The following is a 72,089-nucleotide window of genomic DNA, read 5'->3' as shown; positions in this document are numbered from 1 at the left end:
ATAATGCCCCTCAGAATGAGCTACCACCTATATTGCATTACAGTGTATTCAAACTATAGCAACTCCCTCCCACATATTCTGCTAGTTTAAAAACACCCTACTGGCCTCACTAAATAATCTTTCAATAACAATCAATTTTTTTCCAAAAAGGTTTCACTTTCATGCAACTGCAAAACAGACCTGTGAGTAAACAAATAAGTCTGGCATACCTACAGCATCCTCTAATAACAATCGAGGGTTTCAAAAAACAGACTCCAATCCACGTGACATCCTGACTAGAACCCACAGAGTTTTTGGTAGGAAGCTAGGCATTGGCCATGGGACCCTACAGTAGAACAGATGTGTTGTTGCTTGATAAAACGGTCCATATGGAAAGGCAGCAAATTCTGAGGGGCTCAAAATGCCCCTTAGAATGAGCTACCACCTGTATTGCATTACAGCGTATTCAAACTATAGCAACTCTCTTCCATATATTCTGCTAGTTTGAAAACACCCAACTGGCCTCAATAAATAATCTTTCAATAGCAATCAATTTTTTTCCAAAAAGGCCTCACTTTCATGTAACTCTACATACTTGTGAGTAAACTACTAAGCCTGGCCTACCTAAAATATCCTCTAATAAAAATTTAGTGTTTCAAATAAACGTTAAAAATTCAAGTTACATCCTGGCTAGAACCCACATCGTTTTGGTAGGAAGCTAGGCTTTGGCCATGGGACCCTACAGTAGAACAGATGTTTTGTAGCTTGATAAAACGGTCCATATGGAAAGGCAGCAAATTCTGAGGGGCTCAAAATGCCCCTCAGAATGAGCTACCACCTGTATTGCATTACAGCGTATTCAAACTATAGCAACTCTCTTCCATATATTCTGCTAGTTTGAAAACACCCTACTGGCCTCACTAAATAATCTTTCAATAACAATCAATTTTTTTCCAAAAAGGTCTCACTTTCATGCAACTGCAATATAGACCTGTGAGTAAACAAATAAGTCTGGCGTACAGCATCCTCAAATAACAATCGAGGGTTTCAAAAAACAGACTCCAATCCACGTGATATCCTGGCTAGAACCCACAGAGTTTTGGTAGGAAGCTAGGCATTGGCCATGGGACCCTACAGTAGAACAGATGTTTTGTTGCTTGATAAAACGGTCCATATGGAAAGGCAGCAAATTCTGAGGGGCTCAAAATGCCCCTCAGAATGAGCTACCACCTGTATTGCATTACAGCGTATTCAAACTATAGCAACTCTCTTCCATATATTCTGCTAGTTTGAAAACACCCAACTGGCCTCAATAAATAATCTCCCAATAACAATCAATTTTTTTCCAAAAAGGTCTCACTTTCATGTAACTCTACATACTTGTGAGTAAACTACTAAGCCTGGCTTACCTAAAGCATCCTCTAATAAAAATTTAGTGTTTCAAAAACACATTAACAATTCAAGTTACATCCTGGCTAGAACCCACACAGTTTTTGTAGGTAGCTAGGCTTTGGCCATGGGACCCTACAGTAGAACAGATGTTTTGTAGCTTGATAAAACGGTCCATATGGAAAGGCAGCAAATTCTGAGGGGCTCAAAATGCCCCTCAGAATGAGCTACCACCTGTATTGCATTACAGTGTATTCAAACTATGGCAAATCTCTCCCACATATTCTGCTAGTTTGAAAACACCCTACTGGCCTCACTAAATAATCTTTCAATAACAATCGATTTTTTTCCAAAAAGGTCTCACTTTCATGCAACTGCAATACAGACCTGTGAGTAAACAAATAACGCCGCATTCACACGGGGCATAGGCGTTAACGCTTGACGGAGGGCGTGGCTGAAGCTGGGTGCTGACGCGATCGTCATAGTGACAACAGCCAATCACATTAACTTGCCGCTTGGACCAAAACACAACACAAAAAAGCGCCTTTTTTGGTTGTATGTGCGAGTGCGATTGCCCGTGTAGTTGTTGTCAGCGCACTGCACAGGTGCACGAAGCTGTTAAGTACATTAAATCCCGAAAAAGCGCCGACAGCGGGAAGAATATCACGTAGTGGTCCAGGAGCTGCGTCTGGATTTTTAACGGTCTATGGTCTGGATGGTTCACGGAGCAGTAATGAACGCAATTGGCTAGCGTCTGCTGTAGGAAATTTGCATACGGCGATCTGATTGGATGACGCCTGCGCTGGCGCTTGAAAAGTTGAGAATTCTTCAACTTCTGCCGCTTGCAACGCGAGTGAAGCGCCGCGACGGAACCCACAATTCAGTTCGGCAACGGATGATGTCACCCATTCAAAGTAAATGGGAAGCGTTAACGCCTACGCCCCGTGTGAATGCGGCGTAAGTCTGGCGTACAGCATCCTCTAATAACAATCGAGGGTTTCAAAAAACAGACTCCAAGCCACGTGACATCCTGGCTAGAACCCACACAGTTTCGGTGGGAAGCTAGGCTTTGGTCATGGAAAGCTACAGTAGAACAGACGTGTTCTGACTTGAAAAAACAGTCCATAAGGAAAGGAAGCAAATTCTGAGAGGCTCATAATGCCCCTCAGAATGAGCTACCACCTATATTGCATTACAGTGTATTCAAACTATAGCAACTCCCTCCCACATATTCTGCTAGTTTAAAAACACCCTACTGGCCTCACTAAATAATCTTTCAATAACAATCAATTTTTTTCCAAAAAGGTCTCACTTTCATGCAACTGCAAAACAGACCTGTGAGTAAACAAATAAGTCTGGCGTACCTACAGCATCCTCTAATAACAATCGAGGGTTTCAAAAAACAGACTCCAATCCACGTGACATCCTGACTAGAACCCACAGAGTTTTTGGTAGGAAGCTAGGCATTGGCCATGGGACCCTACAGTAGAACAGATGTGTTGTTGCTTGATAAAACGGTCCATATGGAAAGGCAGCAAATTCTGAGGGGCTCAAAATGCCCCTTAGAATGAGCTACCACCTGTATTGCATTACAGCGTATTCAAACTATAGCAACTCTCTTCCATATATTCTGCTAGTTTGAAAACACCCAACTGGCCTCAATAAATAATCTTTCAATAGCAATCAATTTTTTTCCAAAAAGGCCTCACTTTCATGTAACTCTACATACTTGTGAGTAAACTACTAAGCCTGGCCTACCTAAAACATCCTCTAATAAAAATTTAGTGTTTCAAATAAACGTTAAAAATTCAAGTTACATCCTGGCTAGAACCCACATCGTTTTGGTAGGAAGCTAGGCTTTGGCCATGGGACCCTACAGTAGAACAGATGTTTTGTAGCTTGATAAAACGGTCCATATGGAAAGGCAGCAAATTCTGAGGGGCTCAAAATGCCCCTCAGAATGAGCTACCACCTGTATTGCATTACAGCGTATTCAAACTATAGCAACTCTCTTCCATATATTCTGCTAGTTTGAAAACACCCTACTGGCCTCACTAAATAATCTTTCAATAACAATCAATTTTTTTCCAAAAAGGTCTCACTTTCATGCAACTGCAAAACAGACCTGTGAGTAAACAAATAAGTCTGGCGTACCTACAGCATCCTCTAATAACAATCGAGGGTTTCAAAAAACAGACTCCAATCCACGTGACATCCTGACTAGAACCCACAGAGTTTTTGGTAGGAAGCTAGGCATTGGCCATGGGACCCTACAGTAGAACAGATGTGTTGTTGCTTGATAAAACGGTCCATATGGAAAGGCAGCAAATTCTGAGGGGCTCAAAATGCCCCTTAGAATGAGCTACCACCTGTATTGCATTACAGCGTATTCAAACTATAGCAACTCTCTTCCATATATTCTGCTAGTTTGAAAACACCCAACTGGCCTCAATAAATAATCTTTCAATAGCAATCAATTTTTTTCCAAAAAGGCCTCACTTTCATGTAACTCTACATACTTGTGAGTAAACTACTAAGCCTGGCCTACCTAAAACATCCTCTAATAAAAATTTAGTGTTTCAAATAAACGTTAAAAATTCAAGTTACATCCTGGCTAGAACCCACATCGTTTTGGTAGGAAGCTAGGCTTTGGCCATGGGACCCTACAGTAGAACAGATGTTTTGTAGCTTGATAAAACGGTCCATATGGAAAGGCAGCAAATTCTGAGGGGCTCAAAATGCCCCTCAGAATGAGCTACCACCTGTATTGCATTACAGCGTATTCAAACTATAGCAACTCTCTTCCATATATTCTGCTAGTTTGAAAACACCCTACTGGCCTCACTAAATAATCTTTCAATAACAATCAATTTTTTTCCAAAAAGGTCTCACTTTCATGCAACTGCAATACAGACCTGTGAGTAAACAAATAAGTCTGGCGTACAGCATCCTCAAATAACAATCGAGGGTTTCAAAAAACAGACTCCAATCCAAGTGATATCCTGGCTAGAACCCACAGAGTTTTGGTAGGAAGCTAGGCATTGGCCATGGGACCCTACAGTAGAACAGATGTTTTGTTGCTTGATAAAACGGTCCATATGGAAAGGCAGCAAATTCTGAGGGGCTCAAAATGCCCCTCAGAATGAGCTACCACCTGTATTGCATTACAGCGTATTCAAACTATAGCAACTCTCTTCCATATATTCTGCTAGTTTGAAAACACCCAACTGGCCTCAATAAATAATCTCCCAATAACAATCAATTTTTTTCCAAAAAGGTCTCACTTTCATGTAACTCTACATACTTGTGAGTAAACTACTAAGCCTGGCTTACCTAAAGCATCCTCTAATAAAAATTTAGTGTTTCAAAAACACATTAACAATTCAAGTTACATCCTGGCTAGAACCCACACAGTTTTTGTAGGTAGCTAGGCTTTGTCCATGGGACCCTACAGTAGAACAGATGTTTTGTGACTTGATAAAACGGTCCATATGGAAAGGCAGCAAATTCTGAGGGGCTCAAAATGCCCCTCAGAATGAGCTACCACCTGTATTGCATTACAGTGTATTCAAACTATAGCAACTCTCTCCCACATATTCTGCTAGTTTGAAAACACCCTACTGGCCTCACTAAATAATCTTTCAATAACAATGAATTTTTTTCCAAAAAGGTCTCACTTTCATGCAACTGAAATACAGACCTGTGAGTAAACAAATAAGTCTGGCGTACCTACAGCATCCTCAAATAACAATCGAGGGTTTCAAAAAACAGACTCCAATCCACGTGATATCCTGGCTAGAACCCACAGAGTTTTGGTAAGAAGCTAGGCATTGGCCATGGGACCCTACAGTAGAAGAGATGTTTTGTTGCTTGATAAAACGGTCCATATGGAAAGGCAGCAAATTCTGAGGGGCTCAAAATGCCCCTCAGAATGAGCTACCACCTGTATTGCATTACACCGTATTCAAACTATAGCAACTATCTTCCATATTTTCTGCTAGTTTGAAAACACCCAACTGGCCTCAATAAATAATCTTTCAATAGCAATCAATTTTTTTCCAAAAAGGCCTCACTTTCATGTAACTCTACATACTTGTGAGTAAACTACTAAGCCTGGCCTACCTAAAACGTCCTCTAATAAAAATTTAGTGTTTCAAAAAAACGTTAAAAATTCAAATTACATCCTGGCTAGAACCCACATCGTTTTGGTAGGAAGCTAGGCTTTGGCCATGGGACCCTACAGTAGAACATATGTTTTGTAGCTTGATAAAACGGTCCATATGGAAAGGCAGCAAATTCTGAGGGGCTCAAAATGCCCCTCAGAATGAGCTACCACCTATATTGCATTACAGTGTATTCAAACTATAGCAACTCCCTCCCACATATTCTGCTAGTTTAAAAACACCCTACTGGCCTCACTAAATAATCTTTCAATAACAATCGATTTTTTTCCAAAAAGGTCTCACTTTCATGCAACTGCAATACAGACCTGTGAGTAAACAAATAAGTCTGGCGTACAGCATCCTCTAATAACAATCGAGGGTTTCAAAAAACAGACTCCAATCCACGTGACATCCTGGCTAGAACCCACACAGTTTCGGTGGGAAGCTAGGCTTTGGTCATGGAAAGCTACAGTAGAACAGACGTGTTCTGACTTGAAAAAACAGTCCATAAGGAAAGGAAGCAAATTCTGAGAGGCTCATAATGCCCCTCAGAATGAGCTACCACCTATATTGCATTACAGTGTATTCAAACTATAGCAACTCCCTCCCACATATTCTGCTAGTTTAAAAACACCCTACTGGCCTCACTAAATAATCTTTCCATAACAATCAATTTTTTTCCAAAAAGGTCTCACTTTCATGCAACTGCAAAACAGACCTGTGAGTAAACAAATAAGTCTGGCGTACCTACAGCATCCTCTAATAACAATCGAGGGTTTCAAAAAACAGACTCCAATCCACGTGACATCCTGACTAGAACCCACAGAGTTTTTGGTAGGAAGCTAGGCATTGGCCATGGGACCCTACAGTAGAACAGATGTGTTGTTGCTTGATAAAACGGTCCATATGGAATGCAGCAAATTCTGAGGGGCTCAAAATGCCCCTCAGAATGAGCTACCACCTATATTGCATTACAGTGTATTCAAACTATAGCAACTCCCTCCCACATATTCTGCTAGTTTAAAAACACCCTACTGGCCTCACTAAATAATCTTTCAATAACAATCGATTTTTTTCCAAAAAGGTCTCACTTTCATGCAACTGCAATACAGACCTGTGAGTAAACAAATAAGTCTGGCGTACAGCATCCTCTAATAACAATCGAGGGTTTCAAAAAACAGACTCCAATCCACGTGACATCCTGGCTAGAACCCACACAGTTTCGGTGGGAAGCTAGGCTTTGGTCATGGAAAGCTACAGTAGAACAGACGTGTTCTGACTTGAAAAAACAGTCCATAAGGAAAGGAAGCAAATTCTGAGAGGCTCATAATGCCCCTCAGAATGAGCTACCACCTATATTGCATTACAGTGTATTCAAACTATAGCAACTCCCTCCCACATATTCTGCTAGTTTAAAAACACCCTACTGGCCTCACTAAATAATCTTTCCATAACAATCAATTTTTTTCCAAAAAGGTCTCACTTTCATGCAACTGCAAAACAGACCTGTGAGTAAACAAATAAGTCTGGCGTACCTACAGCATCCTCTAATAACAATCGAGGGTTTCAAAAAACAGACTCCAATCCACGTGACATCCTGACTAGAACCCACAGAGTTTTTGGTAGGAAGCTAGGCATTGGCCATGGGACCCTACAGTAGAACAGATGTGTTGTTGCTTGATAAAACGGTCCATATGGAATGCAGCAAATTCTGAGGGGCTCAAAATGCCCCTTAGAATGAGCTACCACCTGTATTGCATTACAGTGTATTCAAACTATAGCAACTCTCTCCCACATATTCTGCTAGTTTGAAAACACCCTACTGGCCTCACTAAATAATCTTTCAATAACAATGAATTTTTTTCCAAAAAGGTCTCACTTTCATGCAACTGCAATACAGACCTGTGAGTAAACAAATAAGTCTGGCGTACCTACAGCATCCTCAAATAACAATCGAGGGTTTCAAAAAACAGACTCCAATCCACGTGATATCCTGGCTAGAACCCACAGAGTTTTGGTAAGAAGCTAGGCATTGGCCATGGGACCCTACAGTAGAAGAGATGTTTTGTTGCTTGATAAAACGGTCCATATGGAAAGGCAGCAAATTCTGAGGGGCTCAAAATGCCCCTCAGAATGAGCTACCACCTGTATTGCATTACACCGTATTCAAACTATAGCAACTCTCTTCCATATATTTTGCTAGTTTGAAAACACCCAACTGGCCTCAATAAATAATCTTTCAATAGCAATCAATTTTTTTCCAAAAGGCCTCACTTTCATGTAACTCTACATACTTGTGAGGAAACTACTAAGCCTGGCTTACCTAAAACATCCTCTAATAAAAATTTAGTGTTTCAAAAAAACATTGACAATTCAAGTTACATCCTGGCTAGAACCCACACAGTTTTGGTAGGAAGCTAGGCTTTGGCCATGGGACCCTACAGTAGAACAGATGTTTTGTGGCTTGATAAAACGGTCCATATGGAAAGGCAGCAAATTCTGAGGGGCTCAAAATGCCCCTCAGAATGAGCTACCACCTGTATTGCATTACAGTGTATTCAAACTATAGCAAATTTCTCCCACATATTCTGCTAGTTTGAAAACACCCTACTGGCCTCACTACATAATCTTTCAATAACAATCAATTTTTTTCCAAAAAGGTCTCACTTTCATGAAACTGCAATACAGACCTGTGAGTAAACAAATAAGTATGGCGTACAGCATCCACTAATAACAATCGAGGGTTTCAAAAAACAGACTCCAATCCACGTGATATCCTGGCTAGAACCCACAGAGTTTTGGTAGGAAGCTAGCCATTGGCCATGGGACCCTACAGTAGAAGAGATGTTTTGCTGCTTGATAAAACGGTCCATATGGAAAGGCAGCAAATTCTGAGGGGCTCAAAATGCCCCTCAGAATGAGCTACCACCTGTATTGCATTACACCGTATTCAAACTATAGCAACTATCTTCCATATTTTCTGCTAGTTTGAAAACACCCAACTGGCCTCAATAAATAATCTTTCAATAGCAATCAATTTTTTTCCAAAAATGCCTAATTTTCATGTAACTCTACATACTTGTGAGTAAACTACTAAGCCTGGCCTACCTAAAACATCCTCTAATAAAAATTTAGTGTTTCAAAAAAACGTTAAAAATTCAAGTTACATCCTGGCTAGAACCCACATCGTTTTGGTAGGAAGCTAGGCTTTGGCCATGGGACCCTACAGTAGAACAGATGTATTGTAGCTTGATAAAACGGTCCATATGGAAAGGTAGCAAATTCTGAGGGGCTCAAAATGCCCCTCAGAATGAGCTACCATCTGTATTGCATTACAGTGTATTTAAACTATAGCAACTCTCTCCCACATATTCTGCTAGTTTGAAAACACCCTACTGGCCTCACTAAATAATCTTTCAATAACAATCAATTTTTTTCCAAAAAGGTCTCAGTTTCATGCAACTGCAATACAGACCTGTGAGTAAACAAATAAGTCTGGCGTACAGCATCCTCAAATAACAATCGAGGGTTTCAAAAAACAGACTCCAATCCACGTGACATCCTGGCTAGAACCCACACAGTTTCGGTGGGAAGCTAGGCTTTGGTCATGGAAAGCTACAGTAGAACAGACGTGTTCTGGCTTGAAAAAACAGTCCATAAGGAAAGGAAGCAAATTCTGAGAGGCTCATAATGCCCCTCAGAATGAGCTACCACCTATATTGCAATACAGTGTATTCAAACTATAGCAACTCTCTCCCACATATTCTGCTAGTTTGAAAACACCCTACTGGCCTCACTAAATAATCTTTCAATAACAATCAATTTTTTTCCAAAAAGGTCTCATTTTCATGTAACTCTACATACTTGTGAGTAAACTACTAAGCCTGGCCTACCTAAAACATCCTCTAATAAAAATTTAGTGTTTCAAAAAAACGTTAAAAATTCAAGTTACATCCTGGCTTGAAACCACATCGTTTTGGTAGGAAGCTAGGCTTTGGCCATGGGACCATACCGTGGAACAGATGTTTTGTAGCTTGATAAAACGGTCCATATGGAAAGGCAGCAAATTCTGAGGGGCTCAAAATGCCCCTCAGAATGAGCTACCACCTGTATTGCATTACAGTGTATTCAAACTATAGCAAATCTCTCCCACATATTCTGCTAGTTTGAAAACACCCTACTGGCCTCACTAAATAATCTTTCAATAACAATCAATTTTTTTCCAAAAAGGTCTCACTTTCATGCAACTGCAATACAGACCTGTGAGTAAACAAATAAGTCTGTCGTACAGCATCCTCAAATAACAATCGAGGGTTTCAAAAAACAGACTCCAATCCACGTGATATCCTGGCTAGAACCCACAGAGTTTTGGTAGGAAGCTAGGCATTGGCCATGGGACCCTACAGTAGAACAGATGTTTTGTTGCTTGATAAAACGGTCCATATGGAAAGGCAGCAAATTCTGAGGGGCTCAAAATGCCCCTCAGAATGAGCTACCACCTGTATTGCATTACAGCGTATTCAAACTATAGCAACTCTCTTCCATATATTCTGCTAGTTTGAAAACACCCAACTGGCCTCAATAAATAATCTCCCAATAACAATCAATTTTTTTCCAAAAAGGTCTCACTTTCATGTAACTCTACATACTTGTGAGTAAACTACTAAGCCTGGCTTACCTAAAGCATCCTCTAATAAAAATTTAGTGTTTCAAAAACACATTAACAATTCAAGTTACATCCTGGCTAGAACCCACACAGTTTTTGTAGGTAGCTAGGCTTTGTCCATTGGACCCTACAGTAGAACAGATGTTTTGTGACTTGATAAAAAGGTCCATATGGAAAGGCAGCAAATTCTGAGGGGCTCAAAATGCCCCTCAGAATGAGCTACCATCTGTATTGCATTACAGTGTATTCAAACTATAGCACATCTCTCCCACATATTCTGCTAGTTTGAAAACACTCTACTGGCCTCACTAAATAATCTTTTAATAACAATCAATTTTTTTCCAAAAAGGTCTCACTTTCATGCAACTGCAAAACAGACCTGTGAGTAAACAAATAAGTCTGGCGTACCTACAGCATCCTCTAATAACAATCGAGGGTTTCAAAAAACAGACTCCAGTCCACGTGACATCCTGACTAGAACCCACAGAGTTTTGGTAGGAAGCTAGGCATTGGCCATGGGACCCTACAGTAGAAGAGATGTTTTGTGGCTTGATAAAACGGTCCATATGGAAAGGCAGCAAATTCTGAGGGGCTCAAAATGCCCCTCAGAATGAGCTACCACCTGTATTGCATTACAGCGTATTCAAACTATAGCAACTCTCTTCCATATATTCTGCTAGTTTGAAAACACCCAACTGGCCTCAATAAATAATCTCCCAATAACAATCAATTTTTTTCCAAAAAGGTCTCACTTTCATGTAACTCTACATACTTGTGAGTAAACTACTAAGCCTGGCTTACCTAAAGCATCCTCTAATAAAAATTTAGTGTTTCAAAAACACATTAACAATTCAAGTTACATCCTGGCTAGAACCCACACAGTTTTTGTAGGTAGCTAGGCTTTGTCCATGGGACCCTACAGTAGAACAGATGTTTTGTGACTTGATAAAAAGGTCCATATGGAAAGGCAGCAAATTCTGAGGGGCTCAAAATGCCCCTCAGAATGAGCTACCATCTGTATTGCATTACAGTGTATTCAAACTATAGCACATCTCTCCCACATATTCTGCTAGTTTGAAAACACCCTACTGGCCTCACTAAATAATCTTTCAATAACAATCAATTTTTTTCCAAAAAGGTCTCACTTTCATGCAACTGCAATACAGACCTGTGAGTAAACAAATAAGTCTGTCGTACAGCATCCTCAAATAACAATCGAGGGTTTCAAAAAACAGACTCCAATCCACGTGATATCCTGGCTAGAACCCACAGAGTTTTGGTAGGAAGCTAGGCATTGGCCATGGGACCCTACAGTAGAACAGATGTTTTGTTGCTTGATAAAACGGTCCATATGGAAAGGCAGCAAATTCTGAGGGGCTCAAAATGCCCCTCAGAATGAGCTACCACCTGTATTGCATTACAGCGTATTCAAACTATAGCAACTCTCTTCCATATATTCTGCTAGTTTGAAAACACCCAACTGGCCTCAATAAATAATCTCCCAATAACAATCAATTTTTTTCCAAAAAGGTCTCACTTTCATGTAACTCTACATACTTGTGAGTAAACTACTAAGCCTGGCTTACCTAAAGCATCCTCTAATAAAAATTTAGTGTTTCAAAAACACATTAACAATTCAAGTTACATCCTGGCTAGAACCCACACAGTTTTTGTAGGTAGCTAGGCTTTGTCCATTGGACCCTACAGTAGAACAGATGTTTTGTGACTTGATAAAAAGGTCCATATGGAAAGGCAGCAAATTCTGAGGGGCTCAAAATGCCCCTCAGAATGAGCTACCATCTGTATTGCATTACAGTGTATTCAAACTATAGCACATCTCTCCCACATATTCTGCTAGTTTGAAAACACTCTACTGGCCTCACTAAATAATCTTTTAATAACAATCAATTTTTTTCCAAAAAGGTCTCACTTTCATGCAACTGCAAAACAGACCTGTGAGTAAACAAATAAGTCTGGCGTACCTACAGCATCCTCTAATAACAATCGAGGGTTTCAAAAAACAGACTCCAGTCCACGTGACATCCTGACTAGAACCCACAGAGTTTTGGTAGGAAGCTAGGCATTGGCCATGGGACCCTACAGTAGAAGAGATGTTTTGTGGCTTGATAAAACGGTCCATATGGAAAGGCAGCAAATTCTGAGGGGCTCAAAATGCCCCTCAGAATGAGCTACCACCTGTATTGCATTACAGCGTATTCAAACTATAGCAACTCTCTTCCATATATTCTGCTAGTTTGAAAACACCCAACTGGCCTCAATAAATAATCTCCCAATAACAATCAATTTTTTTCCAAAAAGGTCTCACTTTCATGTAACTCTACATACTTGTGAGTAAACTACTAAGCCTGGCTTACCTAAAGCATCCTCTAATAAAAATTTAGTGTTTCAAAAACACATTAACAATTCAAGTTACATCCTGGCTAGAACCCACACAGTTTTTGTAGGTAGCTAGGCTTTGTCCATGGGACCCTACAGTAGAACAGATGTTTTGTGACTTGATAAAAAGGTCCATATGGAAAGGCAGCAAATTCTGAGGGGCTCAAAATGCCCCTCAGAATGAGCTACCATCTGTATTGCATTACAGTGTATTCAAACTATAGCACATCTCTCCCACATATTCTGCTAGTTTGAAAACACCCTACTGGCCTCACTAAATAATCTTTCAATAACAATCAATTTTTTTCCAAAAAGGTCTCACTTTCATGCAACTGCAATACAGACCTGTGAGTAAACAAATAAGTCTGTCGTACAGCATCCTCAAATAACAATCGAGGGTTTCAAAAAACAGACTCCAATCCACGTGATATCCTGGCTAGAACCCACAGAGTTTTGGTAGGAAGCTAGGCATTGGCCATGGGACCCTACAGTAGAACAGATGTTTTGTTGCTTGATAAAACGGTCCATATGGAAAGGCAGCAAATTCTGAGGGGCTCAAAATGCCCCTCAGAATGAGCTACCACCTGTATTGCATTACAGCGTATTCAAACTATAGCAACTCTCTTCCATATATTCTGCTAGTTTGAAAACACCCAACTGGCCTCAATAAATAATCTCCCAATAACAATCAATTTTTTTCCAAAAAGGTCTCACTTTCATGTAACTCTACATACTTGTGAGTAAACTACTAAGCCTGGCTTACCTAAAGCATCCTCTAATAAAAATTTAGTGTTTCAAAAACACATTAACAATTCAAGTTACATCCTGGCTAGAACCCACACAGTTTTTGTAGGTAGCTAGGCTTTGTCCATTGGACCCTACAGTAGAACAGATGTTTTGTGACTTGATAAAAAGGTCCATATGGAAAGGCAGCAAATTCTGAGGGGCTCAAAATGCCCCTCAGAATGAGCTACCATCTGTATTGCATTACAGTGTATTCAAACTATAGCACATCTCTCCCACATATTCTGCTAGTTTGAAAACACTCTACTGGCCTCACTAAATAATCTTTTAATAACAATCAATTTTTTTCCAAAAAGGTCTCACTTTCATGCAACTGCAAAACAGACCTGTGAGTAAACAAATAAGTCTGGCGTACCTACAGCATCCTCTAATAACAATCGAGGGTTTCAAAAAACAGACTCCAGTCCACGTGACATCCTGACTAGAACCCACAGAGTTTTGGTAGGAAGCTAGGCATTGGCCATGGGACCCTACAGTAGAAGAGATGTTTTGTGGCTTGATAAAACGGTCCATATGGAAAGGCAGCAAATTCTGAGGGGCTCAAAATGCCCCTCAGAATGAGCTACCACCTGTATTGCATTACAGCGTATTCAAACTATAGCAACTCTCTTCCATATATTCTGCTAGTTTGAAAACACCCAACTGGCCTCAATAAATAATCTCCCAATAACAATCAATTTTTTTCCAAAAAGGTCTCACTTTCATGTAACTCTACATACTTGTGAGTAAACTACTAAGCCTGGCTTACCTAAAGCATCCTCTAATAAAAATTTAGTGTTTCAAAAACACATTAACAATTCAAGTTACATCCTGGCTAGAACCCACACAGTTTTTGTAGGTAGCTAGGCTTTGTCCATGGGACCCTACAGTAGAACAGATGTTTTGTGACTTGATAAAAAGGTCCATATGGAAAGGCAGCAAATTCTGAGGGGCTCAAAATGCCCCTCAGAATGAGCTACCATCTGTATTGCATTACAGTGTATTCAAACTATAGCACATCTCTCCCACATATTCTGCTAGTTTGAAAACACTCTACTGGCCTCACTAAATAATCTTTTAATAACAATCAATTTTTTTCCAAAAAGGTCTCACTTTCATGCAACTGCAAAACAGACCTGTGAGTAAACAAATAAGTCTGGCGTACCTACAGCATCCTCTAATAACAATCGAGGGTTTCAAAAAACAGACTCCAGTCCACGTGACATCCTGACTAGAACCCACAGAGTTTTGGTAGGAAGCTAGGCATTGGCCATGGGACCCTACAGTAGAAGAGATGTTTTGTGGCTTGATAAAACGGTCCATATGGAAAGGCAGCAAATTCTGAGGGGCTCAAAATGCCCCTCAGAATGAGCTACCACCTGTATTGCATTACAGTGTATTCAAACTATAGCAACTCTCTCCCACATATTCTGCTAGTTTGAAAACACCCTACTGGCCTCACTAAATAATCTTTCAATAACAATGAATTTTTTTCCAAAAAGGTCTCACTTTCATGCAACTGCAATACAGACCTGTGAGTAAACAAATAAGTCTGGCGTACCTACAGCATCCTCAAATAACAATCGAGGGTTTCAAAAAACAGACTCCAATCCACGTGATATCCTGGCTAGAACCCACAGAGTTTTGGTAAGAAGCTAGGCATTGGCCATGGGACCCTACAGTAGAAGAGATGTTTTGTTGCTTGATAAAACGGTCCATATGGAAAGGCAGCAAATTCTGAGGGGCTCAAAATGCCCCTCAGAATGAGCTACCACCTGTATTGCATTACACCGTATTCAAACTATAGCAACTCTCTTCCATATAGTCTGCTAGTTTGAAAACACCCAACTGGCCTCAATAAATAATCTTTCAATAGCAATCAATTTTTTTCCAAAAGGCCTCACTTTCATGTAACTCTACATACTTGTGAGGAAACTACTAAGCCTGGCTTACCTAAAACATCCTCTAATAAAAATTTAGTGTTTCAAAAAAACATTGACAATTCAAGTTACATCCTGGCTAGAACCCACACAGTTTTGGTAGGAAGCTAGGCTTTGGCCATGGGACCCTACAGTAGAACAGATGTTTTGTGGCTTGATAAAACGGTCCATATGGAAAGGCAGCAAATTCTGAGGGGCTCAAAATGCCCCTCAGAATGAGCTACCACCTGTATTGCATTACAGTGTATTCAAACTATAGCAAATCTCTCCCACATATTCTGCTAGTTTGAAAACACCCTACTGGCCTCACTACATAATCTTTCAATAACAATCAATTTTTTTCCAAAAAGGTCTCACTTTCATGAAACTGCAATACAGACCTGTGAGTAAACAAATAAGTATGGCGTACAGCATCCACTAATAACAATCGAGGGTTTCAAAAAACAGACTCCAATCCACGTGATATCCTGGCTAGAACCCACAGAGTTTTGGTAGGAAGCTAGGCATTGGCCATGGGACCCTACAGTAGAAGAGATGTTTTGCTGCTTGATAAAACGGTCCATATGGAAAGGCAGCAAATTCTGAGGGGCTCAAAATGCCCCTCAGAATGAGCTACCACCTGTATTGCATTACACCGTATTCAAACTATAGCAACTATCTTCCATATTTTCTGCTAGTTTGAAAACACCCAACTGGCCTCAATAAATAATCTTTCAATAGCAATCAATTTTTTTCCAAAAATGCCTAATTTTCATGTAACTCTACATACTTGTGAGTAAACTACTAAGCCTGGCCTACCTAAAACATCCTCTAATAAAAATTTAGTGTTTCAAAAAAACGTTAAAAATTCAAGTTACATCCTGGCTAGAACCCACATCGTTTTGGTAGGAAGCTAGGCTTTGGCCATGGGACCCTACAGTAGAACAGATGTTTTGTTGCTTGATAAAACGGTCCATATGGAAAGGTAGCAAATTCTGAGGGGCTCAAAATGCCCCTCAGAATGAGCTACCATCTGTATTGCATTACAGTGTATTTAAACTATAGCAACTCTCTCCCACATATTCTGCTAGTTTGAAAACACCCTACTGGCCTCACTAAATAATCTTTCAATAACAATCAATTTTTTTCCAAAAAGGTCTCAGTTTCATGCAACTGCAATACAGACCTGTGAGTAAACAAATAAGTCTGGCGTACAGCATCCTCAAATAACAATCGAGGGTTTCAAAAAACAGACTCCAATCCACGTGACATCCTGGCTAGAACCCACACAGTTTCGGTGGGAAGCTAGGCTTTGGTCATGGAAAGCTACAGTAGAACAGACGTGTTCTGGCTTGAAAAAACAGTCCATAAGGAAAGGAAGCAAATTCTGAGAGGCTCATAATGCCCCTCAGAATGAGCTACCACCTATATTGCAATACAGTGTATTCAAACTATAGCAACTCCCTCCCACATATTCTGCTAGTTTAAAAACACCCTACTGGCCTCACTAAATAATCTTTCAATAACAATGAATTTTTTTCCAAAAAGGTCTCACTTTCATGCAACTGCAATACAGACCTGTGAGTAAACAAATAAGTCTGGCGTACCTACAGCATCCTCTAATAACAATCGAGGGTTTCAAAAAACAGACTCCAATCCACGTGACATCCTGACTAGAACCCACAGAGTTTTGGTAGGAAGCTAGGCATTGGCCATGGGACCCTACAGTAGAACAGATGTTTTGTGACTTGATAAAATGGTCCATATGGAAAGGCAGCAAATTCTGAGGGGCTCAAAATGCCCCTCAGAATGAGCTACCCACTGTATTGCATTACAGTGTATTCAAACGATAGCAACTCTCTTCCACATATTCCGCTAGTTTGAAAACACTCTACTGACCTCACTAAATAATCTTTCAATAACAATCAATTTTTTTCCAAAAAGGTCTCACTTTCATGCAACTGCAAAACAGACCTGTGAGTAAACAAATAAGTCTGGCGTACCTACAGCATCCTCTAATAACAATCGAGGGTTTCAAAAAACAGACTCCAATCCACGTGACATCCTGACTAGAACCCACAGAGTTTTTGGTAGGAAGCTAGGCATTGGCCATGGGACCCTACAGTAGAACAGATGTTTTGTAGCATGATAAAACGGTCCATATGGAAAGGCAGCAAATTCTGAGGGGCTCAAAATGCCCCTCAGAATGAGCTACCACCTGTATTGCATTACAGTGTATTCAAACTATAGCAAATCTCTCCCACATATTCTGATAGTTTGAAAACACCCTACTGGCCTCACTAAATAATCTTTCAAGAACAATCAATTTTTTTCCAAAAAGGTCTCACTTTCATGCAACTGCAATACAGACCTGTGGGTAAACAAATAAGTCTGGCGTACAGCATCCTCTAATAACAATCGAGGGTTTCAAAAAACAGACTACAATTCACGTGATATCCTGGCTAGAACCCACAGAATTTTGGTAGGAAGCTAGGCATTGGCCATGGGACCCTACAGTAGAAGAGACGTTTCGTTGCTTGATAAAACGGTCCATATGGAAAGGCAGCAAATTCTGAGGGGCTCAAAATTCCCCTCAGAATGAGCTACCACCTGTATTGCATTACAGCGTATTTAAACTATAGCAACTCTCTTCCATATATTCTACTAGTTTGAAAACACCCAACTGGCCTCAATAAATAATCTTTCAATAGCAATCAATTTTTTTCCAAAAATGCCTCATTTTCATGTAACTCTACATACTTGTTAGTAAACTACTAAGCCTGGCCTACCTAAAACATCCTCTAATAAAAATTTTGTGTTTCAAAAAAACGTTAAAAATTCAAGTTACATCCTGGCTAGAACCCACATCGTTTTGGTAGGAAGCTAGGCTTTGGCCATGGGACCCTACAGTAGAACAGATGTTTTGTAGCTTGATAAAACGGTCCATATGGAAAGGCAGCAAATTCTGAGGGGCTCAAAATGCCCCTCAGAATGAGCTACCACCTGTATTGCATTACAGCGTATTCAAACTATAACAACTCTCTTCCATATATTCTGCTAGTTTGAAAACACCCAACTGGCCTCAATAAATAATCTTTCAATAGCAATCAATTTTTTTCCAAAAAGGCCTCACTTTCATGTAACTCTACATAATTGTGAGTAAACTACTAAGCCTGGCCTACCTAAAACATCCTCTAATAAAAATTTAGTGTTTCAAAAAAACGTTAAAAATTCAAGTTACATCCTGGCTAGAACCCACATCGTTTTGGTAGGAAGCTAGGCTTTGGCCATAGGACCCTACAGTAGAACAGATGTTTGGTAGCTTGATAAAACGGTCCATATGGAAAGGCAGCAAATTCTGAGGGGCTCAAAATGCCCCTCAGAATAAGCTACCACCTGTATTGCATTAGAGTGTATTCAAACTATAGCAAATCTCTCCCACATATACTGCTAGTGTAAAATCACCCTACTGGCCTCACTAAATAATCTCCCAATACCAATCAATTTTTTTCCAAAAAGGTCTCACTTTCATGTAACTCTACTACAGACTTGTGAGTAAACTACTAAGCCTGGCTTACCTAAAGCATCCTCTAATAAAAATTGAGTGTTTCAAAAAAACATTAACAATCCAAGTTACATTCTGGCTAGAACCCACACAGTTTTGGTAGGAAGCTAGGCTTTGGCCATGTGACCCTACAGTAGAACAGATGTTTTGCGGCTTGATAAAACGGTCCATATGGAAAGGCAGCAAATTCTGAGAGGCTCATAATGCCCCTCAGAATGAGCTACCACCTGTATTGCAATACAGTGTACTCAAACTATGACAACTCTCTCCCACATATACTGCTAGTGTAAAATCACCCTACTGGCCTCACTAAATAATCTACCAAAAACAATCTTTTTTTTTTCAAAAAAGGTCTCACTTTCATGTAACTCTACTACAGACTTTTGAGTAAACTACTAAGCCTGGCTTACCTAAAGCATCCTCTAATAAAAATTTAGTGTTTCAAAAAAACATTAACAATTCAAGTTACATCCTGGCTAGAACCCACACAGTTTTGGTTGGAAGCTAGGCTTTGGCCATGGGACCCTACAGTAGAACAGATGTTTTGTGGCTTGATAAAACCGTCCATATGGAAAGGAAGCAAATTCTGAGGGGCTCAAAATGCCCCTCAGAATGAGCTACCACCTGTATTGCATTACAGTGTATTCAAACTATAGCAACTCTCTCCCACATATTCTGCTAGTTTGAAAACACCCTACTGGCCTCACTAAATAATCTTTCAATAACAATGAATTTTTTTCCAAAAAGGTCTCACTTTCATGCAACTGCAATACAGACCTGTGAGTAAACAAATAAGTCTGGCGTACAGCATCCTCTAATAACAATCGAGGGTTTCAAAAAACAGACTCCAATCCACGTGATATCCTGGCTAGAACCCACAGAGTTTTGGTAGGAAGCTAGGCATTGGCCATGGGACCCTACAGTAGAAGAGATGTTTTGTAGCTTGATAAAACGGTCCATATGGAAAGGCAGCAAATTCTGAGGGGCTCAAAATGCCCCTCAGAATGAGCTACCACCTGTATTGCTTTACAGCGTATTCAAACTATAGCAACTCTCTTCCATATATTCTGCTAGTTTGAAAACACCCAACTGGCCTCAATAAATAATCTTTCAATAGCAATCAATTTTTTTCCAAAAAGGCCTCACTTTCATGTAACTCTACATACTTGTGAGTAAACTACTAAGCCTGGCCTACCTAAAACATCCTCTAATAAAAATTTAGTGTTTCAAAAAACCGTTTAAAATTCAAGTTACATCCTGGCTAGAACCCACATAATTTTGATAGGAAGCTAGGCTTTGGCCATGGGACCCTACAGTCGAACAGATGTTTGGTGGCTTGATAAAACGGTCCATATGGAAAGGCAGCAAATTCTGAGGGGCTCAAAATGCCCCTCAGAATGAGCTACCACCTGTATTGCATTACAGTGTATTCAAACTATAGCAAATCTCTCCCACATATTCTGCTAGTTTGAAAACACCCTACTGGCCTCACTACATAATCTTTCAATAACAATCATTTTTTTTTCCAAAAAGGTCTCACTTTCATGCAACTGCAATACAGACCTGTGAGTAAACAAATAAGTCTGGTGTACCTACAGCATCCTCTAATAACAATCGAGTGTTTCAAAAAACAGACTCCAATCCATGTGACATCCTGGCTAGAACCCACAGAGTTTTGGTAGGAAGCTAGGCATTGGCCATGGGACCCTACAGTAGAAGAGATGTTTTGTTGCTTGATAAAACGGTCCATATGGAAAGGCAGCAAATTCTGAGGGGCTCAAAATGCCCCTCAGAATGAGCTACCACCTGTATTGCATTACAGCGTATATTCAAACTATAAAAACTCTCTTCCATATATTCTGCTAGTTTGAAAACACCCAACTGGCCTCAATAAATAATCTTTCAATAGCAATCAAATTTTTTCCAAAAAGGCCTCACTTTCATGTAACTCTACATACTTGTGAGTAAACTACTAAGCCTGGCCTACCTAAAACATCCTCTAATAAAAATTTAGTGTTTCAAAAAAACGTTAAAAATTCAAGTTACATCCTGGCTAGAACCCACATCGTTTTGGTAGGAAGCTAGGCTTTGGCCATGGGACCCTAGAGTAGAACAGATGTTTTGTAGCATGATAAAACGGTCCATATGGAAAGGCAGCAAATTCTGAGGGGCTCAAAATGCCCCTCAGAATGAGCTACCACCTGTATTGCATTACAGCGTACTCAAACTATAGCAAATCTCTCCCACATATTCTGCTAGTTTGAAAACACCCTCCTGGCCTCAATAAATAATCTTTCAATAACAATCAATTTTTTTTCCAAAAAGGTCTCACTTTCATGCAACTGCAATACAGACCTGTGACTAAACAAATAAGTCTGGCGTACAGCATCCTCTAATAACAATCGATGGTTTCAAAAAACAGACTCCAATCCACGTGACATCCTGGCTAGAACCCACACAGTTTCGGTGGGAAGCTAGGCTTTGGTCATGGAAAGCTACAGTAGAACAGACGTGTTCTGGCTTGAAAAAACAGTCCATAAGGAAAGGAAGCAAATTCTGAGAGGCTCATAATGCCCCTCAGAATGAGCTACCACCTGTATTGCAATACAGTGCACTCAAACTATGACAACTCTCTCCCACATATACTGCTAGTGTAAAATCACCCTACTGGCCTCACTAAATAATCTCCCAATACCAATCAATTGTTTTCAAAGAAGGTCTCACTTTCATGTAACTCTACTACAGACTTTTGAGTAAACTACTAAGCCTGGCTTACCTAAAGCATCGTCTAATAAAAATTTAGTGTTTCAAAAAAACATTAACAATTCAAGTTACATCCTGTCTAGAACCTACAGAGTTTTGGTAGGAAGCTAGGCTTTGGCCATGGGACCCTACAGTAGAACAGATGTTTTGTGGCTTGAAAAAACGGTCCATATGGAAAGGCAGCAAATTCTGAGGGGCTCAAAATGCCCCTCAGAATGAGCTACCCCCTGTATTGCATTACAGTGTATTCAAACTATAGCAAATCTTTCCCATATATTCTGCTAGTTTTAAAACACCCTACTAGCCTCACTAAATAATCTTTCAATAACAATCAATTTTTTTCTCAAATTCTTCTCAAAATGCCCCTCAGAATGAGCTACCACCTGTATTACATTACAGTGTATTCAAACTATAGCAAATCTCTCCCACATATTCTGCTAGTTTGAAAACACCCTACTGGCCTCACTAAATAATCTTTCAATAACAATCAATTTTTTTTCCAAAAAGGTCTCACTTTCATGCAACTGCAATACAGACCTGTGAGTAAACAAATAAGTCTGGCGTACCTACAGCATCCTCTAATAACAATCGAGGGTTTCAAAAGACAGACTCCAATCCACATGACATACTGGCTAGAACCCACAGAGTTTTGGTAGGAAGCTAGGCATTGGCCATGGGACCCTACAGTAGAACAGAATTTTTGTTGCTTGATAAAACGGTCCATATGGAAAGGCAGCAAATTCTGAGGGGCTCAAAATGCCCCTCAGAATGAGCTACCACCTGTATTGCATTACAGTGTATTCAAACTATAGCAAATCTCTCCCATATATTTTGCTAGTTTTAAAACACCCTACTGGCCTCACTAAATAATATTTCAATAACAATCAATTTTTTTTCTCAAATTCTTCTCAAAATGCCCCTCAGAATGAGCTACCACCTGTATTGCATTACAGCGTATTCAAACTATAGCAACTCTCTTCCATATATTCTGCTAGTTTGAAAACACCCAACTGGCCTCACTAAATAATCTTTCAATAGCAATCATTTTTTTTCAAAAAGGCCTCACTTTCATGTAACTCTACATACTTGTGAGTAAACTTCTAAGCCTGGCCTACCTAAAACATCCTCTAATAAAAATTCAGTGCTTCAAAAAAACATTAAAAATTCAAGTTACATCCTGGCTAGAACCCACATTTTGGTAGGAAGCTAGGCTGTGGCCATGGGACCCTACAGTAGAACAGATGTTTTGTGGCTTGAAAAAACAGTCCATATGGAAAGGCAGCAAATTCTGAGGGGCTCAAAATACCCCTCAGAATGAGCTACCACCTGTATTGCATTACAGTGTATTCAAACTATAGCAAATCTCTCCCACATATTCTGCTAGTTTGAAAACAACCTACTGGCCTCACTAAATAATCTTTCAATAACAATCAATTTTTTTCCAAAAAGGTCTCACTTTCATGCAACTGTTATACAGACCTGTGAGTAAACAAATAAGTCTGGCGTACCTACAGCATCCTCTAATAACAATCAAGCGTTTCAAAAAACAGACTCCAATCCACATGACATCCTGACTAGAACCCACACAGTTTCGGTGGGAAGCTAGGCTTTGGCCATGGAAAGCTACAGTAGAACAGACGTGTTCTGGCTTGATAAAACAGTCCATAAGTAAAGGAAGCAAATTCTGAGAGGCTCAAAATGCCCCTCAGAATGAGCTACCACCTGTATTGCATTACAGTGTACTCAAACTATGACAACTCTCTCCTACATATACTGCTAGTGTAAAAACACCCTACTGGCCTCAATAAATAATCTTTCAATAGCAATCAATTTTTTTTCCAAAAAGGCCTCACTTTCATGTAACTCTACATACTTGTGAGTAAACTACTAAGCCTGGCCTACCTAAAACATCCTCTAATAAAAAATTTAGTGTTTCAAAAAACTGTGTCCCAAAGTGAAGTGTGCGCACTTCGAAGGCCGCATTTGAAGTGCGATTGTGTCATAGCTGCACTAAGAAGGCTGTCCCAATGTGAAGGCTGCACCCTCTGAAGGCCGCATTTGAAGTGTGATTACGTCACAGCGGCACTACGAAGGCTGTCCCACAGGGAGAGCTGCACCTTTGAAGGCCACATTTGAAGTGCGATTGCGTCACAGCGGTGCGACGAAGGCTCCCGCAATTCATGAGCGACTTCAAAATGCCCCCTTCGGTTCTCAGGCAAAGGAAGTGTACAGCAGATGGGACTTTCCCACAACTTCGCAGCCTTCCCTATCCCAGAATTCATTGCACACTGGTGACTACAGGATTTGACTGGTCCGCATTCCCACGGCACTCGATCAGATTTCCCAGTTAAAGACGGTATAGCGGTCGTTAACTCAAGTGTAGCCTACTAAATAAAACGTTTAGTGCATTCGCACAGTTCCCAATTCCCTGCCCTGAGCAACCAAGATGAACTTTAATTTCCCAATTTTTAAATGCTATTTATTTCTCAACCATTCTCTCAAGAAGATGAATCAGTCCATTATCACCCTTTTCGCTGTTTCTTTCTTCTTTTTTTCATACACTTTCTTTAAATAGCCTTCAAAATTAAATCTGCGCGGGGCTGTATTTTCGTCCCGCTCCCGCTATTCCGCACTGCACCATTCCGCTCGCGCGTAAAATTCACTCCGTGCTCACCCGCGACCCGACTGATCCAGCTAAATTTAGATTTTGTTTCCAGAATCTATCTTTTAAATTTCCCTTACAGAAAGAGAGACATTGGGTATAGGAATTGTCCTTGCAATCATTTATTTTTCTTACAGCATATAGTAGCCTACTGTCAACACCGTAGCTAAAACAAATATCACAGAAAAAAAGGCTAGATCAAATGTGACATCTGTCACTCAAGAAAAAATGTAAATAAACGAAAACTGCTGACTTAGATGCTAAAATAAAGTTTTTTATATGAATGATCGATCCTCCAAAGGCTGAATGCGTGGCCGACACAGAACAATTTAAATGGCTAGGCTATAGTATTAGTTTATTATTTTTTATGCAAGTTATTTGTAAATTAAACAAAGAAACTGCTGTCTTTTGTTCATTTTCTTTAACTTCAAACGTAGGCTAAATTAAAGAGAAGTGTGTGTTCTGTAGCCTACATTGTTTATTTTTGTAATGCACATTATAATTTGTAGCTACATTAAACACATTTATATATGTTTATACATATATTTTCTTGTCATGTAATTTAAAATGTGTAAATGAAAATAAATTGGTCTATACATTAGCTTACCCTTTTTAAACTATAGCCTATTTATAGACCAATAGTTTAACATCAGAAACAACAGAAATTTTTATTATCAGCCAAACCAGAAGAAAACCCTTTTCTACACTTTCATTGCGCTGAGCGGGAGAAGCTGGAGCTAATGCACAATAGAGACTCTGGTAAGGCTTGAGCGGGACATCATCTTCTGGGATGAGCAGGGCATATTCGCACTGTCCGGAGCTTTGCAAGGCTGAATCGGTCGACGGCTGGCATGTCATAAAAAGTAGACAATGCATCTGAGATGATGAGTTGAATAAAAATAAGTAGGCCAACTTTAAAAAAGAACTTGGACGTTTATAGGCTAAATGTTTAAAATAGATTGTAACAGTTACATTTAACATAAGAAATAAGCTGTTAACTAATATTTGCAATTTGACAATATTTAAGCGGCTAGATTTACATGCTATGGTCCGGTCTCCCATCGTCGCAGGCTTTGAAGCATGTCAAAACCCAATAAAAAGCTTTAAAATATATATATAGTATTATTATTATATATGCTCCATTTCTCTTTTTAAATCTCCTCACGAACGTCCGCTGTCAGTTGTAACAACCTGCTAGGCCATTAACGATGCTTGGTTCATTGTTGCCAAGTCTGAAATGGGCTGCATTTAGGCTACTGTTGCTTTGGGGTGTTTGTAGCCTATAATCCACAGGTTAAAGGGGGGGTGAAATGCTGTTTCATGCATACTGATCTTTTTACACTGTTAAAGACTTGGAATCCCATACTAAACATAGACAAAGTTTCAAAAGTTAAGGTGGACGTTTGATGGGAGTATTTCTTTGTCAAAAATACTACTTCCGGTTAGTCATAAGTTTCGGCAAGTTTTTTGAGATCATGCGTCCCCATTGACGTTAGTGGGGGCGGAATTTCCTTGTATGGGCCTTACGGACAATTCTACCGGAAGCGCGTGAGAGAGAGCGAGGGAGAGAGCGAAAGCAACAGGCTACGCCCATCAAAGCGCTGGCTTGTAGGATGCTAAACAGGTGATATAACCAGTAGCTACTGACTTACCCACTGATAGGCCGGCGGTCGATCTGTATTAGCACTTTCCTCACGCGACGGGCGAATCACTTTCCTCACAGAGCGACTCACTTTCCTCACGCGGCAGGCGAATCACTTTCCTCACTGAGCGAATCACTTTCCTCACCGAGCGACTCACTTTCCTCACGCGGCGGGCGAATCACTTTCCTCACTGAGCGAATCACTTTCCTCACAGAGCGAATCACTTTCCTCACAGAGCGACTCACTTTCCTCACGCGGCGGGCGAATCACTTTCCTCACTGAGCGAATCACTTTCCTCACAGAGCGAATCACTTTCCTCACGCGGCGGGCGAATCACTTTCCTCACTGAGCGAATCACTTTCCTCACAGAGCGAATCACTTTCCTCACAGAGCGACTCACTTTCCTCACTGCAGCGCGCACACGTCATTATTTAGCTCCACTCACACGACACGCCCCCACCCGCTCGGCTTTTTTCGGAAAGACTCGGAACAGCGCATCTTTCTTATATAATTATAAAAAAAATAAAGACTTTTCGGAGATATGCAGGATGCAATGCTACTCTATAGGTACTCAAGATTGACATGACACTGACTGAAACTGAGTGTTTCACCCCCCCTTTAAGTTGTCTTTACTTACGCAATATTTCTACCACCCACGCCCCGCATTTTGGGATATTTTGGCCTATGCTGGCCATGAATAATAATTGGAGGGGTTTTGTTATTCAGACCTGGCAACCCTATTCCTCGGTTCGCCCTTCGTGCAGCTTCATGCACTTCGTGCACTTTGAAGGCGTGGCGTGGCCTGGCCTGGCCTTCGAAGTGCATGGCCTTCGAAGTGCGCACCCTTCACTTTGGGACACAGCTAAAGTCACCGTGGGATTGGGTGTACGCAAGGTGTACGCTGGAAATTTGGTGTACGCACTTTTGATAAATGAGGGCCACAGTGTGCATAGAGAAGTTGTCATAATGCTAGTCATTTCACATCATCTTGCATATCATCATAGCAACATTCAAAAATGAAGTTTGGTTTTGACATGATATAATAATTATTTGTAAACAATCGTGTTGACTTTAAGAAAGAACAATTAGAAAGAAGCATACATACAATCCACTGCTTTGCAAATTCAACAAAACTGCCTAGTATAGAAATATTCTCAGAACTAAAGCATTCAAACAAAGGGCATTATATTTAAAATAAAATAAAAAACATTTTTGATTGTTCATTTAAAATTGCCTTGACATTGATTTGTCAAATCACTTTAAAAATGACATTATTTTTTTTCTTAATTACATCCTTTTGTCTTCACATGGTTGCAACTTTAAATAAAGTCTTTGGCATCACAGATTTGTTCTCATTGTGACCGTCCCTGTGGAAAGTTGGTCATCTGGATGTTGTCTCCTTGTAGTCCTGCATTGTAGTAACCAAATCCATCAAACTTCAGGTCTAGTGGCTCACTGTTATCCAGTCGGAGAACTTTAAAGGGATGAGACAAAAATATTTAAATAATGATCATGGTGGGAGAATATTCTGTATCATACCCTCCCAGGTATTCAAATGGATCTTGGCTCAAAGTCATGTAAATACTGACAGGAGAGTTTTATATTACCTGGATCAGGTGACATCTCGTCCACCAGTTTCCTGTGTGAAAAGTCTCTTCTGTTCCTTCGATTCATGATGATAAATGCTGTCAAGGCAATGATCCCCACTACAATCCCAACAGCTAGGACGATAGTCCATGCCTGCCCTTTCTTGCTTTCAGTAGCATCTGTAACATCTGAGGATAAACCTGTAAAGACATATTTCATGTTTATTGTATCAAAGACACTAACTTCTTTATCCAAATGTGCCCTCAATAAAATACATTCCTGACCAAATTAGATAGAAACAGCAGAATATCCTGCTCCCCATCAATCTCATGTTGTTCAGAAATTTAAAAATGAACATTTTGTGGTTGCCTTTAATGCTGAGTTCCTTTTAAAAATGTGAATGGAATCAGACCAACACCATCAGAGTGGTTAAAACTGTTAAAGTTCTGCTATTTATTAATTTACTTCAACAGGCCAAACACAATAAAATCTAAACATATAATAATTCTGGATATGTAAATATAACATCCGTTCTTTAAAAGGGTTACTTCAGCGATTAGCATATGGCTTTGTATCAGTAGAAACCCTGGAGTATATTCGAATGATTATGCTTCCCCCCTCATATCCCCCTGAGACAAGAGATTTATGCATTTTATTTCTGGAAAAATTCCACCCATGACGCAAATATCGTCAATTTGCGCCATCGGAGGAATTGTTGGCCAGAGGCTAAAGACTACAGACAGCAGAGGGAGCCATTTCCGAATGTTTTCAACCCACGCGTGGGGGATGGGATCTCACTCACAGCACTTAGCTGCAGCTGCAGCCTCATGCATTCATGGAAACAGTGCGGCCACATCACAGCAAAGTAAGTCAACTTCTCAAACTAATTCCTATGAAAGCTAAGCTTTCAAAGGCATGAACTGAAAATGCGCCAGACTGAACATGCACTGTGAATCTATGCCGCGGACGCGTTTAACTCAGCTCTCATCACGAGCTCATCCATGACTGTCAATGTAATCTCACTCTCAGCATTTTGGGCTTCCCTCAGCGGCTAAATCACATATTGAACAGAGACGTTCAGTTTTTAATTGTAGTGTCTGTTCCCTAACTAAACTGATTTTATGAAAATGAAATCATAAAACTGATTTTATGAAAATGAAATGCGGTGGGAAAGTGAAAGTAATTCCATAATCTAGTAGAGGTGGCTTTGGGAGTGGCCTCGTAGGGCAGCGAAGCATTCTGGGAATTGTTGTCTTTCATCCCCATGAGACAACAATACATTTTCTGTCCTTTCTCAGTCTAGAAAGCACCAAATAACTACTATATTGGTAAATGGACTGCATTTATATAGCGCTTTTAACCAAAGAGCTTTACATTTTTGCCTCACATTCACACACCGACGGCGATGTCAGCCACCATCCAGCTCGTCGGGAGCAGCTGGGGTTAGGTGTCTTGCTCAAGGACATTTCGACACTTGGTCAGGTGGAACCGGGGATTGAACCACCAACCTTCTGGTTTGTAGACAACCTACATGAACCACTGAGCCACTGCTGCCCCACATTAATGACCCATTTTAAATACAGATTCATCTTCCCAGCGCTGAAGTACCTCTTTAAGTGTAGGGTGCCGTTTGGACAGAAATTGGTCAGAATTACATGAATAGATAATGGAATTTGTTTTCCAGCAATGTCAGGTGCTTTTGTCACATTGGTCAACATCTGACTTCGAAAGGAGCCCCTCCCATTAACTGTGGGGTGAACACACTCTTATTGTGAGGGAAGGTGAGGTGTTAGTAACTAGACACTCTGGCCCAGAGCAGAGGACAAACAAAACCCGAAACCCAATCCAACACAGAGGAACAGCAGCAAATATGGATTTTATGACTGAATTGAGAAGCTGACAATAAAGGTTAGCTTGAGGGGGGTGAAATTAAAAGATTTGTGATCTTTGTGAACTACAGAAACGGAGAAGGAAATAATGCTTATAAAAGGTCAAAACACTACTGGTGTCCCAGATTTGTAGTGTGCATTGTATTTCCAGTTCAGCTAAAATATTTTTGTCTATCATTTACTACAGTTCAAAAGTTTTGTTTTAGTAAGATGTTGTTGAATGAAGTCTCATAAGGCTGCATTTATTTGATCAAAAAAGAAGTTAAAACAGAAATGTTTTAAAAATATTATTAGATTTTAAAATATGAGTTCTCTATTTAATTATATTTTAAAATGTAATTGTGATGTGATCTACGAAAAACCATCACATGGTGAAATGTTACCTTTTACAGTTTTTGATACCAAATGAAAGCTGGGGTATGAAAAGTTATGGTTATCTGAAGTCGGGTGGTCACTATGATTTTTAGGAACGGAATTTTGAGAAAAACAGGAGAAAAAACGAACTCTTTTTGCATAGACATGAAAATGCACTATACAAACTTAAATGGCTGTTCAAGAATGCTTTGGAATATAGACCTCAGGTTGGGCTCGTTTTAAAGAAGACACTTTGCAGATTATTGTAGAAGTCAAATAAATTATGAAAATAAAATTGAAAAAAGTAATACAAGTTTAGATTTATGAAAATGTAAAAATATATATTTTATAATATTTTATATACTATTTTATAATAATATGTAAAACATGCTTTACTCTTAGACCACAAGACAATCAAAGCCAAAAATATTAGCAAGTTGTGTTCCAAGCTTTAGGTTGATATATCAAAAAATTAGCTTTCAGTGAGATTTTGTTTGGGCGCAGTACAAAACTTTTTCACTAGAGGACACCCAAGATCCACTGACCATATAAGAGCGTCTTCTTTTCCATATGGTTTGAGTGATCTAAATATTTTTTTTTTCATACTTTTCATACATTTTTTGAAGTACACATCCTATTCAGAAGTAGTATAGGCAGTTTGGCCGTATTTGAATTCAACCTCTAATAAATATAAAAAGAACAGGTGCATTATAGCTCACTGCTGCATCACAAATGGAAAATCTATATATTTTTTCTAACCTCTTTCAGAATTGTCTTTGGAGTCAAAAGGTCCGGTCAGATTTGCTTCTGTGTTCTCACTGTCTGGGACAGCTGTTGTTATGTCTTCAGGGATGGCAGATTCAATCACTAGTGTTGTTGTCCTGTTTAATGGTGGTTCAGTTGGACTCACTGTAGTTTTGTTCTGGATGCTCCCATCTGTTGTTGTGGTTGTTGGACTAGTAGTGCTGTTGGTGGATACATCGTCTGAGGGCAAATATCCAGAACCCGTTTCGTCAAGGCTGCTCTCTGTTGTAGTATTCTCAGGTTTTGGACTGGTATATGTTTCATTAAGAGCAGATTGATTTGTGTGCTCCGGCTCTGGTGTGGAGGTTTTTGTGACTGTCTCCTGTATCTGTGTTTCATTGGATTCTGCTGAAGTATATGAGAACTCAGAACTTGAATTAAGTGCAATCATAGTAGGTAGCGTTGTAGTAATGGGTTTGCCAGTACTGAATTCCTCTGTGTCATTGTCAGGTTTTGTGGAATTCTGCTGCTGTTCGTCTCCTCCAATAAAAGTAAATGAGCCAAATGATTGTCCATCACCTTCTAAATTGCTCTCTGGTTCGGCTTTTGTATTCTCTTTGTTTTCATCAGGTCCCTGGGTGGACACTTGTTCGAACGTCTGAAGTATCAAAAGGAGAGTAAGTGTGATGCCCAGTGGCAATTTCATGTTGGATTCTTCTACCTGCCAAAATAAGACATGTTACTTATGTGTAGAGTGAATTTGCATATCAGAGAAAACACTTTGTTCTCACTTAGGATAAACTCTCAAGACCAACAGCAAAAAAGGGCAAATATATTCCATTATTTTAAATGTGACAAAAGTTATATTACATATACATAATTGTGGTAATGCTGGCATCAATCAAAAGTTGAATTCTCACAATATTAATCAAATCAACATAGTGGAAAGAGGCAAATCCTAAGATGCCTCTGTTCTTCAGACTTTATTTCCCAGAAATCTCTGTTTAACAGCCCTTTGTTCCACCCCCACGAGTCCTTTTCACTGAAGTGTATCTAAGCCCTCTTGATACAATGTGCACAATTCAACCATGTCACTGCATTGTAATAACAGGAGGTGACCACAAAATATTCTGTATTCTCTGTATGGTATACAAATAACACACCCAAACTATATTTAGACATTTTGAGAAAATTATAGCAAAAGAAAAAAAGACAAAGTGACTCTCATACAAATACTTACATAAATATCTAAATATTGATGAGATATAGAAGTTGCATATAAATGATAATGTCAGTAAGTGATCTGTTTTTTATTTTAATATGTTGTTAAACAGGCACACCCACAATTAACGTGACTAACTGAGTAACTATTTCCATCACGTCGTGACTTCATAGCTGTTCCTGTTTGGCCAGTTTATCTGCTGTCATTTATGTATTCCCAACCAACAACAAAACTACAATTAGTAATGATAATTTCACAGGAAAAAAATGGAAAGACTCTTTGGGGTTCACATTAGTGACCTTTTTGTGTGTATTTACTACACAGAACATTTAATCTGCCATGCCAAGATGTTGGATGGCATTTTTTATTTTATTTTTTACTTTCAAATATTATTAATTTATTGTAACAATTATTTTATTACATTATTAATTATTTATAAAAATGTATTTGTTCTTAATTGTATGAGCAGTGTATGACATTTTCTATATTATTCCATAGTTATTATATTTTATGTTTGCTTGGCAATATGAAAATGTGTAAATTGCACCCCCCCCCCCCCCCCCCAAAAAAAATAAAGTGCATGTCCATTAAATGAAACAGTTTTAGACAGTTCTCTTCCTTTCCTTAAAAATATTTGATAAATAATGTGCCAAAACCGGTTTTCTATACTGAGTATGTGTCATCTCTCATGTTTTGAAGTTTGATACAGGACTAAAGAATAGTCAATAACGCAATGTTTTCGTGATGTCGAAATGTGTTAGGCAAATGTGTTAATCTATAATGTAATATATATTCCAAAGGTTTTTTTTTTTTTATTCAATATTTTATTAAATCATTATTAGATAGAAGTTCATCAGCATATTGTGAAAACCTCATACTAACATGTCTAATTTTTCAGGTGTTAAACTTCTAGTGGCACCTTTGGTCAAACAACAATGGTGATTTATTATTAGTTATTTAATCCTAAGTGATTTTCTTTGATGGATCAGAATTGCATTTGCCTTCATAACACTGACATATAATACCTATTCTCCATTTTACACCAAACTAAGCCAAAAAAGCAGTACAGCATTCCTCAATAGACTTCTTTGTATTTCAAATGAAAACTGTGTACCTACCTGGGTGCTGTCTGCTGGGCTCGGGTGAGATGTTCGAGGTTGAAACTGAAATGTTTGAGAGTTCAGAGAGTGTGCATCCAGAGACCAGTGGCAAAGGGGAGGGATCTGTCTCGCTGTGGCTATCAGGAAACTGGCCTTTCCTGAATGTTCACCTGTAAACCACACCTCTGCCTCAAACTTCCTGGACGTAAGCAGACAAATAAAGCATTGATGTGCGTCATCTGTAACAAGGACTTAAGCTGAACGTCAATCTCCAGTCATACGTCAGTTATGCACACCTCATCACTGTACACAGGTTTACCCTGGAGGTGGATTTTGAAGAATTGGAGCAAATTCCCTGGAGGGAGGAGCACCTGACACGCCGGCTGGCCCTCTGAGCATTCCTCCCATGCCCTGTGTCCATGGCAACACATAGGTTGCTGAGATCTGCTTTCATCTGCACCATGTCTTTGCAACATTAACCACAACAAAAGACACATGCTATTTTTACATGGCCAATGACCTTTTGCATCATAAGGGTGTCTTTTGTGGTAGTGGTGTCAAATTCTGCATTTTTACGTTGTCATACTGATGCTGAAACTTTTAGGCACGTCTTTATGATGATAGGGGTATGTTTCCAGTACTTAATCATAGGCCTGAATTTAGAGTATCTGTAAACAACCTGAAATATCATGAAAGTGAACAACCTGGTGTTCATGATTTGTACTTCCTATATTTGTCCAGCAGAGGGTGTATTATAACTTATTTCTGTCCTGAAGGTAGGGATTACACGATTGTCCTTATTTCAAATGTGGTCATTTCACTTGCTACAATACTTATTGTAGTTACTGCTGCAGTTATCAGGCTAGCAAAATGGCAGACGATACTTTAATAAAGCATATTAAAAGTCCCCTTTATTAAAGTCCCCATATTATCCTTCTTCATTCTCTTATATTCTTTATATTAATTATTCTATTTTAACATACTCAGTCTCAACAATCAATCAATCAATCAGTCAACTTTATTTATATAGCACTTTTAAAATGATGATTGTTTCAAAGCAGCTTCACAGTGTTAAACAGGACAATATTGCAACAAAATTTGATTTGGCTAGTTTGATTTGGATAGTTTATAGAATTAAATAGGACCTAATTAATACATTTAATTTGTATATTTAGTTGAATAACATGGATCATAATTTTAGTGTTCCCAACTGAGCAAGCCAAGCCAAAGGCGAACCAAAACTCCATCAGGGCATGATGGAGAAAAATAAACCTTGGGAGAAACCAGGCTCAGTCGGGGTGCCACAGTGTATAATTATTATTCTGCCAACCCTGCGAGTCTTTTTTGACTGCAAGTCAAAAAATTTGGGTATCACGCAAGAGACGGGTTCATTTAGGATGGCGCGTCGAATACACAAGAATATGAATACTTGAAAGATTGGAGTTATTGCGCCTAAAACAAGTTTATTGAGGATGACGTGCCGGTGAGGCAAATTCAGAGGAGACACCAACTAACACGGTCTCAGCAGACAACAATGATACGGACCCGCTGAGCAATGATACTCAACAATGATACTGACCCGCTGAACAATGATACTCAACTATGATACTGACCCGCTGAACAATGATACTCAACTATGATACTGACCTGCTGAAAGTATGGGATCAGTAATATTTTACATAATGTGCCATTGTGTTATTATTTATTAATGTATGCGTTACTTTAATTTGCAGCTTGTTGAACTTTTTTTGTAAAGATTTTATTTTTTTATTTTAATTAAAATGAAAAGAAAAATTATAAAGAAAATTTACTGAGAACATTTTTATTGAAAATTACATGTAACTAAAAAATTTATTACGGTATTCACTTCTTACCACTTTATAATTTTTTCACCATCAAATCTAACAGAAGCATGATTTGTCAAACATGCCCACTGGTTTTCCTGTGCAAAGCAGCCCTCGTCTCCTGAACCCTCTGATGAGCTCATCACAGCCCTTTCCATGGGGCGTTGGTGGGCAATAACGGAGGTTTCATGCCCTATATCTGAGGAGCCTGAATATGGTGATCTCATCTCAGGGCAGTATTGGGAAACAGTGGATGCAGGAGAAATTCCATGCCCCGCATCCCTGGTCTCCAGTAATGCATTTTAAAAAGGCTCAGTCTCCGCACAGATTTCTCAGATGCCATGGAAGCAATGGAAGCAGAAGAAGACACAGGGAACACCCATGTCTGTCGAGTCCACATAGCCTGCCATTTCGGAAAAGGAGGATCTCACCTCATTTCAAGGGGATCTCACCAAATCCCTAATCTACAGTGATGCATCTGAGAAGGCCCCACACTCAGGGTTCTCAGATGCAACACTAAAGACGACAGAGCAGCAGAGATTGGAGGAAGAAAAAGTAATTACGTAATTAAGGTCAAGGAACAACAATTGGAATCAGGCAGCTTGCTCAGAACCAATACCAATTTGCTTTTTAAAGTACATATTTTATATAAAAACATTTATTTATTTATTTATTTATTTATTTATTTATTTATTTATTTATTTATGACTACTCTGATGAAGCATAAATGTCCCACTTTAAGCCAAAACATTTTTTTTTTTTTTTTTTATCTGATGACCCTGGGCTGATTAAATGCTAAAAAGATCCTGTACACTAAGCCAACGGATAACATTGTAACAACATAAATAAATTCCTATTACCTCAATAGGCCTAAAAACCTGTCTACTTTAGGGAAGCTTATATAGTGCATTTATGAGGTGTATGTTTCACTGGATTTAATATTTGCTGTGCCTATAATAAAATACAATGCACCTAAAAGTTAAACTGTGAATATTCAAGTAGCCTATCTATTTAAAACATTTTTTATAAATGATATATTTTCACATAGTAAACCATCAATCCTATGCACATGTATTATTAGCATTGATATTAGTTTGTTATTAGTGTTTTTTTAAGTTAATATTATCACAGTTATCTGAAAACGTCTTGTGGATTTGTATGTAAAATCAACGCTGTGTTAATGGATAGTGTGAATTATATGAAAATAATGCATATGTTCTCTCCAACATTGCAATTCATCGTCCCGTGGAACAAGTTTAGCTCAAATGTAATATAACTAAGTGTTGATTATGACGCTCTGTGGGTACATGTCTTGCGGTCAACTGCCGCGTGATGGCGACAGAGATTCAGCATGAAGCGACGGGACGGTGGACAAACTTTCAGCTCTTATTGTGAATCATATCTTTCTTCATGGTTGAAGTGAAGAAGCGTGTACAATTAGAGGTAAGAATACTTTTTACTGAAGTAGTGCTGGGCGGTAATATTCTGTTCGAGTTAGGTCAAAGAGATTCTAAAATATAATAATCTAGAAATTCTTCAGTAAAGATTGCAATGCAAATTAAGTCAAACAAACAAACTTTTTTTTTATCTGGAAAAAAATAAGAGACCACAGGTGCTAATTTTTTGAGATAGGAATTTTGGGTTTACATGAGCTGTATGCCAAAATCATCAGTATTGAAACAATAAAAGACCTGAAATATTTCAGTTGGTGTGCAATGAATCTAAGATATATGAAAGTTTAATTTTTATCATTACATCATGGAAAATAATTAACTTTATAATAATATGCTAATTTTTTGAGAACGACCTGTATACTGTACTTTTTCTTTCTTTTATTTTTGGTTTAGGGTTTAAGAAAGAGGTTTAAAACAAGGAAGTTTGGTTTGTTATTTTGGCCCAGTCAGCTCTTGAATCGTAGGTCCCAATTAAAATCAATAAATTCACCTTTGTTCCACTATGCTGGTTTCAGAGTTTTCATGTTGCACTCCTTTCCCATAGACAATACAAAAAGTAATACAAATATATATATATATATATATATATATATATATATATATATATATATATATATATATATATATATATATATATATATATATATATATATATATAGTAACACATTACGGTCAAATTCTCAATAAACTTCTAATTACTGTTTATCAATAGTTAGTAAGCTATTGGGTGGGATTAAGGGATATATAATATGGCCATGCAGAAAAAGGCATTACTATGTGTGCACTGTCAGAAAAAAAGGTACATTTCTGTCACTGGGGCGGTACCCTAAGGTACAAAACCGAAAAGGTACTAATATGTACCTTTAAGGTTCTACTATGTACCTTTAAGGTACTAATTTGCACCCGTAAATTACTGATATGTACCTTTTAAGGTACTAATATGTATTCTTTAGGTGTGAGTAAGGTACAAACATGTACCTTTTTCACTTTTGTACCTTAGGGTACCTCTCCAGTGACAGAACTGTACCTTTTTTCCTGAGAGTGTGTTATATGTAATAATAAACAGCCAATATCCTAGTAATATGCATTCTAATAAGCAACTAGGCCTAGTTAATATAGTGGGAATTGTATCCTAAACTAAAGTGTTACCAAACGTACATTAAACATAAAAAAAATATTAAAATAAATGGGTGCACTGCTGTATAAAACCTTACTCTTGTGCTTCTGTTGCAGATTTTCTCACAGTTCTAAGTTCTATTATATACCATCTGGTGCTACTTGGACATGTGATCAGTGATGATCCCGGAGTCAACAGGTGTTTCAGGTCTTCAATCAACATGCACCCTCGCCCGGACGACCCTGCCAGGACTCCACGAAGGACTCTTCCACCCCCCACCCCCATTTTCGGCAGCCTCGGAGATGTTCCTTATTTCTTGTCAGCACAGTTGTCCTTTAACTCCGAGCTTGAGTGTTTGCAGTAACAACTGTCCAGCAAAGTTCCAGCAATTGACCTCCACTGGCTCACTGCGTACTTTCCAGCCACAGCTCCTGCACTCCACCAGCTCTGCATACTTGGCTTCCTTGCGCTTGTTTGCCTCCTCCAGTCTGTTTTCCCCGGGGACACTAAGCTCCACTATGACCACCTGCCTAGTCAACTCCAATGTAATAACCACGTCGGGGCGGAGTGAAGTGGTCATGATGTACTTCGGGAACTTAAGCTGTCTTCCCAGGTCCACTTGGAGGTGCCAGTCTCTTGCACTGGAGAGGAGCCCACCTGGTAAGTGTAGCTGCTGATGTGCCTTCTCCCCAGCTCTGACAAAGGAGATGGTATGTATTGCGGCATATAAACTCAAATTCAATCCAATTCTAAGACATGTGGGTTAACACTGAAGTCATGCTGAACCATTAAACATGATGTTAAGTCTTTATTGCACTATTTCGCAAGGAACAGACACTTTCTTGATACCACACAGATATACCTGAGACAGTGCATTCATATAAAATGTTGATGAGTACAGTGACGGTGACGGTCAACAGAAAGTTTCTCCTGATGCTTACCCTGCCGTCACGATCCAAAACCCCATACAACTACACAGGTGAGCACACAGACACCAATACAGACACCATGCCCCCAGTGCCACCTACGGTAACCGATGACATCACTTAGTGTATGCAAACACAACAGCATAGAAAAGAAATCAGACCCAATGTATGGCTCCTACATTCCGGCCCCAAATTATTCATGTTAATAATTAACCACTATCATCATCCCGTGAAAGACAGATGCCAGTCAACAAACAAAGTGAACTAGGTGAACTACTAGTCTTTTAAAAGACTTTTAAAGTCCAGCAATGTCAATAATGTAATGACCACTATGTCCAAAGATCTTTTCGAGGTGCTATATCATCCACTAACATCATGAGATCTCCTGGAACAACGTTTCTTTTGCCAGTATTCAACTTCTGCCACTCCTGAAATCCTGGAAGGTACTTTCACCCAGTTCTTCCAGAAAAAATTCAACATGTACTGCACTTGTTTCCAACAACGAAGACCGTAAACCTCCTCCTTCTCGAACAATCCTGGTGGCAACAACAGCTGCGACTTGAGCAGAAGTAGATGGTTGGGGTTAATGCCTCCAAGTCTTGAGGATCAGTTGATGCTTTTGTTTTTGGACGGCTGTTAACAATCGATTCGGCCTCACAAAACACTATCATCAAGCTTTCTTCGTCCAGGTTCTGAGTTTTCAAAACGGAATTTAGCACTTTACGGACTGACCAAATCAATCTCTCCCAAGTACCTCCATGGAGTGACGCTGCTGGGGGACTGAAAACCCATTTCACATTCTTTCGTAACAGCATATCATTTACGAGGTTCTGGTTCAGATTCACAATGGCCTCCCTCAATTCATGCTCGGTGCCCACAAAGTTATTACCATTATCCTAGCAGATTTCCAGGACTTGACCACGTCTCACCACAAACCTTCTAAAAGCATTGATGAAGGAGTCCGTGTCCAAAGATGAAAGAACTGAATGGCTCATATCGCCAAGCAGATAAAAATGAGCCCATACCTCTTGACCATGGCTCTCCCACGTTTAACCTCAAACGGTCCAAAACAATCCAAAACAATTTGTTTGTCTAAAAGAAGCCTCATCAGGAGTTATTCTGTTGTGAGGAAGGTCAGACATTTTCTAATGGATTCAGGTTAAGCAGACACCCTATGGCAGATGGCACACTTAGCCTTAACCTTTCTAATGGCAGCACAGAAACCAGGAATCTAATACTTCTGACACAGATGAGAAAGCATATGGTTTCGTCCACCATGACCTGTTTCGTCATGTACATGATGGATAACAAGATTGGAGATATATTGATCTTTAGCCAGTATAACTGGCTGATATTTTGCTTCAACTGGCATAGCTGCTCTACTAAGACGTACTCCAACCCTAACAAGACCACCATCCTAGATCGGGTTAAGCTTGTAGAGGTGACTTGTCATCCTGATACATTCCTCTTTCTTCAGGTTAGCCAGTTCTTCCGGAAACATTATTTTTCGACAAAACCTGATAATATCTGACTCTGCTGCTACCATATCCTCCGTGGACAGAACACCCTTTAATAATTGAGCCTTGACATCTTCCATCTGGACCTGTAGCTCTTTCTTCAGCTGCTCAGCACCTAGGTCAGATTCAGAAAGGTATCAGCAGCTTTCAATGTCGCACCAGAGACAGAAGCAAAGTCTTAAACTTGAGAAACCAACCAACAGCCCGTTTAAGACGGAGCCGGGAGGAAAAGTAACCAATGAGCTTCTCCACTGGACTTACCTGTTCAACTTGAGCAGCGTTCACCATCTCAGCCTTGACCTACGGGTCTCCAACAAGAGGGTATTCCAAGGTCTTAGGGTTTTTGGGCCACCTGCTCTCAGGCTCATGAAGAAAGTCTGGACCACAGAGCCATGCACCAATCTTTAAAGGGATAGTTCACCCAAAAATGAAAATGTATGTTTATCTGCCTACCCCCAGTGCATCCAACATGTAGGTGTCTTTGTTTCTTCAGTAGAACACAATTTAATATTTTAACTCCAACCATTGCTGTGTATGTCATATAATCATGTGAATGGGTAACATTCTATGAGAGGGGAAAAAAAACTTGCTTAGACAACATGCACAAAAAGCCCTGTGGCTCATGACGACACACTGATATCTTAAGACACAAAACGATCAGTTTGTGTGAGAAATCGAGCCGTATTTGTATAATTGTTTACCTCAAATACACTTCAGGTAAGGTCAATAACACACACACTGATTAGATGCACTTCTATATCTAATGAGCCAGAGTGTGGATATTGACCTTACTGGAAGTGAATCGCGTCTATCCAGCATATTATACACACAAACAGCACCGGTTGGAGTTAAAAGTCTTCATTTGTGTTCTATTGAAGAAACAAAGACACATACATGTTGGATGCCTTGGGGTAAGCAGATAAACATAACATTTAAATTTTTGGATGAACTATCCCTTTAGCAAAGACTAAACTTGAGGCTTTCCTGTAGTTCAAACAGTAGAGTGTGGCGCTAGCAATGCCAAGGTCATGGGTTCGATTCCCAGGGAAAGCAAGAACTGACAAAAATGTAAAATGTGTACCTTAAAATGCAATGTAAGTTGCTTTGGATAAAAGCGTCTGCCAAATGCATAAATGTAAATGTGAACTTTAACACCTCTAGAGGCTAGATCCGCAGGGTCGGTTGATGTATTTACATACCTCCACTGGGATATGTTAGACATAAAACAGAAGTGCTGTCTGTCCAAAAGACTGACTCTTGGAGGTCCATTTTCAGCTCTTTCCTCCACAACTTGTCAACTTAATTTCAAATATTGCCCCCGGAAGAAACGTCACATCAGCTTTGACGGCATTGGCTGTTGTATGTCGCTTGACCAATTGCGTCATTACGTCAGCTTTGATTGCAAAATGCCATTGGCTCTCGTGTGTCTCGTGACCGATGGCGCCATGCTGAAGAGTCGTCTGTATCATTTGAATCAGAAATATAAACAAGTGCTTGTGTGGAGCGCGATCATCATTTCAACGATTAAAACATTAAGATCAATTCTGTTCTTCACATGAAAATATCGTATGATTTCAGAAGACTTGGAATGCAACATGAGTTAATACTTCTATACTGTTTTGGGTCCGTTTTTGCAATAAATAACTGTCTATGACTGCAGTCTACATTTATTTGCCTCTTATGCGTTTTATATTCTTAAGTGGGTAGGTTTAGGGTATGAGTGGAGTTAGTTGATCCGAAATATAAAAGTAGGCTATACAAGTTCATAAAATCAAGTCTACTTTTAAAAATTCAAATAATTAAATGTGTGCTGGGAATCCGTGTGAGGACCACGGATGCTGCCTGTCAATGACTTACATAGGCATCACTTCCGTGAACCCATCACAGAATTTTTGGTGATTCCGTGAAACTACCACAGATTTTTGAGTTAAGGGTCCATGTTCATTTCACAGATTCTGTGAGATCAGGTTGGTAATTCAGGCAAACAGAGTCCCAACTAAGTATTGAGTGCTGTACATGCTCATACTTTTCATGTTCATACTTTTCAGCTGTCCAAGATTTTTAAAAATCATTTCTTTGTATTGGTCTTTAAGATTCTAATTTTCTGAGATACTGAATTTGGGATTTTCCTTAGTTGTCATTTATAATCATCAAAATTAAAATAAACAAACATTTGAAATATATCAGTCTGTGTGTAATGAATTAATATAGTTCACATTAATTGCTTGTCAGTACATTCTAGTGCACTTGAGCAGTGCACTAGAATGTACTAGTGCATTCCGGGACCACCGGAACACGATCCACTGGCACACGATGCAACGGGACCACCGGCAACGGGACCACTGGCACTGAGATCACCAGAATGGGGTCCACGGGGTTATGATCCACAGGATTAGGGACCACCGGAACAGGGTCTACTAGAACTGGGACCACCGGAACTGGGACCACTGGAGTAGGTGTGGAGGAAGCCTCTCCTCCTATGCCTCGGGACCACTGGAGCAGGGACCACCGATCTTGGGACCGCCAGGGCAAGGGCAATCTCCCTGGCAGCTCTCTCCTGCTGGCGGGCGATAGCCTCCACCATCGCCTCAAAGGTGCATCCGTCATATGCCCTTCTGAGCCACCACTCCATGGGCTCATCTAGAGCATAATTAAAAAGGTCCTTGAGTGCAGAGTCACTGAGCTTTAGCCCCTTGGCTGTCTCCAGGAACTTCCTTGCAAAATGCCAGATCTCCATTCTCTCCTGGCGGAGTAGGTGGAGGACTCGAAACCGTAGAATCCGCTCGTACTGAGGACAGGTGGTGAGCGATTCCGGGATCGAGTCCTCAACATGGTCGTATCCTTATGTCACGTACACGCAAAGGAAAATGGTGCGAGGACTCAAGTGCAGGAAAATTATAATTTATTTACAACAAATAAAACATAAATACAAAACAAAACCCACAAGGGGGAAAACATAAACTAGAAAATACTTGGGATGGCTGACGCGAACCTGACGTTTCGACGCTGTGTCGAGATCCCGAAGCGCAGATGTTATGAAACACTGCTCCTAGCTGTGATTCGACACACCCATGTCACGTGACTACAGCTAAACGAAGCACTGAAGTGTTTCATCAGGTGCTGAAACTGCTTTGATTAAAAGGGGCGGGACCACACAGTCACACATCTGAATGAACCTCATTCCCCACAGTTAAAAAGTGAAGTTAATCCATCTTCACCTCGTGGGTTTTGTGAGAGAAGATACATTTTGTGATATAAGTGAGATTTATAGTGCACTTTGGTTAGTTATATTTAGGCTAGATTTAAATGAGATATATTGACTGATAGGTAGCTATAGACAGCGACAGATAGTTAGGATAGATATAGGCTAGTGACACATTCATATAGGCTAAGTTAGAATTATAGATATATAACATAAAATAAATTGAATTATGTAGATATAGAAGATATTCTTAAGTGATATATATAGATATGGAAGCGCCACATAAGAGATGTCATACTACATCTGTTGTGGGAGCATTTCCATTTGGAAACTCCACATAAAGTGAGATGTGTGTATTGTATTGGCTCAGAATGTATGATCCATTAACTTAATTTTCAGTAATTTCCCTCATTTGTATGTACTTGCTAAAAAAATATTTATGCATGCCATCAACAAGTTTCCTGCCTTGTGAGAGAATTTTTTCAAAGGCTGGAGAAATTATATAAATATATAAGTCAACTAAGTCCTTAACCAGCAGAGCAATTCATACTTTTGAATAAAAATGTTATGTAACAAATGACACATTGTGGCTTTATTACTTTTAATAATCTTAATTTTTCATGACAAAAACAAAACAAAAACAAAAGACTCAATTTATTTACAATGAGGAGGCTACAGGTTACAAAACCAAGTAGTTGTCAGCCAGATGTTAAAACGTGTTTTTTGTTTTGTTTTTAACATACAGTAGTAGATCACTGTCAAGGTTATTTCAGATCAATCCACACAAGTGTCCACTAGATGGCGGCATGGAGACAGGTGTCAGGTGTTGTTTCGAAGCTTCGGCACATTTGCTTCAACTGTTTCAGTGCTTCACAAATCCTCATTCTGCCCATCACTAGAAAATACATAAACTGAACCTAACCACGTAGAAGTCACAGGGGACCAGGAGACATAGACAATACAAGGATACGACGCAGACTGACAAACACAAGGAGCTTATAAAGGGAAGAAATCAAGAGGGAACAGGTGGGAGAAATCAACCACTAATCAGATAATAAGGGGAGAGGTATCAGACAATTACATGAGCACATGCTCAGAAGGACAAAACCCACATGTGCACACAAGGGACAGGCACGTGACAAAAACATTGCATTTAATTCACACTTAAGTGTATTTGTTATAAGTATATTATTTGTGCAATAAGCACACTTTATAAAAGTACTCTAAAGTGCATTTTTTTCACAAGGGTAATATACAAGTTTCACTTTTTGAATGGAATTAGGGAAATAAATCAACTTTTTGATAATATTCTAATTATCCCAGCTGGCATTTTAACATTGAGCCACTGTTGAATCAACGTCAGGTGCCAGTGTTGGATAACCGTTGAATTTTGTTTAGATTTTGCAAATCTAATCAACGTTGAAATGGCAACGTCATTCCGACGTCATGTTTCTCAACATAGGTGAATTTGCCAACATTGAAACAATATTGATTTTAGTTTAGATTTTGCAAATCTAATCAACGTTGAAATGGCAACGTCATTCCGACGTCATGTTTCTCAACATAGGTGAATTTGCCAACATTGAAACAATATTGATTTTAGTTTAGATTTTGCAAATCTAATCAACGTTGAAATGGCAACGTCATTCCGACGTCATGTTTCTCAACATAGGTGAATTTGCCAACATTGAAACAATATTGATTTTAGTTTAGATTTTGCAAATCCAATCAACGTTGAAATTTCAACGTCACTATAAAGTCCTGCTTTTCAACATAGTTTTTGTTAAACTGTTTTCACTGAAGTATTGATGTGTTCAACAGTAACACCAAACACCTTGAAATGGATACATAAACACTAAGTTTGCAAACACGCACAGTCAGCTTGGAAGAAGCCAATTGGTCAAAGGAAGACCAGGAAGATTAATAAAGACATTTCACTGACGTAGGAAACATGCTTTATTACATAGCTGCAATTGTGCCAACCTTTCACATCAATTGTACACATGTCAAACTTTTACTTCACCCAAAAATTCTGTCATTAAAGGGTTAGTTAACCCAAAAGTGAAATTGAGGTCATTAATGACTCACCCCAATGTCATTCCAGACCCGTAAGACCTCCATTCCTCTTCAGAACACAGTTTAAGATATTTTATATTTTAGTCCCAGAGCATTGTGGCAATCCGAATCATTGATTCATGGCTGTTTGAATCTTTATTTGAGGTTTGAAAACAAACGCAGAAGAGAAGCCAATGCTGAATAAAATCGTAGTTTTTGTTATTTTTGGACCAAAATGTATTTTGGATGCTTCAAGAGACTAATTAACCCACTGATGTCACATATGGACTACTTTGATGATGTTTTTATTCCCTTTCTAGACATGGACAGTATAGTGTGCATACACTTGCATACGCTCTCGGACTAAATATAAAATATCTTAAACTGTGTGTGAAGATGAACGGAGGTCTTACGGGTGTGGAACAACATTAGGGGGAGGAGTTAATGACAGACATTTCATTTTTGGCTGAACTAACCCTTTAAATGACTCGCCTTGTCGCTCCACACCCGTAAGACCTTCGTTCATCTTCGGAACACAGTTTAAGGTATTTTATATTTAGTCCAAGAGCTTTCTGTCCCTTCATTGAAAATGTATGTACGGTATACTGTCACTTTTTATGTTGTTGTTATTTTTGGACCAAAATGTATTTTCATTGCTTTCATTGCAAAAATTCTATCCAACCCACTGATGTCACATATGGACTACTTTGATGATGTTATTATCTTTCTGGTCCTTCTGGACATGGACAGTATACCGTACATACATTTTCAATGGAGGGACAGAAAGCTCGGAGTAAATATAAAATATCTTAAACTGTGTTCTGAAGATGGAGGTCTTACGGGTCTGGAACGACATTAGGGTGAGGAGTAAATGACAGAATTTTCATTTTTGGGTGAACTAGCTTTTTTTAACCTTTAAAAAAAACAGCCCAAACATTGGGCAACATTAAACACAGCTGGTTAAGTCTTCCTTTCTTGTTACTTCTTTCTGCTACCGCCACCAGTCCTCTCAGGTGCATATTTCAAGTCTTTGGCCATGTATTCGTCTACTTTCATTGGCTTTAAGCTCAAGACCGCATCTGATGAGAAAAACAAAAAAAACAGATCAGTATTAGCAAACACTACTCTCTCAAATTAAAATATTTAGCAAATATCAACTTTTGTGGCATTGCCAATGATCAAAGTATATAAATTAGTATTGATCAACATGCAAAGTCATTGATAATCATGTGCTTGAGCGAGCAACAAAAGGCAGTTGGTAGTAACCCTTGCTGCAGGTAGAGAAGTTAGTCTAGAGCCCAGAATGGGGCCATCCTTAAAAATATTTTGGTTTGCAGTAACAGTAAAAAAATTTAAAAAAAGGGTCGGTAGGTAGGTCTATATTTTTTTTCCAAATTTTAATATAAAAAAAAAAGTACATTTTTGGTGATGGTGATTACGTAGGTATGAATTTAAACAAATTGGCATATCGTGACATCACTGACTGGGTCTTCAAGCCGTGCCTTCGGGCGTGTAGGCTAATTGCAGGCTATATAGACAACAAACAAATTGAAATATTTGTCAAAAACATGTTTATTGCATAAATTTCAGGTGCATTCTTTAAGAAAAGGGTCCAACCACCGCTAGCTGTCATTGACTCATAGCTGTCAACCCTCCCTTTTTTTCCGGGTTTATCACGTATTTTAGCTCTTTTCCCGCTGTCTTCCCGTTTTAGTATTTTCCCCGTGATATGTTTCTTATTTTTACGCTCGATTGTGTTAACTCAGAACACGCAACTATCTGTGTCTCTGAAGTGGCTTGCACTTCTTGCCAGACCAACGCATCTGGTGATATAGACTAGTGCATTTGAATATTAAAAAGCAAAAAGTTGTTTTTATGAATTCAATTAATTAAGTAGCTATAAGCAGCTATTCAATCAAGAGCAGTGAGTGAGTCCTTATCTTTTGTTTGACAGACAGCAGTAAAGGCTACTGCCCCTTTAAGACCTAATACAGAGATATGCTCGTCTTTCTCAACTGTATAAAGTTCTCTTAAGCCATATAACTTACAGACTGTCTGATGGATACTCATCAAGATCGACATGTTGACATACTTTTTGTGTGAGTTTATCCGTTCAAACCATAGACTGTAAAAAAATATGGACGTAGCGTCCGTGACGTCACCCATAGGATTCTGATAAGCCGTTCTGAAGCTTAAAGTAGAGACGAGCTGGGCGTTGCCATCTTGTGAGCGAGTCAACTCGTGTCACTCCCGGATAACAGAAAATGGGCAAAAAGGCGGGATGTGCGCGGAGCTGAGGTGACGCAATGACTATAGACGGCGGATAAATGGCTATCCACTTGTAACCACGCCCTTAATTATGCAGAACCTTAAGGTTTTATATAACGTAAACGAATGAGTTATAAAAAAATTCACCCCCCTCAGAGTTGTCATGAAGATCAAAATTAGCCTTATAAGCCAAAACCACAATTTGTACCAGGCTGTAAACATGTTTTTTTCTGCTTTAAAGTTGAGAATTTTAACATGGGGCTCAATGAGATTCTGCTCCCTTCTGGAGCCTGTCCCTAGTGGCCAGTTGAGGAATTGCAGTTTACATTACTTCCGTATTGGCTTCAAGAAAGATCGCGGGAGGTTGCCGCTTGGTTCAAACACAAGACTTGAAAGAACTCAATATTTGCGCGCTGTGAGACGTGCGCGCGCTGCGCACAGAGACAGATCTTCTCTTACTGCAGAGGGTTCTCATTCGCGTCTTCTGGCGAATATACTGAGTGATGATGCCGAAAATGACTGGTCATACCGCAGCACTCGCATGCACTGAACACAGTTTACAAAGATAGACCGTTTTGCCCACGTTTTCTTTTATTTTCGCTGTTGTAGTGCACGTGTATCCATCGACAGAACCATGCATAAAGCATTATTTTTCAAGTTACAACCAGTGCCGCCGCTCCCACCACGCGCTGGGGTCGAGCAGAACACGCTACCCATAGCAACGCGTTATGACAACGACATTTCAGACTGACAGAGACGAGATAAACGGCTTTTCCGCCATTTGTTACTGTTTTGTACACGTTGTTATATTAATTATAATTCAAAATCTGTTTTATTCGCCACAATATAGTAATGATAAATGTTGAGAGGGGCACTTTTGATTCATTTTCAAAAAGGGAAGGGGCTCAAACTAAGCCCTCCCCTCTGCAGTGCACTTGCCTGGTGTGTGTAACGTGTCCATGGTCTTGACTCCTGTCACACAATGCGGCGAAATCTCCGACAGGGCTTTAACCTGGCTTTAACAGTCTAACGTTTCAGTGAATGAGAGTATGAGCCGAACCGAAACGAACGCACGTGCAGGCCATAGTGTGACATCCGTTAACCATAGTGTAAACATAGAGGACGTCACGGGTTTTTCTATAAACGAAAGAACGTAGCCTTCGTTTGTATGGCCCAGGCAATTTATACATTTATAATACTTACTAAAATATAATTCATATTATTTTATTACTGTTGTATTAGTTGTTTGAAAAGTAAAAAAAAAAAGAAATTGGTCGGTCTTAAAGCCAATTTACAACCGGCAAGTCGGTCGGACTAAAAGGGAAAAAAAATAAAAAATTGAGTCGGCCCTAAATTGACAGGGTCGGTCGGGTTACGGCAAACAAGAATATTTTTAAGGATGGCCTGGAGTATTTTATTTTTATATATATATATATGGTTGGTATATATATATATGGTTGGTATATAGATGGTTGGGTTAGGTATGGGGACAACTTAACGTTAAAGGAGACTTTCAGGTCCATATATTTTCATATATATATAAAGTTTGGACACATTACTATGTGTAATGTTTTTGAAAGAAGTTTCTTCTGCTCATCAAGCCTGCATTTATTTGATCAAAAATACAGAAAAAAAATGTAATATTGTGATCTTATTACAATTTAAATATTTGGTTTTCAATTTATTATATGTTAAATTACAATTTATTTCTGTGAAAAGCTGAATTTTCAGTATCATTCCTTCACCGTCACATGATCCTTCAGCAATCATTCTAATATTCTGATTTATTATGAGTGTTGGAAACAGTTCTGCTGCTTAATATATTTGATGAATAAAAGGTTTAAAAGAACTGCATTTATTCAAAATAAAAACATATTTTCAAATAATATAAATCTCCTTTACTATCAATTTAACACAGTGTTTCTCAAACTTTTTCAGCCCAAGGACCACTTTATCTTCCAATTTTTTTTCTGAGGACCACCTACAGAATCCCCCTCTAACACGCCCCCCAAAACCAACAAAATAGGAAGGATAAGCTAAATTTAAGTTTAATATGCAACTGTTTCAAGTCAAAAACGAATCATTCAAACATAAATGCAATAATTTGATCAGAAATGATTATATACATTTTATATATAAAAAGTCTTCCACATAAACCTGTATTTAAATTTTACAAAAATGTAACAAAAAAAAGTTAAGGGTTAGTTACTTTCAGATTCAAATAGATGGTTGGGTTAGGTATGGGGACAACTTAACGTTAAAGGAGACTTTCAGGTCCAAATCTCTGGAAAAAAGAAGAAAGAAGAATGTGACGTGCTAAAGATGTATAGATATTCTTATGCCTCTCCCTGATTGGGTAACGGTAGTACAAGACAAAAACATTCAAACTGATCTAATATGTATAACGTTAGCTTCATGGAGCGTACACATACACGCCGGTGGAACGACAGACTAACGGCAGTTCGCGGTTAAACTAGTCTGCCCGTAACGTTACACTTAACGGCGGTTCGCGGTTAAACTAGTCTGCCCATACGTCTACACACACACAGATAAGAACGGCGTTTGACGGTTAGCTAGCACTAACTCCGGTTCGCGGTTAAACTACGTTAGTCTGCCCATATAAACACATAATTAATTAACACAATACGTATATGGACCAGAGTCACGCACACTCAACATTTATTTAGGAATTTTCTAGTTATAAAATGTGACTTCAAAAACTTTGCTTACCGTCTGAGCTGTTATGCCCAAATTCAGTCGAATCGGTCCAGGTCAGAACCTGCGAGGCTGACGATGACGACACAGACCCACTTCGCGCACGCGCAAGCAGGTGTTGTGTGGAACCGTCAGAGCCTATTGGCCTTTGTGTGATGGACAGTCGCCGTCCTCCAATCAAGCCATAGATCTTGTATTCGTGCGTGTGTGTGTGTGTGTGTGTGTTTCCGTCCATATGTGTGTCTATATATATATATAGCTCTGGAAGAAAAATTAAGAGACCACTTAATATAAAAATTAACTTAATATATACAACTTAATATATACAAATTAAAATGCACCAGAATGCAGGAAATCACATCTACAAAATTTAAAATTGTATGGGGGAAATGTATATCCCCAGACCCCCACACAAACAGCCCCACATATAATATTTTCACCAGCCGCCACTGCATATATTGTTCTTGTATGGAATGACTAACCAAAATGATCAATCGGACTTGCTGTCAAAGTAAGCCATAAGATGTAGAAAGTGCTCAACAAACGTTTAATTCAGAGTTGATATTTCAACGTTGTATCATTATTCATGTATCAACTCTTTTTCAACAGTTAATTGATCAGCATTGTTTGGACGTTGTTCCAACGTTATTTTTCTACTAAGATATTTCAACAAAAATTTTAAAAGTCATGGTTGTAAAAATAATGTTGATTTGACGTACAACTCAAAACTTGTTGATATTTCTATGTTGAATTCTTAGTGAGTTAACAACACCAATTCAACTATTTGGTGTTCAACGTTGTTTTGACGTTGAAACAATGTTTTTTCATAAACTGACATTATTTCAACTACATTTAAACGTTTAATGTCAGTTGAATGCCAGCTGGGATATGACCAGCAACTGTATATTAACAATCCAGAAGGTTGGTGGTTCGATCGAGGTGTCCATGAGCAAAACACCTAACCCCAACTGCTCCCGACAAGCTGGATGGCGCCTTGCATGGCAGACACCGCCGTCGGTTTATGAATGAGTGTATGAATGGGTGAATGTGAGGCAATATGTAAAGCTCTTTGGATGGCCATAGGGTCTGTTGAAAGCACTAAATAAATGCAGTTCATTTACCATTAGTAACTATCCCTTTAAACAAAATAAAAAATAAACCAATGGAAATAATCTTTCTATGTTTCTTATATGTTGCACTCTTGTCTTGATATATTCAAAAAATAAAGTCCAGTTTTATATTACATATCATCACGCAATTAGAAACATAATTAAAGTTATTATTAAACTGTTATGGGTAATAATCATGACAAAAGAAGAAACCATGGCCATGTTTCTGTGCTGTTTTCAATTGGAAACTTTCTTCTAGAGGGAGTAACCAACATCACATTTACTTTATTTGCTTTCTTGACCCTTTAAATGAGGCAACTTCTGTCCAAGTCTTTTTAATTTAATACTTTGTCCATTGGAAAATGTTGTTTGCAGGAGGCTCCTATTCCAATGAATAAAATTAAATTGAGCCAAAAACTGCCTCTGGAGAACAAAAGCCTGATGCCCACAGTTCAGAATATTAAACTACAGGGGCTTCACATCATAAAGTTGCAGCACACTAGTTGTTTTTTTCTGACTTTACAAAAAATAAGAATTACAGAAAAAAAAAACAAAAAAAAAAATTTGATTATTGCCATGAAATCATGGTCCAAAGCTTATTCACGGAAAATTTTAGTCTAATGAAGGCAGAAGTAAGTTTTGTTTTTGTACCGTTTTTTGGGGGGGCCTCTTGCAATTTAAGATCTCATGAGGGAGCAGTTGACTGGAAGAATCTGATGGATGGTGAGGTAACAGCATTGACTGTGTCAAATGTGAATGATTACAATAAATGAAATATGATTAGCAGCTGGACACTGAGAAAGCCTGAACATAATGTCCTTGAATGATGTTTGATTATATTGGGAGAAGCAAGCCAAACAATCTTGATCACAACAAAGCCAGATCATTCCCTTAAGGTTTTTAAAGGTTTACCAGAAATTTTACTCAAACATTTGATGGTATTCATGAAAGCCAAAAGAAGGCGTTTTAAATAAGACTTTAGGAGAAAGCCATATTTCTTAAGCATCGGTAGAATGTTTTGTTTTATTAGGATTCTTTGAGTTGACTACCCCGGGATATCTTGCCGTTTTAAGGGCCAGAATATGTTTTAATATATTTGTTTGGCTTCAGATAAGAGTGAATTTTGATGTTAGTAGCCCAACCAAACAGTCTCATTAATTTGTAACTATCTTTTTTGTGACACTGTCTTGGATTCAGAACGTGAAGGGAATGTTTAATGTTAGAATCATCTCTTATACTGTACCAGCCAAACGATAATTAACTGATAAATTATAGTCAGAAGATCTGGAGCAGTTATTTTAGTATTATTACTATAGCCTACTTTTATTTTTATTTTTTTCAGTTTTCAGTTTTCATTTGATTTTTAGTTTAAGTTTCCGTATTGTTGTGCTTTTAAAATTTGTATGACTTTTTTATATATTTCTCTTAACCTTTAATGTAAGTTATTTCTGTTTTAGTTAGTGAAATGTAAATGAATATTCCATTTTTATTTTTATTTAATATTAGCCTACAGTATATGCTATTTGATTTTATTTAAATTAATGAAAACAATGTTTAATAGTTTTAGTTTTAGTAACACTTGTTTGGATGGGGCGGGTAGACTGATGGATTACTACATCCAAAATTATGATTTACTCACTTTCTTGTGACCCTCATCTCAACCTTTTGTCTTCTATGAAACACAAGAATATAGCCTAAGTTTTGACACTAATATGTGACATATAATGAAAGCAGATGTGCCCCAATGCTAATTGAAAAACAAAACAAAAAACATCAACAAAAAAAGAGGTAATCATTCCATGAAAATCCATGTACCAGCCATGGTCAGCAATCATGTACATGTTTAATATTTCAAACAAAAGCCTAATTACAACTGTGATGTTGCTTATATAACAGTTCAATAACAAGATAATATTAAGAATATTAAGTAACTTACATTTTAGACACAATGCTGCTAGCTATAATGTCTTGTCAAGCAACGGTGTTTCCTTACTAAATGAATCAGTGTATTTTGAACTAACCAGTTCAGTCAATGACTTACTCATATTACCTGTTTCATTCCTAAATGAATTAGTAGCATTTTTGAACGAATCAGTTTAGCGAATGATTCACTCATGTCATGAGCACAGTCACCTACTGGCATAAAAATTTTGTGATGATACACGGGGCATCTTTTTGAACAATGGTGCCATCAACGGGGCAACCAGATGAGACAAAAGGACTGAATTAAAGTTTCCAGATAGAAATTTGCTGTCCATTCTCAATGGGAATGTGCCCGAGCAGCATTACTTTGCTTTTTGAAAGACATGTTACATAAGGGTGTGTAAATGATGTCATTTTTATTGAATATGTAAATTACTGTTATGTCTGGTATGGGTGTGGGGATAGAACAATAACATAAATGTCTGTGGGTATCAAAATGCCGGTGTGGCTGTGAAAGAGAGGGATATGGACAGTTCAATTAAAATTCACAGGTTTATTTTTCCAAGTTCACAGAACTGTACCAAGTGAAAAGGGTGAGAAATCAATATACTGTGAGGGGTTAACAGCTTATGACCCAGGACCAGTAGTGAAGAAATGAAGACAAAGAGTCAGGATTGCAATTAATTAAAAGAAAAATTTACTTAAGAATAATTAGCAGTTTCAAAAGCAGAAGCCAGCTTCAAGTCTCACAAGGAGTTAGTAGACCGTGCTCCCGCTCTCACCGTCTCGTTGCCTCGCCCTATCGTACATACAATTGTCTCAACAGTTATACCGTTTTCAAGGTCTTATCCACCTCTTTACTGCAATGTGGATGGTTCTGATTGGCTCAGAGACAATGCACAGTCATGGTAAATTTCCACTCATGTCAGTTAATCTGATGCACTTTTCCATAGACGTGTCACTTGTTGACGCTTTCACCCCGGAATTAGGCCCGTAGTGACCTTCCAGATATGGAGCAGGCACCCGCTTGCCCAGAACAACAAGTCCACCCATCTTTTAGGATGCCCATTGTACACCATTCTCAACATTGACCTGTAACATAGAATATTCCGCACATACACAGATACACAGTCTCTCCAAGGTTGAGAACATCTTAACTAATTATAAACAAAACATTTCTCCAAAGCATGCTGATAGCATGTGCTTTCTCGCAGTGAAAGATACAGACAATAGTACAGGCAATATTCATCTTAAGTCTTTAGTGTTTCAGTAAAAGGAAATATAAAAGGAATAAAGCATATTAAATTAAATGAAAGACAAATCCATATTTCATCTCTGGAAGCCGGGCTAAGTGAGCAAACGCTGTTACTGCACTCCTGAAATGTTAGGGGTGTGTGATACTTCCAAAATCCAAACACATAACCTTGTTGCGAGTGTTTAGTGACGAATCACACATCTTTAGGCCAGACCCTCAGTCACTCCTCAGAGACCAAATACACACTTTAGAAAACAAGAAACTAAAGCAAAATCATAACTGGAAAGAATCATTATAATAGTATAGGAAGATAAATATTGATTTAGTTTTAATTATGAAGTTAATTAGGATATAAATATATACAGGTATATATAAGCAGCAGTGGATTTCAGAATCGCCCTTTCAAATACAATCAACATAAAAGATCAATAAAGGCAAGTAGAGAAGGCTAGAGCTTGAAATGTATCAAACAAAACAAATAAATAGGCCTACAACAAAAGTATTTAACTGATTTGTAACAAAATAAACTGACTAAAATTTTTTTTTTAGAAAATAAGTATTCAGTGTAAAAATGCAACAAAACATAAAGAGGGTGGCACAGTCACACCTAAACTAATGTCTAATACATAGAACATAACTGTATGGTATGCAATGTATGCTTTGTAATAACCTGCTCACTCCTTCACAGCCTTACACATAATATACAACATGATGAGACTAGCAGGGAGAGACAGAACAAATACAGGTTGGCTGAACTTTACACTTTACATCCACCAATTGAACATAGAACATTCAGTCGGGTATTACTGTCATAGGGTATTTTGGGTGGTGTTTCATGTTCATGTTTCTCAGTTTATCATGTTCACTGTCATGTTTCTTAGTTTGCTTTGTTCACAGTCATGCTTTGTTTTGTCATGCATTTGCTGGTTTGTCATGTGACTTCCTTGCCGTCATGTGATTCTGCATTTTGTTCCTTTGTCTTGTGTTCTGTTGTCATGTTCTCATTGGTTTATTGGTAATCATTGTTCACATGTGTGTCTTGTCTAGTCCTTAGTCCTTATGTATTTAAGCCCTTATGTTTACCATGGTCCTTGTAGTGTATTGTTTCCTGTAAATCACTGTTTGTGAGTTTGCTCATGATTCTAGTCAAGTCGTAGTTTGTGTAGTCTTTGTTAATAAACTGCACATGGGTTCATAAAGCCTCTTTTCAGTGTACCATTTTGTTAAATTCAATTCAAACTTTATTGTCATGTGTACCGGAGACAGTCGTCACACGGTACAATGAAAGTCTTATTCTGTGAATCCTCCCAGCAGCATTAAACATCAATTAAACAAATAACAAGTGACATAAATAACAAATAAACATATAACAACAATGTATATGTGTGCATGTGTTCAGTGCAAAATCCGCATAGGTAGGTTGTCCATAATGTTGTGTGTTTCTATGTGTTCAACATGAATGATCAACACAAGTGAAAGACAGCAGTTAACACAAGAGCACAAATTTTGAATTAACACACAACATGAGTTTTTATGAGTGAAAAAACTAATAGAATAACTAAAAACTCTCGACGTGGGCATAATACAAGTTTTTAAACAGAAGGTTGAAAGGTGATTGGCAGCGTGGACCAGGATGTCATCTTCCATAATGAAGAGGGACAAGCTGTCTCCTCCAATGGGATCTTTAAAATAAAAACAGACCACACACACACACACACACACACACACACTTTATTAGTGAATGTAACAATTACCAAACAATGAGCACATTCACAAAATGAAAAATAATTCTCCATCTAAATGTAATTATGTGTACTTATGTTTTAAACCGTATTTGTAAATTTGTGCAGAACAAGTATTATAAAGCTACAAAAAGGCTAAAATATTTGTAGGGTCGAAAGTTTTGAGACGTTTTTCAAAATCCTGAGTTTAATCTGCAAACTGTATTGTTTGGGGAAGGGAATAACATGCACTTTCTGTTGCCCAACATATGATTAAAGGAGAACAGACATACAATATATAAAGGTGTGTTACAGCTGGAATCTTTTGGCCAACCATAAGAACCCAAACTCAGTGATCACAAACTTTTCATTTTCTTACGCCGCTCTCTCTCCTACAGGTTTTTTTCTCCCTGCTTTTTTCAACTTTTTCAGCAGCTGCTTTTCCATTTATCACACTATTACATAAACCCTGGAAAAATGTGGGAGTGGAGCTTAACTTCCCAGTCAAAGATCATCTAAGATACAGGATTATAATGATTCATATACAGTATCTGGTTCAGACATTATATATTTTGTGCATCAAAAAAAACATCACAGATGTTAAGAAATCAGATCATTTCTTCTGATATTAATGCTTGTGCATTTGGGCGAATAAAGTATACTGAAGTCTCCTTTTACAGTTAAATGGAATATATAAAGCACTGATCTACATAACATATCCACCAGGTACAAATTCAACAACAACCTTTGATTTGCAGTTCTGGCAGCAGTATAAACCATAGATATGGTGAACACATGGAGGTGGTTTCAAAACAGTCTTTGCAAGAACAAAACAAGTTGTGCAAACACTTAAGGGCATCTGTGTGTGACTCAGAATAAGATCAGGGCTTAGAGCTACTCTTTTCCTGTTGACAATGAGAATTGTTTGCCTCCTGGCCACATGTGACTACAGGCCAGCACAGGGTAAGACAACAAGAACTGAAATGGACAAAGGGGAGAGGGAGAGAGAGAATCCAGACATAAAATGCTTCCAGATTTGGAGGAAAGACAGAGAGAGATAATAAGAGATAGAGACTTTCCTCAGACATGAGCTCAGCATCCTGCTCCACTGGTGTTTCTTTGCTGATTGATGCCCTGAGGAGGCCAGAAAGTGGCCTGAAGACTTTGAAAAAGAAAACTTGGAGAACCGCTAGAGCTTAGATGTAGGGAATGTGAGATAAAACATTCCTTCGTGAAGAACATTTGACTGACAATATAACCTTTCTAATCTTTTTTTCTAAATCTGGCGAACTAATCTTTATTTATAAAAACACATCTCAAAAAATCTAGGTCATTTGGGTGCATTTTTTTGTTTTCGGATTCTTTCAGTTACAGAATGCATACAGAATTCACGCACATAAATAATTACGCAAACCATACAATGACATGAAACCTGATGAAACCTTCACTAATATGTCTGTTATTTAAAATGATGGATTATTTAAATTGTTTAAAATGGTGGTGATATATCATAATGCTTTGATCCACACAAACACAAATATTTATGCGCAAATCAAAGATGCATCTGGAGAATTTAAACACTTGCAGATTTTGTGATTATTATTTTTTTGATGGGCTGGAAAAAAATAGTTTTTTCAACCCTCCATCCATCCTTCTGCCCTGATTCATTTACTAGCACAGAATGTATGTGATGACAAATGTCATTAGAATGTGATAGAGTACTACTGATTTTCCTCCACTATAAACAGTAGATTCATATTTTGAAAGTATATTATCTGTAGATCTGTCAGCACTGTTTAAACAAATGGTCTGGAAGTGCAAAACAAATGTTGGCTTTTGTAGCAATGCACTAACAAAAACACTTATTCTGCTCCAGCAATCATGGATTGTTCCTACAAACTATAAAATAGTGAAGTCTGATCCCTGAGAGAATTTTATTTTTAGTTTATGGCAATAGGCACAAGACTCACAGCCATCTGTTGTCAGAGTTTCTGTTGCACTTTTATCGCTGTTTTCTCAATAAATAGCCTACTAAAGATTTCTATAAAGTATGTTATTGACCAGTGGTGAATTGGAATATATATATTTTTGTTTTACATATCCAATGTAATCCAATGTATACATTTGCTATCAGAGTGATTTTTGGTAATATGCCAGCATGTGCAAAGCACCATTAAGTGTTTTTTTTTAAATTATTATTATTAAATACAGTGGCAAAAACACAGGGCTACAAATTGAAATGAAATCAAACTCAATGTCAGCTGTATTTTATTAAATGTGACAGCTATTTTTAAAAGCCCAGAATGACCTTGGCACTTTCCCTCTCATTCCTTTTGGGAGGAATGTGGAGTTTAATTAGAAAGAACCCAGTCTGTTTGAGTTCAGCACTATCAATCTACAGCACAGATCTATCTATCTTCTTTTTTGTCTTATATATATTTTTTTTTTTTGGTTTGATTTGTTTGTTTGTTTGTTTGCAACTATCATACATTGATATCTGAAACTGTTCATTCCACTATACACTAGGCCTAATTTTCCCTGAGAATTTAATCAACTAGCCCTAGACCAACATTGCATAACCATTTGCCTTTTTACATCTGCTTTGCTGGGAATATGGCTATTTTCTGCCACAGTGTGGTATAGGGCATGGTGTGGCGTGATTTGCTTGACTTTGGCAGTGTCTTGGGCACAATGAGGGCATTTATAGACCTCAGACGTAGTGAGACAGAACTGCTTCTGCGGCAGCGTTCCTGGCAGATGCATGGAGGTTTAACACTACCACAGCTATTCCTGTTGAGCACGCTCCAACCATTACTGCACCAGAGAAAGCCCAGTGTAGGTCCACTGTCGGCCTAGCGTGGGTTTCTTCCAACTGCTTCAGTGCTCCCAACACTTACTGCATGTGGAAAGCATGTGTGATCCTCCTCCCTGCATTGAATTAGGACCTAGATGCTCTTAACATTTCCACCATTTTAATATTTTGCACACCTAGGAGTGTGTTGCTGCAACACTTGGTTATAATGAAAATTGACGTGTATGCACATGTTCTCTGACTCCCCTAGCCTTTCTCCTGCTTTATGATGTTATTTAACAGACATTGGAAAGACCAACGGCTCTGTGTGTCCATGTCAGTTAAAACTGATTTTCGTTATTTTCATAACTGCCTCTTTTAAACACTTTGTAATGCTGACATCACTGTTCTGGTTGGCAGGAGATCATTGACTGCATCCAGAGTGACTCAAAACTTAAACCCTCTTAAAAGTGTGATACATTAAGTGGCCTTCAACCAAAACTCTGATTAAAGCATAAACTCTGATATATTCTGTGTGATGTAGCACATTTTTGTGTGACATCACACAAGAATGGTGAACTCATATAAATCGTTGAGTGATTTATACTATCTGTTACAACACTTTTCAGAATTAGCCCGCACATTTCACCACAGACCATACTTCAAAGCTCCTGCTACATAATAATCACATAATGTTTATCTTTTAGCAATCTTTTCAATATAACACATTCGTCTTCCCGGCAAAACCGATAAATACTGATAAACATATAATTGATTCAACACCTTTTCGTTGTTGTTGTAAATGTATTGTATTATAATGTTTAGCTTTTTTTCACTTCCTTATACTTTTTCTCACATGTCTTTGGTTCTCTCTAACTAGTAATACATTTTTTTCTTTTTCTTTTTTTAAATCTTAAAATGCTGAAAGATTTCAGTAAAGTGTATAAGGTTAGAAGATGGAAACCGTCAGCTCAGTATAAAAAACATTACACCTATGGAAGGTCAGAATGGCATAAATATGAAATAAACAGGTGTGAACTAATCATTTAAACAATCAATCACCTTGACAACAAATGAACACAAACTAGAAACCATGACAATTAAATAAACGAACCGTGCATTCAGGTTATGCAATTTAACCGTGCAGTTTGATGCTATTAAAAGGGGCTCTGACGTCAAAATTGACAGCTGAGCTTGACAGTTTCTCTGAGGAAAGTACTGAGGCACCAACACCAACAACTTTTTTTGGGAGGAGATTGGAGCTTCAACTTTCTTCATTTCCATAACTGTTTATTTCACACCAACATAATGAGATGTTCTGCAGTTAACTATACTAATTGATTCTGTAGTGTGGGCGTGGACTTGATACTGTGGCTCCATTTCACACTTATACCGCGCAGACTCTGGCTAAAGGATATCAGTGCCTTGTCTGTTCACTGCCATTCACAAATACTCACCCGTAGCCTCGTGGGATAGTAAAATGTTCATCAAATGCACACTTCAGATTCTCTCTGGAAGTAGTTGGTCATCCGGTCATACTGTTTTTCTAATACTATGTATTTGAACATTGTATTTTGGCATACTGTTTTTGACATACTATAGAAAATATTTGACCTCGGACCCGGCTTAAAAGTCATGAAAACAAAGTCCAGGGTGATGAATTCAGCACAGAGAGCCCTCTTGTGTGCAAAAACATGGAAAATGTCCTTCCTGCCAGACAGATCATCATTTATAGTCTTATCCTTATTTGTGTGGGTAGCTGTTGCTCTGTTTCTGTCAGTTTTACACTTATTGCTAGTTATTTTTTTGAGATGGCACGCTTTAGACTGACAAACAGGGAACAGGGCGAATCTTTCAGTCTTTTAGCAGACTGTCCTTGACCACACTTTTTTCCCCCACTCATTATGACAAAACAGCATAAATACTAAATCCTCCAGTGTCTGCCTGCAGAGCCGGTGTACAGATGACTGCAGTCTTTGGCTGCTACTCCTGCTGTGCTCCTTTCTGATTAATAACTCAAAAACCTGCGCAACCACTTAGCTTAATCCTACACCAACACTGAAGCATTTACAGGGAAGCTTTAAAAGGAAATATAAGCCAGAACAACCCATTTAATACTTAGGTTTATTTAACATAAGGTCCAATACTAGTAATGCATCACCTGAGAAGGGAAGAACTACCCTGCCCTTGGCTGAGACACACGTCATGAAAAGAACAGAAATAATTTTGAAGAGGATGGAAGGTTAAAGTTTACACTGAACTCTGAAAGAAATACAATGACGGCCGTAATGTGATGTATTATCAAGGCACACGTGATCAAAGTAAGCCATTATGCTTTCTCCAAACAGTCACTTCAGAGCAGCCTTGACTACGTCCAGATACCTTAAGATGAACAAATCCTGGTGCAATACCACAACCATACAAAACTATTCACAGTTCAGGATTTATAGTAGGCCTACTTGTGTCTCGAATGCTCTGCATAACATTTCAAGCAGAGAGAAGCAAACAAAGGGGGTCATACATGTGTTTTGGAAGTTTCGATGACTTCTTACAAGCAACCTGATAAATCATCATGGATTAATGAATGAGGGGGAAAAAAGAACCAGCGTAGTGCCATTCGTCTAAATCCACATGTGTAGCTCATTTCAGTCAATGGTTCTTTCTAAACATAAACATCCTCTGATCTCACTAATATGTACTAGCCCTTTGGGAACTTACCAAATTACACAACAGGGTAAAGGGGGCATTTGTTTATTTCTTTATTTTATTGTTTATACATTTCTTGTTTGGCCCTTCTTGCTCACTGCAGAGGTTTATTTCAATTTGTGATCAGTGGGGAATAATCATTTTGGCATTGACTTAGTAATGGAAGACAAAATGCCCCCCACTGTTGTGTGGGTACCCTGAGTAGACAACAGAAGGAGCGTGTTATTCTGAAGTTATGCCAGGAAAGACTGACGAGTTGAAGATGGCGAGGCAGCTACGTAAAGAGGTGCCTAGTACAACTGGTACAGATTATTGGACTGATTTAAATTCTGATCTGACCTTTTACATACTTTTACCTACACTGAGCACATTTAACACTTAACCTCAAAGACCCTACCTTGGTAAATATTGGGTTCAGTTAAGAGTTCAGATTAGGAAAGAGGCTAAATGCAGGACTGTAATGTGCGTGTATGTACAGTCGTCTCAGAATATTTCCATATGGAAAATGTATAAATGAATAAAGGGGTTGTGTGGAGAGCAGTTGACCACAAAACAGCTGGAAAAATCTCTTCAGCACTTCTTCAACAAACAACTCCAATTCCTTCGATTCTCCCTGAGGAGATTTACCCTATGTTCCATCCCACCCTCTGCCTCTGCCTGATTGCTGTGGACCTTTATGCATGGTGTAGCAGATCTTGTATCTATAATGGCAGGTTATAGATATAGACAGTGTTGGGGAAAGGTACTTTGCGTTACTCCCTTAAAAAGAGTTACTTAGTTACTTTTTATGAAAAGTAATGCTACGTTACTTTTGCTAATGTTTCTCACCTTGGCTGGTGTTTTTTTAATAACAGAAAAAGAAAAAGTATTTTTGGGCAAATGTAAAGACCCTTTCACACCAAAATTGAAATTAGCCTCAGATTGAAGGAAATGCAAATTCCCACACGTGCAGTAGAGGGCGCAGCTCAGAAAACCTTTCAGCTGTTCCGCCATTCTGGAATGTGGAAGAATAGTCGAAAAAAAGTTTAACACTTCAATAATAAAAACAAAAAAGTTAATTTTTGCTCATGATTTAACTGAATATTATTCAGTTATTATTCAATATTATTCAGACATGGTATTATTCGAAGGTCAGATGCAAGACCTTGGTCAACAAAGAGAGAATAAATGCATACAAATATTAGTTTTGTTTATTTAAATATTTAATTGTTGAAGGTTTGCATAGTATTCTGATTTGACAAATTAGATTTTGGACTGATTAAATTCATTTTGAGTAATACTGAATTTATTTACTTTTTGCAAGTGAGATAAGTGAGTAAATGCATGCTCACATGTATTCTAACAATAACGCTCATGTTTACATAATCCACTTACACACACTTATGATTTTTCTCAACATTGGGACTGTCAGTCACTAAATGGGAAAACAAAATAACTTGCGTAAAAAAGTAACTCAGATATTTAGTTTTAAAGTAATGCATTACTTGAAAAAGTAATCTGATTATGTAACTCAAGTTACTTGTAATGCGGCAAACACTTGATACAAATATATAATTTCTGCTGAGTATGATTCAGTTCTACGGAAGCATATACAGGGCCTGTTTTCTGTCTCTAGGTTTCATTAACAATCTTTTTTTTTTTGGTAGTTGACTCCGGGTTGTAAGTCTTAGTTACAACATTTTTATTTACAAATAGTTCTGGTTTGTTTTTAGTCTCTGAGTGGATTATTTCGTTTGTACATATTCATTTGAATGGGGGGTTATGTAATTATGCTTTCTTCCAGGGCTCTTAGAATTGCGTCATGAAACTTCTTTAACTTAATGGACTTGTAAATCCAGAGGTTTATAGAACTGGGCAGTAGAGTAGCTATCAGAGAAGCCGGTGTTAGGTCACCATTGGACTGATTTCCTGGAACATGTGTGTGTGATAAAGGAAAATCTCAAAGGGACCAAAGTCTTCATTAGCCTTCTGACACATCAGGGAGCTTGTAACCAAAGGGGATTTGTAAGTCTCTATTATGTGTTCCATATGTTTGAGTGCACCTGTTGATTGTTACATTCAACTTAGGGCTTCAGATTGGGACAGTGATAGCTTTTTGTGTGGGCATCCCACATTGTCATCTGGCCCTCATCAATGGGGTTTCCACCCCAGTGACTGCATGCCAATGAAGATATTTTCCAAACTTCAAAATAGTATAATAAAAGTTGTCTATATGTACTGCATTCCAAGTCTTCTAAAGTTATAAAACTGTGTTGTTTAAGAAACAAAATCTTTTCAACAAATCACTTCAGTTCACGATACAGTTCCCAAAACAGGTCTGAAAGACCTGACTCATTCCACCAGTCATTCCAGCAGTTCACAGCTGACTGAAAGGAAATTAAACGGCAGTCTGTTCCACACACATTGTATGATTTCAGAATACCTCAGAAGTAACATGATTTATTACTTTTATGACATATTATTGGCACCTTTGTGTGTTTGTTTTTTTGCTCAAGATTATTTCCTCATAATTACAGCAAAATGTCTTTAGAATTTCTCCATTTGAGAATAAAAGTCTGGTTTGGAATGACATGAGGGCAAGTAAAAGATGGCAGAATAATTTTGAGGTTAACTATTACTTTAAGTTACTTTTTTGTATGAAATACGCACACATGCTACTTTTTGTGTGTGCCTGTTCTCTCTGGGGTCTTCAAATGGGTTCTGTAGAACATGATGTCGGTGTATGTTTCATGGCCCCACTGACCGTGTTCCTCTAGCATCTGTATCTTTTATGAGCGTTTTGCTCAAAAGCTTCAGTAATTGAGTCTTATTGCCCTGCGGAAAATACCATGGATTAATGACGAAACAACTGTTCCCCCATAATTCTTCCCTCAAAAGATTGGAACTGGCCTAGAGTTCCAGTTCATGCAAGGTTCATGGCATTTAAGTCGGTGCCCATTTTGTCCTTGCCAAGCTGATGGCATGAATTCAGTCTAACCACAAAGAACTTGTGTGCATCCATCATTTACTTAAGAGGCCCGCCCAAGGGCGACATGATGACTTCAGGAGATTTTATGATGCATCTTCTAAATGAAAAGTCTGGTGGAGGTGTGCAACTCACAACATAATTCTGAGCCAGTTTGGGAAGTGTGATCATGTGAGCTTAACCTAATATTAAACAGAATTACATTTTATTAAGTTAAGTTACGTTAAGTTACATTTGAAAACTATGTAAAATACCAGGAAGCTAACAAGACTTTTAGACCCCTGTTATTAAGACCATTAGCAGGGCAACAGTGGGGAAGTTCTCCAGGAGCTGGCATTGTTCCATCCACTGGGGTTTAAGAGACGAGAGAGAGAGAGAGAGAGAGAGAGAGAGAGAGAGAGAGAGAGAGAGAGAGAGAGAGAGAGAGAGAGAGAGAGAGAGAGAGAGAGAGAGAGAGAGAGAGAGAGAGAGAGAGAGAGAGAGAGAGAGAGAGAGAGAGAGAGAGAGAGAGAGAGAGAGAGAGAGAGACTGCCCCTTGTAGCGGATATCTGCACAAGGAACATTGGGGGAACCAGGTTCAAAGGGGTATAGGGCGTCTGGGAAGAGGTACTGAAGACCATAAAATTATAGAGCACTCTATAAAGAATAGATTCTAGTGGAACAACTTCCAGTGTAGTGGAAAACAAGACTCCTTTTCTTTCTCTCTCTCAAACACACTCTCTGATTTTCTCCCTGCTTTTCTCTACTCCAGCTCATGTTCTTTTCTGCATCTGTGGAGATATTTTACTGGGGTTTGAGGGAGGGCTATTATTCTACAGGAACTTCACTTCTTGGCATCAGTGAGATGGTAGAGCACACATCCGTGCTCTTATGAAGATACATCATTGCCTTATTCCCTTATTACTTCATATTCACAAGCAAATACCAGACTGAGAGACTATTTGCCAGGGATTTAATGTTGTAAATAACACATGTGAGTGTCTTGAAAGCTTTGTGTTGTGTGGGGTGGAGTGCTCATGTGTCTGTTAGTTTGTGGGTATATGTGTTTGCTTAAGGGCCATATGGTGAAATGAAAGCACGTTGGCAGTGTCTGTTCAGTGTCTGTAAAAATGATGAAAGACGGTTGTAAATCCAACAAGGCCAAGCAAACGAGGCTTTCCGTGGCCGATGCTCTGCTGTGAACCTCTGTTTTGGAGAGGATCTGAGGATCCATCTTCATACATCATGTATGACATCACCATTTCTTTCCCACAAAATGTTTGCCTTTTGTTTTTCATGGAATGTGTGGTTCATTAATGCCTTGGGCTTTATGAAAGTGGACAGAGTATAAGTGTGAGCTCACTCTCTATACTGGGGCCCTTGCAGGAAAGGAATGAGTAGCACATCATGACGCTGAAGCAGAACAGCTCCTGCTCAGTCTCACGTTCTGTCACAACCTCTTTAGGTAATCGGCATTGCTGGGAGACCTGTCTCTGGGAATTAAGACCTCCAGTATAAAGAGAGCACCCTCTTTTCAGAGGCCTGTCAGACACAACTCCAAGACAAATTGAAGAGAGAAGCATGCAGGGTGGCCATCTGCACTATTGTCTCAAGCTATTTTTGGCTTTCCACCGTTGTATAACTTTCTGACACATTTTACAAATGTTTTGTATGAAACTGAGTTTAATTTGCAAAAATTTGAATTTAATTTGAGTTTCAATGCAAAAGAGAGGAATAAACAGTATAAGCATTTCTAAAAGTGACCAAAAAAATCACACTGTAAATGTAGGCCCTATTGATACAAATAAATATAACACAAAAGAGTTTTCAGAGTTGCATCTCAGTGCAAAGGTTTAGATTTCTATTTATTCCATTCTCAGCATCTTTGTGCCAGTTTAAATGTTGCACATGATTTTTCTCGTTTTGACGCATGGACACACTATTTTACTATCATTGTAATGATTATAACCAGTTGTTTTTAATAAAAAGATAGTAGCCGACATACATAATGGAATAATACAATTATTATTAAATATCTTTTATCATTGTTTTAATATAATATTTTGTCTTCATCCATTTATGTAATAAATTGTCTTCTGTCATTCTGGTATTTTTATTTATTTATAAGATTGTGTTTAGCCTGGTCCAGTCTAATTATAAATTGTGTAGCTTGTAGAAGCTTTAAAAGCTCATGCAAACTCGAGTTCCTTTAATGACAGCCCCTTGTAATGTGTGCTGCCACTTATGTGCGCTGCCTTTTAAGTGAAGGAGTGACGGGTTTGTAATTTGAGAGTCTGACCGGGGGTATTATTATCTAAACCTAGCAGAGACTCTGAACGGTCCAGATGTTGTAACAGACACAAGAAAGGACACGGCGAGATTTAATGTGGCTCACGCCTGCTGATTTCGTCCCCCATCCCAAAAAAACAGATAGAAAAGTTGCGTTCCCAAACTGCGGACGCTTCTGTGATTTAGGCCTAGCTGTTTCGTGTCGGGATTGCTCGACATTTCACGCTCTGGACATGCGTGGGGCTGGAGGAGGGCTTGTGTAAAGTTTGAAGATCAGAGCTGAAGGTACCATTGACTGTGATAAGGCAGAGGTGGGTACGATGGCTTCCCCTCTGGTCATACTGATAGCCTGTCTGGTCTCATTGCGTCTCGGAGCAGCTTTCTTTTCGGGACCCCTCCACCCGGAGATGTCCAACGGCACTTTTCATCATTATTTCGTGCCGGACGGCTTCTATGAAGATAATGACGATCCCGAGAAATGTCAGATGCTGTTCAAAATGATCGACAATCGCAAATGCACCCTGGACGAGGACCAGGACTCGGTGATCCGGGACGATTTCACCATCATCAAGCGGCACATCGAGGACGCGGCGCGTGTGCTCGAGGGTATCGGAAAGAGCATCTCCTTCGACCTGGACGGAGAAGACAGCTATGGGAAATATCTGAGACGGGAGACGACCCAGATCAGCGAGGCGTTTTCCAACTCCGAGAAGTCTCTTCTGGAGCTGGAGGTGAAATTCAAACAGAGTCAGGAAAACGAGCTGAAAGAGGAGCACAAGATCAGCGACGACTTCCTTAACATGATCGTGCACACGCGCGACGTGTTGAAGGAGACACTGGACATCTCACTGGGACTGAAGGACAAACACGAGCTGTTGTCACTCATCATCCGGAGTCACGGGACCCGGTTAAGCCGCCTGAAGAACGACTATATGAAGGTGTAGATGACTGTTTGTTTGCCACCAGTAGGCTACGCAATCAAATCTCAACTCAATCTGACTTTATGTCAGCGCGGATTAACATTAATTTCTTAAAATTAACCATTACTGTATTACTTACCTAAATGGCTAATATCCCACCTTATCTTTTCAGTTTGCTTAGAAACCATTTATTATAGGCTAAGTCGGTTATTAAAACTATCCAAATAGTCCTGATTTACTTGTACTGTATTTACTGCAAATACTTACCTATTTCTGAGACACTCTACCCCAGTTGTTATTTACAATCTCACTTTGCAGGCCTATAGGTCTTAGTTTGTATTCAATTATTAGCCTACTATGAAACTATAATAGGGCTTTATATTTAAACAAAACTAAAAAAGGAATAGTCGCTATTGTCTGAACCACAGATCCCTTTAGAAGTACTGCATGGGGAAAATTCTGAATAGTTTCTTGTCACTATCAGTGAGAAAAAAGCTAGCAGAAAATAATGAAAGAAATTGTATTACGTAATAATAACTAAAATAAGTACTAGTAACAAAAATGTACTATTCACTTTTAGGAATAAATGTTATTTCTCTGTAGCTACTTGGCAAAAATGATGCAGCTACTTTTGTGCAATAAATGAAAGCCAGTATTCACTTAATATAGCAGCAATCATACATGATGGACAGCCATTAAATGCTTTAAACTTGGCAATAATACTGACATTGAATCTTTAATGACATTTGCAGCTTATAGTAATACGACTGGAATCTCAGTCTAGCCAATATGGAGGTTTTACCTCTAAGAGGAGACATACAAAACACTGTTAGATTCAGTGTTAGGTTTCTCACTATTTCCTCAGATAATGACGTAGGCTGTGTTTGTGGAAACATTTTCTCATTTGCATTGGCATTACTTGAATGTTTCAGAGAAAATTCATGTTTGGTTAAACAGGGGGAATATAGTTTTCATTGTACAAATGTATAGCTGTCTTATTCATATTTACATTATTATGAAAGCATGTATTTGGAATAGTTTTTTTTAAACATTCAGTCTGACAATCCTCCAAAAGATATATGGCATGAACATATTAAAAACATAAATTTGATTATTATTAGTTTCTATGATACATTTGGAGGAACACATTTGCTCTTCCTTGTAAATGTTATATGTTTTGTGTGCCCTAAATCTATATATTTTATAACAAGCTTTAAAATATTAAACTGTGAGTGTTTATATTTATGAAAAAGCTGAACAGTATTCATTTTATGAAACGGTGTGTGTTGTATTAAGTATTATTTTAATCCTATGAGAAGTAATGGGAAAAGTACTATCTGGGATGACATATTCCAGACAAACCAAGATGACTGCGGGCAGGAATATTTATGTGGACTTATGTGTTCTTCTACCATGAGTAGGTCCATTCCTGAGATATATGTTGTGTATATTCTTTTTTGTAATAAAATTTCCAAGGCGTGTGTGTGTGGTGCTATTGTTTTTTTTAATAACAGGTCAAAAGTTTTTTGAAGGAATAGTTCACGGAAAGAGGAAAATGCAGTCATCATTTACTCACCCTTATGTTGTTCCAAACCTGAGACTTCTTAATATTTATCATGAATGCGTCATTCTTTCTGATTCACAAAATAATCTGGTTTTCAAGACTGACTCAATGATCCAAAAGAGGGAGATTGTCAGTAAATTATGAATTTGGTCTATTTTACAAATCTATATTAGTGTGTACCATATTTATGATACACTTATGGTGTTTCTTGAGTTTATTTTAAAGCTTTGAAGCTTTTCAAAATAATTCCGACATTTATGTCAACACTATTCGAGTCCTTAAATCTTTGAATGTGCAATTTGTTAATTGACAGGTGTCAAACCAAAACTTATTCAGACACCAGATGTATTTTGTATTTTATTTTACTTTTTTCTTTAGTGGGTGCAGAACACTTTATTTATGTAAGTGAGGATAGCAAAATTAAGTCAACTGTTATATATTACGCCCAAACATTCTTAATACAGTGGACCAGTAAAATTGATAAAAGATTTGGGACCAAAATTATTGTTTCAAAATAACTTTGAGTTTTGTGTAAGTATTTTTTTTTTTTTTTTAATTATTGCTAATGCAACCTTTTACACCACAAACTGAACAAAATTAAGCTTAAATTGGTATTATTAATAGCTGACAACTGATTGGTTGATTGTAATCCACCTTTCTGTCAGTTATCTGACATTATCAAGATGAATTTTTTTGGACACAATTATTTTACCATTTTCTATATAGCAAATAAACGTTGAAGGTGTCTGAGTAAATTTTAGTGTGACTATATATGATTGAGGTCAGAATTATTGGCACCCCTGGTAAATATGATCAAAGATGGATGTAAAAATAAGCATTTATCCTTTTTATCTTTTATTCAATAAATTCACAAAAATCGAAACTTTTATTGAAGTAAAATAACAAAGTAGGGGGTAAATCACATTATGAAATAAATGTTTTTCTTCAAAACAAGTTTGTGATAATTATTGTAACCCTTTATTAAATACTTTTTGCAACCTCCTTTTGCCAAGATAACAGCCTTGAGTCTTCTCCTATAATGCCTGATGCGTTTGGAGAACACCTGATGAGATCAGAGACCATTCCTCCATACAGAATCTCTGCAGATCCTTCAGCTTGAGCTTCATCTGACCACAGAACCACGTTCCTTTTGAATTTCCAGTCGTGTCTGACCCCAAGACTCAACTAATCTCTACAATTCTCCATCTGAGATCCTTGGAGATTCTTTGGCTACTCAAAGGCTTCTCCTCGCCTTGCATTTAGACAATATAGACACACATCCTCTCCCAGGCAGATTTGTTTTAGATTTAGTTGATTTAAACTTCTTAATTATTGCCCTGATAGTGAAAATGGGAATTTTCAATGCGCTAGTATATTTGCCTAAAGCCACTTTCTATTTTGTGAAGCTCAACAATCTTTTGCTGCACATCAGAACTATATCGTTTGGTTTTACTCATTGTGATGAATGATTAAGGGAATTTGGCATTTGTGTTTCCTCATATTTACTCCTGTGCAACAAGATGTCATAGATGGATAATATCATTTTCACAGTCACCTTGGTGTGCTAAAAAAAGGTAATATAGTCCAGAGTATAATATAATATAATATAATTAATATAATATAATATAATATAATATAATATAATATAATATAATATAATATAATATAATATAATATAATACAATATAATATAATATAATATAATATAATATAATATAATATAATATAATATAATATAATATAATATAATATAATATAATATAATATAATAATAAAAAATGGGCAAGCGTAAGGATTTGAATGATTTTGACATGGGCAAAATTGCAAAGGTTAGACGACTAGGTCAGAGCATCTCTAAAACCGCAGCTCTTGGTCTGCAGTGGTCAGTTTCTACCAAAAGTGGTCTAAGGAAGGACCATTGGTCAACCGGTGACAGGGTATTGGGCGGCCAAGGCTCATTGATGCAAGTGGGGAGCAAGGCTGGACTGTGTGGTCTGATCATAGAGACAAGCTTCTGTAGCTCAAATTGCTCAAGAAGTTAATGCTGGTTCTGATAGAAAGGCGTCAGCACACAGTGCATGGCAGTTTGTTGCAGATGGGCTTGCATAGCCGCAGACCAGTCGGGGTGCCCACGCTGACCTGTCCATTGCCGAAAGCGCCAACAGTGGCATGTGAGCATCAGAACTGAACCATGGAGCAATAGAAGAAGGTAGCCTGCTCTGATGAATTACATTTACTTTTACATCACGTGGATGGCCAGTTTGCGTCGCTTACATGGGGAACACATGGCATCAGGATGCACTATGGGAAGAAGGCAAGCTGGCGGAGGCAGTGTAATGCTTTGGGCAATGTTCTGTTGGGAAACCATGGGTCCTGCAATCCATGTGGATGTTACTTTGACATGTACCCCTTACCTAAGCATTGTTGCAGAACATATAAACCCTTTCATGTAAATGATATTCCCTGGTGGCTGTGGCCTCTTTCAGCAGGATAATGCACCATGCCACAAAGCAAAAATGGTTCAGGAATGGTTTGAGGAGCACACTGAGTTTGAGGTGTAGATTTGGCCTCCAAATTCCCCAGATCTCAATCCAATCGAGCATCTTTGGGATGTGCTAAACAAACAAGTCCGATCCATGGAGGCTCAATCATTTTGTATTAAATATTTTATTACATCAAAAGGGAAAGAAAATCGTAATGTAAATAATAATAATAATAATAATAATAATAATAATAATAAATCTAGAAAGCTATTTGTAGACTCTAAATTGTTAATAGGTCTGTTGTGTAATGTGTACTAACCTTAACTGCCAATCAATTTTATGCTGATCCAACAATCTTCAAAAAAGAGACCCAGGCTGTCAACGTCTGTCTGTGACGTGTACAGTTAAAGTTATGCAGTTCTCTGAAATGTTACTTTGTTTTTCATTGGCATCGCAGGTTG

The 72,089-nt window shown here is 38.5% G+C and overlaps 2 protein-coding genes and 1 long non-coding RNA gene across 3 annotated transcripts; 1 reads left to right on the top strand and 2 right to left on the bottom strand.

The window, feature by feature from the left end:
• Nucleotides 1-26,553: 26,553 nt before the first annotated feature.
• Nucleotides 26,554-33,233, bottom strand: muc15 (mucin 15, cell surface associated). The gene is made up of 5 exons (XM_067425700.1): nucleotides 33,145-33,233; nucleotides 32,844-33,024; nucleotides 30,519-31,224; nucleotides 27,537-27,716; nucleotides 26,554-27,403 (listed from the first exon to the last, which is right to left on the bottom strand). The coding sequence occupies exons 1-5, from the start codon at nucleotides 33,231-33,233 to the stop codon at nucleotides 27,282-27,284; spliced, it is 1,278 nt and encodes a 425-aa protein (XP_067281801.1). The 3' UTR covers nucleotides 26,554-27,281.
• An 11,625-nt stretch (nucleotides 33,234-44,858) lies between these two features.
• Nucleotides 44,859-50,070, bottom strand: LOC137084462 (uncharacterized). The gene is made up of 3 exons (XR_010906761.1): nucleotides 49,939-50,070; nucleotides 49,418-49,492; nucleotides 44,859-46,019 (listed from the first exon to the last, which is right to left on the bottom strand). It is a non-coding gene; the product is annotated as an uncharacterized lncRNA (long non-coding RNA).
• Nucleotides 50,071-66,654: 16,584 nt separating this feature from the next.
• Nucleotides 66,655-69,064, top strand: fibinb (fin bud initiation factor b). Its single transcript, XM_067450725.1, has one exon. It carries the CDS (start codon nucleotides 66,982-66,984, stop codon nucleotides 67,603-67,605), a length of 624 nt encoding a protein of 207 aa, XP_067306826.1. The 5' UTR covers nucleotides 66,655-66,981; the 3' UTR covers nucleotides 67,606-69,064.
• Nucleotides 69,065-72,089: the final 3,025 nt, after the last annotated feature.

The sequence above is a fragment of the Pseudorasbora parva genome, chromosome 1 (genome assembly GCF_024679245.1).
Source record: "Pseudorasbora parva isolate DD20220531a chromosome 1, ASM2467924v1, whole genome shotgun sequence".
NCBI classification, from domain to species: Eukaryota; Metazoa; Chordata; class Actinopteri; order Cypriniformes; family Gobionidae; genus Pseudorasbora; species Pseudorasbora parva.
The sequence above is the reverse complement of the archived record's forward strand: the minus strand, read 5'-3'. Positions and strand labels throughout refer to the sequence as shown.

Bases quoted from the DNA above. Each gene is read 5' to 3' on its own strand.
- muc15 (XM_067425700.1), bottom strand. From the start codon at position 33,233: ATGGGAGGAATGCTCAGAGGGCCAGCCGGCGTGTCAGGTGCTCCTCCC. The intron at 27,717-30,518 runs GTTAGAAAAAAT...ATGTCTTTACAG, and splicing joins CAAAGACAATTCTGAAAGAG to GTTTATCCTCAGATGTTACA. The intron at 27,404-27,536 runs GTAATATAAAAC...ATCCCTTTAAAG, and splicing joins CGAGATGTCACCTGATCCAG to TTCTCCGACTGGATAACAGT.
- fibinb (XM_067450725.1), top strand. From the start codon at position 66,982: ATGGCTTCCCCTCTGGTCATACTGATAGCCTGTCTGGTCTCATTGCGT.